Genomic DNA, 72089 nt, shown 5'->3' with positions numbered 1-72089 from the left:
GAGGTCTGTGAAAACCACCAATGTGGCACTTTACGAAGATTGATCTAGAAGGGTCTATGGAATGGATTATCGTGAAGAGACTCTAGGGTCTAGGGCACAATTTAGAGTCTATAGCGATACTTAGGCAGGAGATGCAGCCCACGCTATGGGTTGTCAACCCACCATCTGTTCTGTTCCTGCTTCTTCCTTCCAAATTGAATCCTGGTTTTGTTCCTTCTATCCTACCTCTTCCTCCCAGCCATGATCATCAGAAGAGGATCTGCCCAGAGGGTGAATCTCCTCTAGGACGAGTCCATGGAGTCCATTTTTTAGCCAATGAGATGTGAAGAAAATCCTCTAGGGGCCTTCGGGGAAATGTATTCTTCTTTTGAAAAAAGAAAACACAGAAAGAGACAATCTCTTCTTCTGCTGAACATTGTCTCCATGAGACACTTGGAACTGCTGTGTCACCACTTTGCTATGATGAAAGGAGCTAGTCTGTGGACAAAGCAAATATTCAAGTTACCTGATTTCTTTATTTCTTTTTTTTTTTAAGTTTACTTATTTATTTTGAAAGAGAGAGAGAGAGAGAGAGAGAGAGAGAGAGAGAGCAGAGCTGGGGAGGGGCAGAGAGAGAGGAAGAAGGAATCCCAAGCAGGCTTTGCACTGTCAGCACAGAGTCTGACATGGGGACTGAACTCACAAACTGTGAGATCATGACCTGAGCCAAAATCAAAAGTCAGACACTTAACTGACTGAGCCACCCAGGAACCCTCAAGTTACCTGATTTCTTGATGACGTTACTAAGCCACCGATTTAAACAAACCTGGAACTGCCTTCCCTTCAGACATCTTGAAAGATGTGCCAGTTTGGGGAAAGACGTTAATAAACCAGATTGTGTACGTTCATATTGAGTATGTGGTGAAGATGTCTACACATAAAGTTTAGGGTTGGCATGCTGAGAAGTGAGACCAAAAGCCAAACACAAGATCTTTTTTTTTTTTTTTTGCTTTGGGCCTGTTGGAATTCTTAAATTATAAATGCTTGCTTCTTACCACGTTTTCTATTAATTATTTATGTCTTCATACATATAATTAATGCAATTGGTAGCAATAACCATAATGATCAACAGATAATGTAACAAACGATTTCTTGTTTGGGAAATTGCGTTAGTACTTTCACAACATTAATGCTGGTGAAAGGGTTCTGTGATTACTGCAAGTCACAGAACTGTGTCCCCGTGCAGTAAAGGCAGAGAAGCAGCACAGACCTGGGCTCAAATACCTGCTTCTCCACTATGTCACCATGTGGCCCCGACGGGTGGCTTGATTCCCATGAACCTCATTAAACTTTAAAGGAGTTTCATAAAACTTACTCTGTAAGGGTTATGCTTAGTTTTAGCAATTACTAGACGCTCCCACATTTTCAAAGTTGTATTGACCTCTGTTCTTGAAGTTCTCAAAATTGTCACTTACAGACGATGGCTACCTATCTTTGATTTCCGTTTTTGTCTCCCTTCCGCCAAGGTCAATACTATCTCGAGCACCCTCTGGTCCCAGGAAGGAGGAGTTGTAAATCTGTTGAGCTCAAGGACACGGCCAAGGCCATTCAATTGTCTGACAGCGTCACTGCATCGAAAATGCAGACTTATTTTACTTTCTCTGCATCTTATTGCAGAAAAGAGCTTTCAGAGCTCTGGACAACTCATCTTTTCAGGGTCTGCAGTCAGCTTGTGGAAAGACTGGGATGAAGAGATGTCGCTAGGCCCATGGCAGACTGGAGCTTACAACAAGTGTCCAGTTCTGCTAGCCTGAGAGTCCGCTCTTGGGGTACTGAAATCTCTGCAACTCATATGAGATACGTGTCTTTAATTTCCACTTGCCCTTGTCCCTTGCCCTAACTCCTCCAGAAAGCTCACCAGAAGGAGCTGATCAGGCCAACATAGGACCTGGGCATTCTTTGCTGTGGTATTAATTAATCTCCTATTAAGGTTCTCCAAAATCTTAATTAACATTTGTACATTCTCACATTCAACAAATATATGTCTCAAGTCTCTACTATATGTCAAGCCCTGATTTATGCTATAACAAATCTCTTCTGTTTTGTTAAGAGGCCCTTATTTTGAGAGAGGTAAGTCAGTGATGCTCTTAGGATCCATTTTTTAATCCATCACTATTCAGAAGTTTTCACTTGCTGAACCATGAACGAAGCTAACTCTCAGTTCTAGATTTGCAAATTTATGAAGGTAGACTCTCAGTAATCAGTGGGCTAGGCAACAGCTCTATGACCCTATCCACACATAGTGTCAGAGATTAAGAACACTTAAATAAAAGGACCACACCTTGCTGACTCAGCTGGTGTGGTTTGTAATCTAGCTGTCTCACCCACACACGGATTTCCATGACCAGGTACAAGAGTTCTGCTCTGCTTCTGATGAGCATGGCCCCAGTTACCAGCAGAGCTGAATGTATTTTGACCAGACATCAATCTTGACAGTGTCCCTGGATGATCTGAACCCTTGGGCTCATTCCTTTTTAATTTAGTGACCATGTATTCCTAGCTTAGACATGTTCTGCTTTGCCTTTTATTGTGTGTGTGAGATTTGCTGGTTAATTATGGATGTCAGTTTCCATTTGCTATTTGGGAACAAAAATGTTTCCACTTCTCTTGTGAAACTCAACATTTTGCTTTTATGGCAATAAATTCAATATATAAACTCTAAAATATATCAGAAATATTTGGTCATTAAGTGAGTCACCATTTTTTTTTGTAACCACTCCCTACCGGGGTGGTGAGGGTTAGAATATATTGTTTATTTTCCTCTTCATGGGAGGTACCCAGTTAAAAAAAAAAAAAAGATATACAGTGAATATACTCATGTGTGGAAAACTTCAATATTTATCTCCCAACCCACACTCCATACTTTCTGGGTGGACTTGGGTTTGCCTGTCTTTGACCATTATACACACACACACACACATACACACACGTTTGAGCTTGGGATGAGTAAACTAGAGGAAGATAAGACTGAGCTATTCATCTGATTTATTTGAGTACATTCTTTGTCCACCTGTGCTCTTCCTCCTCATAAAAAAAAAGCACCTATATATAAACACTGTAATCACCCTATAAAAATAAACAAATTTAATAAGTGCATATCTCAATGTAAGCCTCCATTAGCGTGGAGATATTCTGAGCTAAGTGGGATTCTTTTCATTCTTTGGCCAGGGTTTCACAGCGAATATTGATATTTTGGAATGGTTCCTGGAAAATTGTACAGAAGCAAATCCGCTCCAATAATTTATAAAAAAAAATTCTATTTCTATATAAAATTTTAACTTCTTACTCTGGTCTTCCAGGCCCTTCATGAGCAAGCCATGGTCTCAGGGCCCTAGCTTACCACCCCAACTTGCTCTCCTGGCCTTATCTATAGGCACCCTGCAGGTTCTCTGCACCTGCTGCTGTCCCCTGTGCCCGCACCCCTTTGCCCTCAGCCCATCAGATGGCCAGTCCCCTCCTCAGTGTTATAACCTCCTCAGGCAGCCTTCCCTGCACACACTTTCTAACACGATGCTGCCCAGTAGATATACCAGGGGGGGACAGATGTGAACCGTACATGTCACTGTAAATATGCCAGGAGCCACATTCAATTTTTTAAAGTGAAATTAATTGTAAAACATTTTGCTTTACTCCAACATATCTAAAGCATCATTGCAACATACAATTAGTATATAAAAGTTAATGAGATATTTTACATTTTTTTTCTCACACTCAAGTATTTGAAATCTTCACATCTCTTACAGGACATTTTAATTTAGGCTGGCTGAATTTAAGGTTCTCAGGAGCCACATGTGACTAGCAGCTGCTGTACCGGATGGCACAGACCCCAAGTAAACCCCTACCTCCAGTCACTCTCTATCACATTACCCCGGTGGGTCACTATCATGACACTTATGGGTGTGGGAATTACCTTGTTTGTTTATTTATTTGTATACTCTCTTCTCTTCCATCTCCTATCTGCCCCCTGCCCTGAAAAGGAGAAGTCTAAAAGACCAGGAAGCTTCAATTTGTTGGGTTTTGTTGTTGTTGTTGTTGTTATTGTATCCACAGAGTTTGAATTGCCAGTTTTCAATAAATGTTTACTGAGAGTCAGATGAATAAGAAACGAATAAAACAATGCATCCGTGTGTGACATTTGCTCTTTATTTATTATTTTTTTTTTTTTTTTTTTTTTTAAATTTTTTTTTTTTTTTTCAACGTTTATTTATTTTTGGGACAGAGAGAGACAGAGCATGAACGGGGGAGGGGCAGAGAGAGAGGGAGACACAGAATCGGAAGCAGGCTCCAGGCTCCGAGCCATCAGCCCAGAGCCCGACGCGGGGCTCGAACTCACGGACCGCGAGATCGTGACCTGGCTGAAGTCGGACGCTTAACCGACTGCGCCACCCAGGCGCCCCAACATTTGCTCTTTAAAAGTCTCCCCTCTCTCAGGCTGTGTGTCAGATACGTGGGGGTAATGCCCTCCTTCATCCACTGCCCTGTGTTGTCCGTCTCCCACTGTTTTTTCAACCTAGGGTTTCATCATAAAGGGACAATGCTTCCAGGCCACCTCTAAAGCTGTTTTCAAGTTTGCATTCAACTCACACTAAGCAGAGAAAACAAGGCAAACATCTGGACTTTCTCTTCTTTCCCTTCCTAACCATTATAGAATTATCTCAGAAAGTAGTCAGGCTGTAACTTGTACTTATGATACTTTCAGCCAATGGGAGAAAAACAGGATCTGTGATCAGTTGCAGGCCTTGGAAACTGCCTAGAGGCCTGGAGGCCTGGGATTTCCCTCCATCGTTCCTCTAGAAATGAGCCGTTGTCTTGCCTGCCACTGAGGCTCCGTGTGACCACATCAAAGGTTCAAAGATTTACCTGTGCTCATTTTCTCCATCTGTAAAAGGAAAATAACAATTATTTCTTATTTCCAGAAGAAGACATAGAGAAAATAACCAGAATACCTTATGCCCAGTGGGAAGCATTGGTGCTGGTCATACAACGCAATGGGAATTAACTCGGTACCTAAGATTCTGTCCTAAATGCAGGTATCACAATAAAAAATTGTTAGTCTTAGGGGGTGGGTCAGCAGTACTTGTAAACAGTAAAAAGTAGGTGGGGTTTGATAAGAGCTCCTACTCTTTCTACAGTTAGTGAAGTTTGTAGAAAGAGAAACATTTCTGCAGGCTTGCTTTGGCATTTAACTGCTCCCGGTGAAACAGAATGATGAGAAAGCTGACCTGATTCGGCCATCCCCTCCCTACCTTCTCCTCTTTCTTTCCCTTGGGTGTCTTTGGAATTATACTTCACAATAAACCTGGTTCTGGCTTAGCTGCAAAACCAACAGAAATGTTGTAAAATTAAAGAATGCTGGGTTTTCAATTCAGAATTCATTCATTCATTCATTCATTTAAAAAACTATGTATCTTGCACCTGCTATGTATACCAAAAAAAAAAAAAAAAAAAAAAGGGCCTTCCGGGGTTGGGGGTGGGGTGGCTACTACTTTAGCAGATGACGTATTCATCAAGCAACAATCTCTGTGATTAATTTTTCAATTAAAATTGTAAGGAGAAGAACCAGATAGGGTGAGAAGATTTAATGGAGTCCTGACTTAGTCTGTCTCATCAAGGTGACCTTTCAGCTCAATTCTAATAGACAGGTAGGGTTTAGTGAGTGAAGGGGGGGTTGGGGGAGCTTTTCAGGCAGCAGGTGTGCCTGTGCTGAGGCGGGAGGAAACTGGCAAAATCAAGAGGAAGAGCAGTAGCCAAGGTGGCCCAGGAAGTGCCCTGAGGGCTCCCCAGGGAGGAGCTAAGAAAGCAGTAAGATCCACGGCTCAAGAGTCTCTGCCATTTTTCCCAGCAGGGCTATTACTGACTGAGCGTTCCTCTCCATTCATTTACCTGACACTTCCATATTTGGCACCTACGTGATACGTGAATTTCCCCAAAAGTCGTGGCTTTCTCAGGGGCTCTGAGCAGACATACACATTTCTCTGTTCCTGTCTGGAAGATCCCTCTGCTGAGTCATCTGCTGCAGTGACAGGCAAGCAGCAGCAGGGGGCAGAGAGCATCCCCCCCCCCCCCCCCCCCCCCGAGTTGGCTTTGGTAGACTGCAAACAAGTGTTGAAAATGTGCACTCATGGCGACTGAAAGCATCGAATGTGGAATTAGCAAATGTGGCTACTACCAGGGTCTGAAGCCACTGCCTCTCTAATCTCCTCTGAACGTTACAAAAATGAACAAAACTCTTTGTTCATTGGATATGATTTAATTCACTCTGAATTAAACCAAGAAGCATGACTAATCTGGTTTAATGAAGCTGTGGAAGTCACATGATGATGGTAAAAAAAAAAAAAAGGCCATTTGAGCGGATACTTCTCAAAACCTGGTACCAGGAAGCAAGAAAGGTCATTTTCCACTCTCTTTCAGGAGTGCTTTCACGTTGGAATGACAGCTGAGAGGAGACCCTAAGAGAGAGATGTGGAAGGCTTTATTTATTTATTTATTTATTTATTTAAATGTTTATTTATTTATTTATTTTTAAGTTTATTTATTTTTGAGACAGAGAGAGACAGAGCATGAATGGGGGAGGGTCAGAGAGAGAGGGAGACACAGAATCAGAAGCAGGCTCCAGGCTCTGAGCCATGACCCCAGACCCGACACGGGGCTGGAACTCAAGGACCGCGAGATCGTGACCTGAGCTGAAGTCGGATGCTTAACCGACTGAGCCACCCAGGCGCCCCTGGAAGGCTTTAAACATGCAGTTGTATGGGCCATTGCAATTTGAGAGTTGATACGCTGTTATTGGAAGACAATACACCTTCTTCTCCAATGAAGTTAGATACAATCGCATCAGGTTTATGCTGAACTTCTGGCAGCTATGTTTCCAACACATGATAAATAATGATACCTCTGGGGGAAACAGAAAAGTAGACCAGGCTACTCATTACTACAAATTGGTCACGGACTGGGTACTATTAATCTCACACTGATCGTGTCTTTCTAATCACTGCAGGTGGAAGTCTCACGCTAGCCATGAGTCAAACCAGATAATTAGCAGATGTCACCAATGCCAATCTGCTGATGTTTAAAAATGGATCAAGTGAATCAGCACACTATTTAGGAAGGTAAGGCTGTGCCAATCATTCTGTCATCAAAATCACTGGACGATGTGGTCCGTGTATAATCAGCATTCCTCTGCGTGACCATGGAAAAGAAAGTGGGAGCCTACAGCTCGAGCATAACTATGCACGTTGACTATGTTTATAATATCATATTACGTAGGTATAGATAAATTTCAAAACAACATTTAAAATTAAACACTAGGGCAATGCATCCCTGTTATTATCAGTTGTTGTCAGTTATTCAGCAAGTGGCACTGTTTAAAGTGAGGCAAGATCTCTTTTCTCTGGAAGCACACACTTTGATAACAGAATACAAACATACACGAGTGTAGGAAACATGCGACAAGAAATATACACGAAACTAATATGGAAAATCCCAACACAGACATAAAATAAAAAAAGGATGCCATGACTTGGGGAACGTTAATAGATGTGCTTACTACGTAACAGACACCATGCTGGGCAATTTTAAGCACTACTGCACGGATACTTCAAAGCAACCCTGTAGATTTGTACTGTTATCTCCATCTTATGACAGACCCGTGCGAGCGGAGCAGTTTGCATGGCCAGCAGCAAGCTCGAATATGGAGGCAGGTCTGTCTGGCTCTGTAGTGGACCCTTGTTGATATTGATCACACGGCACCCGTCCCTCCTTCCTATCAGCATCTCTCTTTCCTTTGGGGGGGATTTTCTTCTCCCTCATTGAGGGTAGTTCCAGAAGCAGCCCTTGGCCAGATTCTTCCTGTGGAAAGGCCTTGAAGGGAAGGACTTCCAAGATCTCAGCCTGGTCAACTGGACTTTCTCTCTTCCATTCTGACGTAAGGAGGGAAGAAACCGCCCCTGCCAGGAGTCCCTGTCCTGTTTCCTGTCCCACCTCTAACCCTGTTTCTCCAGACCTCCGTCAGTTTGACGCGTTGTGCTCACCAATATCCTCATAATAAGTTGAACCAGAGCTGTGTTTGTTGCTCATAACCAAACAACCTAACACCTCGAAGTAAGCACGCCTTTAATTCCTCCAACCCTCCACGGGGTCAAGAAAATACCACAGTTGTGTTTTTTTTTTTAATTTTTTTTTTAACGTTTATTTATTTTTGAGACAGAGAGAGACAGAGCATGAACGGGGGAGGGTCAGAGAGAGAGGGAGACACAGAATCTGAAACAGGCTCCAGGCTCTGAGCAATCAGCACAGAGCCCGACGCGGGGCTCGAAATCATGGACCGCAAGATCGTGACCTGAGCCGAAGTCGGCCGCTTAACCGACTGAGCCACCCAGGCGCCCCCCACAGTTGTGTTTTTATTTCAAACGCTGAAAGAACTTCACAAACGAAAGATTAGGTAGCAGTCCTTTTCATAAATAGAACAATAAGCAAATCAAAACAATGTTGACCTTTATTTTCCTTGTAGTTATGATTTGTACATAAGTTCAATGTATGGAATTTGCAACACCTGTGTAACCATAGCTCACCTTCCAGGTAGATTAGAATTGCTTCCATCCACTACCATTTGTCCTGTTTTCTAACAAGACCCCTTGCCTTGGTAAATCAAAAGTAAATGCCAGCTACGGTGTCCGGATTAGGCCAGTTCAGAATCTTTGGATAAGGGGACAAGAATAGCTCTTACTAACTGAGGTCTTACCCAGTGCCATGAACTATGCTAACCTCTTCACAAATAGTAATTGCATGTGGTAAATGGTACTATTCTCATCTCATACGTGAAGAAGCCAAGGCTTCGAGAAACTAAGCGACTTTCAAGCAGTAACATACCTAAGAAACCATGAAGCCAGGCCCCTGAACCCGGCCTATCGGAGCCCAATGCTTCACGTACGCCTACTAAGTTAGTCTGCGCCACTGCTCTACGGGAAGCTGGGGTTCCTGCTCCTTACCCTAACCCTGCAAGGTGGCCTCCATTGTCACCTAGTCACAGACCTGAAAATTAGGAGTAAAAGAAGTTAAGCACCTTGCCACAGTTCACAGAGTAATAACTGATCCAATTTGCCACGGAGAGGGAGGCCTCTGTCATTCTAAATGCTTCCATGCTTCCATGCTGTGTAGACTAAGTAAAAGCACAGCCACAGCATGTTTATGAAATGATTACAATTCTCCACGTGCGTTGCATACTTCCAAGAATATAAAGCACTTTTGCTAACCACCTGGGTTCTTTTAAACCAGCAGGGCTCAATAGTGCAGAGCTTAATAAATACGTGCTGAATGAATGGATCCGATCCATTAAAGCATTAGCCTTCATCTAAAGATCTTTGGCAAACTACAGAATTTTGGAGTGAAAAGTCATCTGAGAGACGACTTGGCCCATTTTTTTTTTTTTTTCATCCCGATGGGGAATTTAAGGGCCAAACACGTTGAGAGATTTGCTCCGGGGCTCGGAGTTTCTCAGTTGCACACTGGCAACCAGGGCGCCCATCTCTGGATTCTCAGGTAAGTGCTCTTTCTACAACAATGTATTTCCTCTCCTGGGTACTATTTAAAGGTACAGCACAAATTGGCTTAAGGAAAAATCGGAAGCCTGATTAGATAATCAAGTTTCCTCAAGTTTCCATTCTTTAAAAGCCATTTTTATGCGAGGGTATTTGTCTATTGAACAGGTCTTACGTGTATGGATCAGACATATCGTAGGTTTGCCTACTTTGGGGCATGGATGTTTCGTGGTTAATGGGAGTTATAGCCCATGAGAAGATAGCATGATGGTGGCGGTGGGTGCAGAAGACCCCCAGCTGCCCACTCACAATTCTACCTTCCGACATTGTCTCATTTACAAGGTATTGCCCTGGTGCTCAACTCACTAAGCGATCGGTCGCCCCCTCTTCTCTGCCTCCTCCTGCTACATAATCTTAAGGAGATTTTGATTGGCAGCTTGCTTCAGTCTTCCCACACAGTATGTGGAGCTCCCACCTCCACCCTGAAAATACACTTCCTCAGCGCCTGTGTCCCATAGATCTTATTTCCCACGGCTCGCTCACATGGAGATGGGAGTTTTGTCAATTCCTGAAGGACCACGTCTCTGTTCTTTTGCTTGTATAACATCCGGCACGGTGACAATCAAAAGCTGAGGATGAAGGGTAAGTGGCACGACTCAAGCCCAGAAGACAGCCTAAACCTCAAGATTCACGTTTTTAATTTTTGTTTCTTAAACGTAATGCTGTGAAACATATCGGGTGAAAGGAAAGACAGCATGCCGTTTTCTTTGTCCTGGACATTTCTTTTAAAGTGGGAACCCATACCTGGCCAGGTGAGGCCACAGGTGCTCTCTTAGACCAGTGACACATGTACAACAGCTGGATGGGGAACCCCCTGGGTGGGAGCCAGCTGGCTCTATTTTGCTGGTGCTGTGACACAGATTGTTGCAATGCCCAGCCTTACCTTCTTCTCCCTTCTTCCCTGCCCCGTTCTGATCAACATACAGTCCTTTGACTGTTCTGGCTCTTCCTCCCTCCTTCCCTCAACCACCACACAAGAGGTATTGCAGTCAGATGGCACTGGCCTGCCACCTGGGTAGAATGGCCTCTGGCTTCAAGCCCAGCCCGAGAGAGAAGCCTAGAACGGGAATTTTTGGATGATGACTTTTGCCCTGACGCTTCCCAGTAGCACTCACCAGGGACCAGAAGCGACAAATGGTTTGCAACACAGGGACTAGAAGCGACAAATGGTTTGCAACCCAGCACCATGAGCAAAAGTTACCGTTTCTCATTTTGACCATTGGATATCAGGACCTGCGTTGAGCCAAGAAGTCTGAAACGGGATGATGGGGCTGATTTGGTTCCCGGAGGTCTCCTGATGAGCTTGGAACTAGGGGCTCTGCTGCAGGGAGCAGGCTTTGGAGGAGCCCAAGTTCCGTGGCGAGAGAGGGGGCCAGGCCTGTCAGAGCAGTTGGGGCAGGGCTGATTGCTCTGTATCCAGATGTGTTCCTTCTCGACGCCAGAGGTGCAGAGCCTAGGAGATCACGTTGCACATGGGATGTGAAGGAACTTGTCCAAGTTCATCTAGCACGTGAGTGGCAGAGTTGGAGAGGATGCCATGTCCAAGATCTATTCCTTACACCACTTTGATTCCACTCATTTCCAGAAATATGTACAAATAGGCCCACGCTGTTCTCGACATGAAAATATTAATCTTTTCACATGAATAGGACTTATATCCCCAATCAGAGTATTGGCCGTTTCGGCAGGTAGCAAACCAGTATTGTGTTTTAGTGTTGCAAACGGTAAGTGCTTTACGAATACATGCTAATTACTGTAACGGTAAAGTGGTTTCAAGGAGATGTTTTCAGCCCTGGCCACCTTTTAACTTTTCCTTTATGTTTCTACTTCAAAAAAATTGCCACACCAATACCTACTCATTGTAAAAAGACGTAGTATATAACAATACTTATATTATAGTATTAAATTATATTACAGTATATAAAATAATTGCTTCCCCACCTCAGCTCCATTCCATTTATTCAAAATAATATTGTTAGTTAAATAGTCTTCCACACCTATTCCCATGCTCATACAAGTGTATTCAAATGTACAGAGAGATACAGTCTTCCACTGTCTTATTTTTAATTTTTTTTTAACATTTATTTATTTTTGAGACAGAGAGACAGAGAGAGAGCATGAACAGGGGAGGGTCAGAGAAAGAGGGAGACACAGAATCTGAAACAGGCTCCAGGCTCTGAGCTGTCAGCACAGAGCCCGACGCGGGGCTGGAACGCACAGACCGCGAGATCATGACCTGAGCCGAAGTCGGACGCTTAACCGACTGAGCCACCCAGGCGCCCCACCACTGTCTTATTTTTAAAGCAAAAATAGCATTATCAATCCACACACATTGCTCTGTAGCTTTGTTTACTCGCTGTAGTATATATCACAAACATCTTTCCAAATCAGTAAATATCATTATTCATTGATTCTATTAGAATTCTATTAGCTATTAGCTGCATAATAGTCCCTCTAATGAGTGAATCACAATTCACTCTACTCTTCCCATATTAATAGATATTCACATTCCCACTGTCTTCTAACTAGCTTCCAGCTTGATCACCATGCCGCGTGGCCTCTTAACATACCCACTCCTGCTTTTACAACTGGAGTCACTTCATGTCTAAGAGATTGTCCTTTACTCCTTTGGCAGATGCCTCCTAAGCTCTGCGGAATGTGTTTTCTGTGAAATAAAATAACCACATCCGGGTGTCTCTTTTATTCCGTAATTAAGGTTAGAGTATGTCTTCTCTATGCATCGTTACCTTTTAGGCACTGTGCAGTATACAGAGAATATATGATCTTTCGAAAACGGAAAACTTTGAGTTTACAAAGGAGTCTGACATCTTGTGTGATAGTTTCAAATACACATGTATCTATAGCATAGGATTTACAGCCCACTTCACTTGCCACCGTAACGACAACATAAAGGATTTGAGGCTGCTTTTTGGTTTTCTTGGCTTTTCAACAGTGTTAAACTGTCACAAAGTGTAAGCTCCCTGAGGAAGAAACTAAGCTAAATTTAGTCTAGGTCTCTGATGTAACATGATGACTGATGTGCGTGTCAGGGGCTGTGTCTATATTACCTGAATGAATGGAAGTCTACCCTTAAATTTCACATACTCTGAAACTCACCCCATTTGGTCAAGAAGACGATCATGTTCTGATCTCATGTTGTAGTTCTCTTTTTCCAAACAACAACAGGGAACCTCATTGTCTGAGCTCGATGAACTCCTGACTCAATTAAGCAGAAGTCTCCTCCGGGGTTCCCACCACACATTAGCCGGGAGCAGAGGCACACGTTCAGATACCAGCTGAGAATACAACTTCCAGAACAACTTAGAGGACGAGGTGGTTTAAAAGCTGAAGCTCTAGAAGCATCATTTATCCTGAAGCCATAAACATATGTTTCGATTGGTTAGACCAACCGTAATAGAGGAGCGTAATATGCCGCCCTTAAAAATGATGATGTAGAAGAATATTGAATGGCATGGGCGAATGGGATATATAACATCATGAAGAGTATGATCCCTTTAGTTAAAGGAAATAAATAGGTGTCTATTGTACACGTATAGAACCAGAGGGTAGGCACTAAAATGTTAACGATATTTCCAGGTGGAAGTGATTGTAAGTTGAAAACATGTTTTCTTCTCTCTGCTTAGTTTTCTGTCCATGTGCCCCAAACCAGGGAGAACCAGCAAAGCCAGATTTTAACTACTGAGGGAACTGGTAAGCAGGCCAGGTACATTTTCCCTCCATGGAAGTGTTGATAACTGGGATTTACCTGGCTATTACACTGACAAGTTCTAGTTGCAGAAAAATGGGGGTAATTATAAGAATTTTTGACAATTGCAAAGTACTTTTCCTGCACAAAACCGACAGGTTTTGCGTAGAAATATCTTACTTTGCTTGGAAATCTCCCCCCGATACAAAGGAGCCGCCAGCCGCCGTGCACTGCATGAACATTCAGGGATGAGCAGCCTGGAAACTGACTCTGTAGTGATCTGAGATGACACAGGCCTCACGCTGGACGCATGCACTTCGCCTGAAGTGGCTTTCCTGGGACCAGCCACCAGTTTGTTGTGTTGCCTCGTGGTCCACAGCCCTCACTGCTTCCGCAAGTAACCAAAGCTTTCGTTGTTCCTTCCAGTTGTTTCTTCCTTCCCGATCGTTACGAGCCATGAAACTTATTCCGGAACTCCTGGTTTGGTGCAGAGTGTCCGATTAGTCCCAAATGGTGACATTTCATTCGAAATAGCAGGAAAGCAGCTAGAAAATGACTTGGGGTTTTTGCAGCTCTTGCGAAGGAGATGGCCTGGCCTGCAATGAGTGGCTTGGTGAAAATCTGGGCCTCTAACACAGTCTGGGCACACAGACATAGCACAATTCTGGCGCATGAAAGGTTCCCAAGAAATATTTGTTTAGTAGGTGAGTAAATTGGCTGAATAGGTGTCCAGACATAAAACCACACTGCAAATCCGTGCTCTTCATCTTCCCCAGCCCGTTTGCTTCATGCAAATGAACTAAAATTAAGCCACTTCTTTGGATGGCTCCGATATATGTCTCAAGTTTTTCTTGATCTTTAGAAAAATGCCAATGAATTTTGTCTCCGGATTTTATTTCTTTAATTCTATGAATGAAATAAAAATTAATAGACAAGCCAACACAACACACATACACAAAACTTTTGCACCTAAACAATCTGCTAACATTGCAATCTTTGCAAGAAAGCACACACTCATGCACACGCACGCATGCACACACACACACACACACACACACACACGGCATTAACTGACAATTAGACATAAATAGCAAACCTCTAGAGTCTGCAATGATCTGTCAGTTTATTGGGAGATTTTTATAATGTCTGAGCTCACTAAAATAATTCTCTTTGTTCTCCTCCTCCTCCTCCTCTACTTTCTCACTCTTTTAAAGCAACTAATAAATAGAACTATACTTAGAGAAGGTGGTAAGAGAGACAAGTGGGAGGGCTCTGACTATTATTAAGCATTTATTGTATGTATGTGAGGCACTATGCAAGGCATTTTACATATAATGTTTCTTTCAATCCTGATAAACGCCTTACCAAGTGGGTATTATTAACAGTATCTTCTGCATCGGGAAACATATTCAGAGAGGAGAAGAGGCTTGTACCAACTCAAACAACTCCTAAATGAGCCAGACAGGGACCCAAGTCTATTTTGTCTTAAAAGCTTGAAGTTTTCATTGCGCACTGCCAATAATGTAGAAATACTACTGCTTCCTGAGTGTGGTCTCCTTGGAAGATTTTTGGTGACTCAAAAGGCCAGGGCCATCGTCATTTAACCTGTGCTGTCTTTTCTTAGCCTCCTGCTGCCTGACTGTGGTGTCCAATTTGGAGCAAGTGGCCCCGGAGCTTGAGCAATAAAAGCCCGTGGCGTGGGGGACGACGCGGGTTGGCTCAACACTTGTCTGGGGCAGCGTCTCATTTACCTCCCTTCCTCTTCTCGCTTTCAGGCCCCAACCCGTGTCTGTGTCTCTTGCTTAAGGAACAGGTGGCCTTCCACATTTCCACAGGATGACAGCCCACAGTGTTTACGGTGATTCGTCTCATGATGTACAGTACATTTTTTATGGCACCAAAGATCAGCAGGAACTTGGGGTTTTGTACACAGAGGTGAAAGATCTCTCTGGAAAGAGCAGGCACACTCATGGCATTTCCTTCATCCTGGGTCCCTTTTTTATTTGTGTTCCTAACACATGTCCTAGACTGAAATAACCTGTTTATTTTTAGTTAAACGATGTAATTATTCTTCCGGTACCAATCAATTTGGATGAAGTGATGATATCCGGAATACATTGGGCTATTCTTTTATGTCCCCCCCTTTTGCAAGTATTTTATGAACTTTTACTCACCTATTTACTCTGGGAGCTAAAAAGGTGATACTTACTGAGACAGTCACTTGGTACCTACAACCAATAGATAGTTGTTCCTGGTGTTCAGGGCTCACAGAGGCTGAAAGGGGAAATGGGACCCCCTTGAATGGCTCATCATTATCCTCATATACATCTTGTTTTAGTAACTGTCAACCTCAGGGACCATCCTTCAGGAGGAGGGAGGGTATAGTCCTGTTTTTTTCTATCATACCCACATTTATATAGAGAAATTACAAAATTGATATTATACAGCGTATATTACCCTGAATCTCACATTCTTCACTTACATACATTTATAACTGTTTCCCCCAAGTCAACAAATACTTTCTCAAAGCATAATTTTTCTAGGTTGTTTACTATTCCTTTTCAGGATGTGACAATTTATTTAACAAAATCCCTATGGTTGGAATTTCATTTGCTTCTAGTTCCTCCTCATTATAAAAATGCTAAAAAGATGTTTCTGTGTGTGGATTGTCTTACATAGCCATGCTTACTATACGTTTTTATAGGTATGGAATTACTGAGGAAAGGGCCCACACTTTTAAAAGATCTTGATATATTCTGAAAAAAGTGTGATTATGTCAGTTTTTACTTTCCTCACCAGTTTTATTTCCTCTCCATCTGTGTTGACCTCATATCCTAGCACATGATTTGGGCTCCTTTCAGAGCTGAGAATATATTGTATTCATGTTCTCCACACTGCTGAACACCTACTCCTGTAACTTCCCCCAAATAAGCATTCGTGGGGTCATGATGACTATGTGTCTTTCATTTCAACTATTCAGTATCTGTATTGAAAGTTAGATGACCCCACGTGTCAAATTAATTGTTTACAGCTCTTTGTGAAGCTCTCTAGCATGTCAGAGAGATTCTAGATCAGTTTTCTCCTTCGAGTAATTTTCTTATTCCTCTGTAGCATGAATATTATGCTTTTCTTCAAATAAAACGGATTAAACAGGGCTTTTAGAATTATGTTTTGGATATATAGTCAGGATTCATCAGTAATAGTTTTAGGCTTGTAGGGGCACCTGGGTGGCTCAGTCGGTTAAGCGTCCGACTTCGGCTCAGGTCATGATCTCGCTGTCTGTGAGTTCCAGCCCCGCGTCGGGCTCTGTGCTGACAGGTCAGAGCCTAGAGCCTGTTTCAGATTCTGTGTCTCCCTCTTTCTCTGATCCTCCCCAGTTCATGCTCTGTCTCTCTCTATCTCAAAAATAAATAAACATTAAAAAAAGTTAGAAAATAGTTTAAAAAATCGTTTTAGGCTTGTTTTTGTGCCTGAAAATACATGGTATTGATCTTATACTCATCTATTAGCTAGGATGCTTCTGCATTTAAGTACAATGCCAATTCATTTCTTTGTCTTGGAATTTCGTCTCTTCTTTACTTCTTGGCCAGGTTAAAGAAATTCAGATAATATTTATACTGGGACTATAGTTAGACAAGGGTACCAGTCCCCAGGTTGCTATAAAAACATAGGCCTTTGGCATCACACTAAGAAAATAAGTCCTCTCGTTTGGGTACATACGCAATGTTCTGAATGGCTACTATGATTAATTAACTTTTCCACGTTGGTGTAGGGAGTTTTATTAGCTCTTGGAAAACTAGCTCCAACTAGCTTGTAGTCGGATCACATACAGAGAAGAAGTCAAGTGAAAAGGGAAAAAGCCAAGCAACTGATCTTTCAAGGAGCAATAGTGATTTTTTTTACAAGGCATCTCAGTCTGGTTAATAAATTATTCTCTCTTTTCCTGAAAGGGATAGTACTCTACCTGGGGATTACAAGTATATACTTGAATACTAACTTTTAACATGCTATATTGGCTACTGTTTGCTCATATGGTTCAATCTCTGTTACAAATAATCCTTCTTTGAGTGCCTTCTGGAGGGTCAAAGAAGTTGACCCTTGGGAGTTGTTTACTTTTAGCTATGCCGTTGTGTTAGAGCAGAACCCAACTACACAGAACTTGATTTTTCGCTCAGCTAAAAACTTTGGTATCTAAGCAAGGGGGCGTAATGCTGGTGGACTCAGGTGAAGTTTCACAATGACAAACACTTCAATTTTTCAAGCACCTACTATGTGCCAATGCTTTACATTTGTCATCTGATTCTCACGACTATTTGACAGGTGGCAAAATAGGCTTAACTCAAAGTCATACAGCTAGTAGGTGGCAACTGGGGTATTCCAACCCAGATCCTTTCAACTCCAAAGCTCTGCCTTTTCCTTGGGAGGACGCTTCTGAATCTTCTCCCGCGTCTGTTTATGCTGTTGTTATGTGAGATGCAATGGAAGAAATCTCGGGGAAGCAAGAGCATGTAGAACTCATGTATCATAGTCACCTCACACCACGCTTCTGGAAACACATCCTCGCCAACAAGTATCAGGCTTTGGTGGCACACCTGATTCTCCCCTTCTCTGACTAAATTTGAAGAAGGACCAGAGCCTGAATGTAAGGTAATTTTGCTTTTCATTTCAGGTACCTTTTCAGTATTCCTGAGATACAAGGCATAGAAACCTGAGAAACTACTGAGAAATTAAAAATAGCACGGACATTAATACTCACATGTATGTGCCTCATCAGCACACGTGGAAAACACATTTGTCTTGTGTGGCACAATTAATGGTAGCCAGGACAATGAGTAAAAATGGTCTGTTTTTAAATTTAGACACTCTAAAATCCACCCGTGGTTTGTTAGGAATGTTGGAAATGGTGATGTGTCCTCGTAGGTTGCACAATGGCAAAAGCATATGGGCATTCAGAAGAACATTCCTTTAGCCACCGACTGTCTTTAAAATTCTGGGCAAGTTGCTCATTTTTCTATATTTTAAAACAGTTTGGGGAAGCACTACAGAGACTATTTTTAAGTTAAATATTTACTGTCAGTAATAAATTTCTGGTAACTGCTGGTTCTCCGTTGCCTGTCCCCACCAAGAGAGATTTCAGATGTGGTCTTTCCTAAGGGAGCCATGATGGGCTAGATTATTTCAAGTTTCCCCGAGATAATAGTGCTCACTCTGTGCCAGGCAGAGAGAGGCAAAGCACTTTCGTTTTCACATAATACCCCTTTGGGACAGATAGTATCAGTGCACTCAAGTTTCAGAAGGGGAAACTGAGACCCAGAGGAGATTAAATAACTTGCCCACTAACACAGGAGGGAAATAATGGAATCAGGAGTCAAATTCTGATGGTTTGCTGTCGGCACCTGGAATCTTAAACACGAGGCTATACAACTCAGGGAGAGCCAGCCTACTGGTTGGGAAGCTGAGTTTTCAGTGAATACTGCTTTGTGTTTAAAGCCACAGAAAGAGGGCCAGCCAGGGCTTTATAAGACCACCTTCAGCAATAGGCTGGTAGCATAATGACCAAAGGGAAGAAAGGAAGGAAACTTCTTAGGCTTCAGGCCTGAGGACTAAGGGAGTCCTGAAGACCTACTGGGATGGAGAGGCCCTCACAGGGATCATTTCCAGCCCAGAGCCAAGGGAGAAGATGAAGAAACAAACAAACAAACAAAAGTCTCTAGCTGGAAAATTTCTTTAGACTTCATGAAAGGTTCACATTGTGAGAAAGGATGACTGTTATACACCATTGTGTCTTTGGAGTTCATGCCTAGGGTCTTACATGATTCTTGACTTTGGCTTCTGGCAGATACAGGGCCAAGCAGCAAACACTCTTTACCCCCAGCATGGTCTCTCCCACACACTGGGCTGCCATATGGGGTCACACCCCCACGTGGAGCTCTGCTTTTTCCCTTTAAAAACATGGAGGGTTTCACAGTTCCTTGGTCTTGCTAGGCCTGTCCCCTGGGTGGGGCTATTTGCTTCTCAAAGCAAAATGGATTCTATCTTTAGGAAGCTCATGCAAAACAGGCAAAGCTGTTTTATTTATAGGCTAATCATTAAGGCCATAATTGGATCAGGTCTGTGTGCCAGTCACCCTGACAGATTTACCGGGTGTACTTTCTCTAGGTCTGCCCCCTTCCATTGTCCAGGTCACAGGAAAAGTAAGAGAAGAAGGAGATTAAGTCATCGGGTATCGCTGAGAGGTGATTCGCCCATGGGTACGTTTCAGCCTTCAGTAGGATATGTGGAGTGTTTGTAAGAAAATAAAATAATAAAATAAAGAAGAAAAGAGAAAAATAGAATTTGTTCTGGGAATCAAGTACAGTTAATCCTTCCTGTTTTGCTCTTGCTTCTGAGCTAATTTAAGGATTCTCTGGATTATGGGTTTGCTTTTTTTTTTTTTTTCATTTTGTTTCACTTTGGGGTTTGTGTGTTTCAGTGTGTGGCTATTTTTTGTTTTATTGTGTCTTGTATAGGTTTGTTTTTACTTACTTTGTCCACTTACCACCATGGACAAAGAAGACTCTTTAGAGTAAGTGCTGTGTGTTGGGAACAAGTAGAACTTGGCCTAGGTCCTAGTCCTGGCTCTTAGGCTGTGTCACCCTAGATGAGTCACCTAACCCCTGCATCTGTAAAATGTGTTGGGTTCTATCAGTGATTTCTAAGCAAGCCTGTCGATCACAATTACCTGGCGAATGTTTTGAAATGAGATTGCCTGCTATAAAGCAGGGGGGCATTTCGGGAGACGATGAAATTGTTCTCTATCTCAATTATGATGATGGTTGCATGGCTGCATGTGTTTATGAAACTCCGAGAACGCTGCACACAGAAGGGTGAATTTTACTGTATGTGGATTATCTTAATTTTTAAATTTAAAAATAATGTTTAAGCGCCCTAAGTATTGACATATTTAAGAACAATGCGTAAGCCCCACCCCGAACCGACTATTTACTGAGGGCTATCTATTTTTCTTTTTCTTTAAATTTTTTTTAACGTTTATTTATTTTTGAGACAGAGAGAGACAGAGCATGAACGGGGGAGGGGCAGAGCGAGAGGGAGACACAGAATCGGAAGCAGGCTCCAGGCTCCGAGCCATCAGCCCAGAGCCTGACGCGGGGCTCGAACTCACGGACCGTGAGATCGTGACCTGAGCCGAAGTCGGACGCTTAACCAACTGAGCCACCCAGGCACCCCATCTATTTTTCTAACCATCTCTGTACTTGTGAATCCAATGGGAACTGACCTAAACATTCTGCTGTAATGAGCCCAGGTTCAGGGGTAATGGAAGAAAAACATGTGGCTAAGCTCTGTATTTAATAGTCAGTTAGAACATCCTTTATTTTATGTATTTATTTTTGAAAGAGAAAGAGAGAGAGAGAGTGAGCAGGGGAAAGGCAGAGAGAGAGGGAAAGAGAGAGGATCCCAAGCAGACTCCACAGTGTCAGTGCACTGGCAGACCATGAGATTGTGACCTGGGCCAAAATCAAGAGTTGAATGCTTAACTGACCAAGCCACCCAGGTGCCCCGCCCGTTAGAACATCCTTTATGATCACTGAGCCAATAATGTGAGATCAGCCAACTTCGGATCCCGTATTAGAAATCAGTGTAAAAAAAAAAAAGGTAAAGTGTAAAGACAGAGGATCTTGAACTTAGAACTGTGTGTTAATAAAAGCTATTGATTCTTCCTTAGCATTAAAAAGAAAGAAACAATGCTTTGGAATAAGTCTGATGCCAATCACATGACAGCAGGTTAAGTGTCCAGTGGGAAAAAAGTCTCGCTGAGTTGAACTACATGGATTTTTGGAGAGAAGAGAATGTATCATAGGGCCAATTGGTCTTTTAAGCCCAGTGTCAACCTCTGTGAGGATTCCACCCTAATATTTAAAAAAGATATATGAAACCCTCAGAATTAAGTGTTTCCTGACAACATTCAGAATACATTAGACTCTTAACAGGAGAACGAAATGTTGAAAACATTTTGCTTTGTTTAAAGTTCATGGAAGAATGTAGTAGGTATGGTTGAGGATGTGTCTCATCCAGAATATACTTCCTTAGGACCGTCCCTCACTGACAGATCCTTCTGAAGCTAAGCACTTAAGTGACCACATTTCTAGAGTGGAGTGTGGCTACTGCTGATGGAACTGTGGCACCAATGTCCGCTTGACAGGGAATTCCGAATACGGTAAGACCAAGATGGCTCTCTGGGGGAACCAGATCACAAGGGGACAGAGGAAGGGGGCTGCAGCTGTGCATGGCATGCCAAAGCCATGGGCAAATCGGAATCAGAAGCAGTAACTACAAGTAGTAACAACAGAAGCAGCAGCAACAGTAACAATCATAGCTAATAACACTTCTGAAATGCTTGTGTGCCAAACACAGACTCATCCTAGCAGGTGGGTAATATCACTGTCTTGATTATCAAATAAGGAGACCAAGACTCGAATGTGATCGCTTTCCTAAGGTGACACAGCTGGTAAGTGGCACAGCTCTCAGGCAACCCCGGTAAGACAATTCTCAAGCTGGTTTATGATATCTCGACAAGAACCGTTCTGCCTCCTACGAGGCCGAGGGGGCAGCTGCAAGGAGGCGAATGGGAGGGGTGTGCAGGAGAAACAGACGCATGAGGTGCCGTGGAGCAAGGAGAAAGGGCAGAGCAATGGCCCCATTCTTGAGAACTTGTGGGTCTCCAGCTACAGTCCGCTTGTGACTTTGCTGTGCTGGGTGGAAGGTCTAAATTCTCCATAATCTTCCTTGTCCTTCTCCCTGCCTTTGGGAAGAACTAGTTTCACTGGATCTCTGTTCCTGGAAATCAAAGCATGCTAAACTGGAATGAAGAAATACCTCAAGGGAGGGTGGGGTTGGGGGGACATTTCTTAGGTAGAGCTCACGACAGAGAGAATGATCTTGACTCTTTCTGGCTGTGATTCTCTTTTTCAAGCTTCTCAGGGTTAGGAAGATGAATACCTGCAGTTCATGAAGGGAACATCTTATCAAGGAAAACTCCACAAGAGGTTCCTAGGCTGCTGGGTAAGCTTAGAATCTCTCAGCAATACACTCGGCAAAATTACAGCTGTCGAATCTAGTTTCTTGAGATGTTTTCTTTTAGGACCTTTGCCCCAATTACTTTAATGGAATTATTTGTCCATTTGCAAAGGTTTCATCCACCCCTAGGTCCCTCACCTCACTTGCCTCCTTTCTCTGATGCGAGACACCATTTACAAGGACAGTGTGATATTGTGATTTATAGTAAGCAATAAATATTTGATCTTTGTCCTAAGTGAGGACAGCAATAAAAGCGTCTTTGTTATGTTAATGTGATAACTTTTGGAAAGCACCTGAGGATGGGGACTGGTTGCCAGGGGAAGCAGCCTTTTGATTCTGAGGGTTGGAACCCCCGATCTCCAGGGAGGAGTGGGGGTGGAGACTGAGATCAATCTCCCATGGTCAAAGACTTAATCAATCATGCCCAAACAATTAGGTTTACATAAAAACCCAAAATGATGGGGTTCAGAGCGTTTCTGGGTTGGTGAACGCATGGAGATGTGAGGAGAGTGGCCCATAGAAGGACAAGGAAGCTCCACACCCTTTCCCCAGAGTTTGCCTTGTGCGTCTTTTCCATCTGGTTGTTTCTGAGTTATATCCTCTTATAATAAACCAGTAATCTAGTACATAAAATGTTTTTCTGAGTTCTGTGAGCCATTCTGGCAAATCAATAGGACCCATTCGATAGCCAGTTGGTCAAGAAACACGGATGACAACCTGGATGTGCGATTGGTGTATGAAGAATATGTGTATGTGTGTTGTGTGTGTGTGTGTGTGTGTGTGTGTGTGAGCAGTCTTGGTGGACTGTGGGATCTGATGCTATCTCCAAGTAGACAGTGTCAGAATTGAGTTGAATTATAAAAACCCACACATTGTACTTGGATTAGACTGCGACTCTCCTTAAGAATAAGAAGTTGGAATCCTAAACAACGTGCTTAACAGTCTGTGATAAACTTCTATGAGGAAGCTGTCCTTTTGTGGAAACAAGATGAGTTGGCAACCTCAGTCAGTCACTTGCGTTTTCTGGGGAAGATCAGACCAGGGGGTCATCCGGGAGCCCAGGAGCTAACACACGAGGAGAGAGCTTTTCTCTTTGAGGCTCTGATGAAGGTCAGCCTGACAGACACAGAAGCGCCCAGAAAGGGAGGTACTCAAAACCAAATGACAGGCTGGCCCCTGTGCAGATTTCAGGGTTGTAGGACAATGGTGGGGGCCAGTCTTTGATTTTCAGGGTCTTGCGAGATGGCTTCATTTTTTCAATTATACTGAAACACACTAGCAAGGGAAAAATCCACTCGGGCTCACCTGTTTGTTTATTCTCTCTCTGGTGATCTCCCAAAGGGCTTTATTATTACTGTATGATTTTAGCTCTTTGATCCCCTGAAGAAGGGTTCGGGAACTGACAACCTTTCTCTCTAATCTTACCTTAGTGTTCTTTCTGAACTGAGCCACTGAGGACTTTCTATTTGAGGGTGAAAAATATGAAGCAAGCGGGCAGCTCCAGCCAGTTTAACACGGCCTCAGAGCTGTTGCTGGGTAGGGCATTTTAATACTCGAGAATCAACCTGGGTTGCCAGGTTGGCACAGAGTCACAGGTTACCTCACCTGTCCCCATTTATCTTGTTATGTTAATGGGTGCGATTTCCCCACTGGGGAGACTCGATGTTCCTGGCACCTGGACAGTGCCCTAAGGCTTGACTCAGAGGTGTATAAGGACTTGTCAAGGACTTGGTTGTTGCCAGTAAAGGCTGTAGGCACTCCGTGGTCAGTGAGTGGTCCCAGATTCACAGGAATGTGCACACCAGTGGACCGTGAAACACTTGCTCCAGGAAGGCAGCCTTGGAAGAAAGGGAGGGACGTCAGGGGATTCCTTTGGTCCTCAGAACATACTTCATAGTTTGTATGGCATCTTTATGGTTCTTTTCCTTTCCCAAGGGAAGCAAACATTTTCACATTTGCATGGTGCCCTGGATGTGGCATCCTAGCTAAAGCATTATTACATTCCTGCCCATCTAAAGAAGCTGGCTTCCGGAACAGGAACTTGATTCGTAAAATGCTTATGAAACATCCACTCTAACCAGTGCTTAATGTGGGAGGGCTGGAGAGCGAGATTTAGGACACCCCTTAATCTTGTGCATGGAGCAGCTCTCAATTATGCTCAAGTGTATTTATTAATTCTCTTGCTGCCTTGGTGGCTAATCTTTACCTTTGAAGAGTGCGGGGGCTTCGTCTCGCAGTTCTCCAATGCTGGAAGGCCTGGGGCTTTGCCATTGCCTTTTCTAGTAGTGGTCTACCAAGGGCGGGAAGAATCCATTCTCAGAATTCTTGGCTTCATTCTTGGCACAAAATGCCTAGCAGAAAACTCACCTATTAATAAAGTTTTATTTTCTGATTTCGGGGGGAAAAAAGAATAAAGGAAATTTGAAGCATATTTTTGAATTTGTTGAAAAGCCAGGTCAATCGCTAAAACTTTGAAAAGAGATTCTGCCAGACGGAGAAAAATAAATGAGTTAGAATGGGTTAGAATCCCAGCTCTGCCACTTTTCAGCTGGAGCTCTCAGGTGATTTACTCATGCTCAAAAAAAAGCTACTTCATAGGACTGGTGTGCAGACTAAGAGGGGACACATCTATAAATTGGCCAGCCCAGCCTGGCCCATAGTAGGCCAAAGTCGAGTACTCTCGACAAGTCGTTTGTGCTAGTTTTTAGCCATTCCGCTGAAGGAGGCATTGCAGAACCAAAGTCCGTTTCTAGATTTTCTTTCCACCAGAGCCCCTACAAACAGAAGAAAATAAGACCTTCAGCCCCCCCCCCCTTTTTTTTTTTTTTTTTTACATATTTTGCTCATTATGGGCTCTCCTGTCAAAGTTACGGGAACTGTGTCAGGATAAAGGCACAAACTCAAAGCCCTGGGATTTATTCTTTCCCAAACTATCTTTGAGGAGGGAATTTGTAGGAAGCTGGCATGGATGGTCATGATCACAGACTCATGAAGTCATGGGGCAAGTATCCTGGTCATTGTGGGCCATTCCCCAGTGGTGGGAGGCATCACTTCTGTCATATTTGTGCAACAGCCATTTGATGAGAGCACAGACGATAAATATAGTCATACATATGGAAATGTGCATTCCCATTAACATTTTTGTGTTTACCACTTTTTGTCTAAAACCTCTTTTTTTCAGTTCTTTCTTTCTTTCTTTCTACTTTCAATAAAAGTGGCCTTCAGGCTCTGTGCTGACAGCATGGAGCCTGCTTGGGATTCTCTCTCTCTGCCCCTCCTCCATTCACGTGCACTTTCTCTCTCTCCCTCTCTCTCTCAAAATAAATAAACTTAAAAAAAGAGCTTTAACAAAATAGAAAATGAGTAAATAAAAGCAGCCTTCCTCTGTGACCCCTCGGCTGCCTACACGTATCTTAAAAGTAGCATGATTGACTCAGGACTAACCCTGATTCTAGTCTCCCAGTAGGCTCTGTGCTGATAAAGAGTCCGGGGTTTAGCTTTTCGGTTACTTATTTTATTATAGGGACAAGCGTGGGCAACATTCACCTACCTTAGCCTCTGTTTCTCTTCTTCATCTATAAAATGGCAAGTTGTAGGTTTTTTGGTAAAGATCTAAATCCTTTCTTTAAGTTTATTTACTAATTTTGAGAGAGAGCGAGAGAGAAAGCATGAGCAGGGGAGAGGCAGAGAGAGAGGAAGAATCCCAAGCAGGCTTTGCACCGCCAGTGCTGAGCCCAACTCGGGGCTCCAACTCTTGAATCCTGAGATCATGACCTGCTCCGAAATCAGATGCTTAACTGGCTGAGCCACCCAGGCTCCCGTGTGGAGATTTAAATGAGAATAGAGAGCTTAGCACTGTGTCTGGCAAACAGAAAGAGTCTTGTTACTGTTATTATTACTGTTATTGTTATTGTGATGCCAGGATCTAGCATGGTTGTTGACTCACCTGAGACCCAAAACATTTTAAAACTTGATTCATTCTGGCTAAACCAAGTGTGCTTATGCAGCTCTCTGATCACTCTGTGCTTTGATATGCGGGGCTGAATGTGGCCGGAGAAGAGTAACAGCCCTGTTGACTGGCTTCACTTCACATTCCCGACCGTTCATCTCAAGTGGACATTTAACACTGCCCCGCAATCACACTGTGACTCTAATTCAGTCACCCTCCGACTCACTGCAGTGTGTAGTTCACCCTTTATTCTCCAGCTTGAAGCCTCCTCTGTTCTCACTCTTACCTAACAATCATGCGTCCATTTCAATGGGGAAAAAAAAGATGCAATCAGAGGAGGTTGCTCCCATCAACCCCACACCTCCCCTTCTAGAAGCCTGTGTGTTCTCTCTTCCCCGCCCCGTAACCACAGAGGGACTGCTGTGGCCTTGACTGAAACCAGCCCCTTCACTCAAGCACTATAACCTGTCCCCCTTGTCCACTTGAGCACGTGGCTCTAGCGTCTTCCCTTGTCTGCGTCATTGATTTTTCTCTTTCTCCTGATCATTGCTGTTATAGCGCAAATATGTTAGTTTTTCCCTCCCACCTTTAAAGGTCTTATTTTGACCTTCTTTTCTCCTTCAATTATACCCCCATCTCTCTCATTCCCTTTAAGGGTGAAACTCTTTGAAAGAGTTGAGCATATCAGCTGTCTTCAGTTTCTCTTCTCCCCTTGTCTCTGGAACCTTTTCCAGTTAGGTAAAGCCCCTGCCAGTCCGCTGCGGTTGTTCCTGTCAAGTCCTGGTGACTTATGCACCCCAAATCCCCAAGGTCAATTCTCAGTCCTCATCTTACGGGACCTGTCAGAATACTTGCAGGTTGACCACTTCCTCTTCCTTCCAGGGTGACACCTGGTTTTTCCTTTACTTCTGGTTGTTTCTCCTCAGTCTCTTTTTGCTGATTTCCCAACCTCTAAATGTTAGGGAACCTCAGGATTTAGACTATACATGTCTTATCTTCACTATCTACACTCACCTTTTAGATCCTTCCTACCCAACGCTGGGAACCAAGACCATCAATTGCACCTGGTGGAGTGTTAGAAATGTCCCACCCCCACACTTGCTGAATCTGAATCTGCATTTAACAAGATCCCCCAAGTGATCCGTTTGCACATTAATATCTTGTAGGATCACCCTAAGTGAACCTGTCTAATGGCTTTAAATGCCATATATTTGATAAGCTGACTCCCAAACTTGTATCTTTAGCCAACAACCTCCAGTGAAATACAAACTCATTCACCCAACTGCCTATCAACTTTCCCTCATGGACATTTTATTGTCATTCCCCACTTACCCTGCCCAAAACTGAGCTCTGATTTTCCCACTAACACTGCTTCTCTGATATTATTCCCTCTCTTCATTAATTGCGACTCCACCTTTCACTGCTTAGATAGAAGCCCTTGGAATTACCCTTGCGTCTTTCCCGTATCTGGTCTGTCATCAATCCCATCAACTCTACCTTTTCAGTGTCCTCAGAATGTAATCATGCTCATCACCCCCCTCTCTTGGACCAACCCTGCTTCCACTCCTTCCTCTAGGCTATTCTGAAAATGACAGCCAGAATATTTCTTAATAGATTATGCCCTTCCCTGGTACAAAGCCTTCTCATGACCTATGAGAACCCACTTGGCCTGTTTCTCCTATTACGTCTCTGATTCTCCTGCTGTTTTTCTCCTTATTTTTAAAAATTTTTTTTTCAACATTTATTTATTTTTGGGACAGAGAGAGACAGAGCATGAACGGGGGAGGGGCAGAGAGAGAGGGAAACACAGAATCGGAAACAGGCTCCAGGCTCTGAGCCATCAGCCCAGAGCCCAACGCGGGGCTCGAACTCACGGACCGCGAGATCGTGACCTGAGCTGAAGTCGGCTGCTTAACCGACTGCGCCACCCAGGCGCCCCATGTTTTTCTCCTTATTTTACTGCACTCCAACCTCCTGGCCTTTTTCCCTGTTCCTCAAACTCACTGGGCATGTTCATGCCTCAGGGCCTTTTGGTACTCTCTGTTCTCTCTGCCTGAATGCTCTTCCTCCAGATATCTGTGTGGCTCCCATCCTCCCTCCTTCCCTTCCACCCTCTACTCAAAAGTCACCTTCTCGTGAGGCTCTTCTTGGCCTTGCTACCTAAAATCTTAGCTTCCACCCCAGCCCTCCACTTCAGACACCCTCACCCTTATTTATGCATTCATTTATCTCTTAGCAAATCCAACATTCTCCTCTCTCTTTGTCTTTGTGTTAGAGTTCTCCAGAGAAACGGTAGCAGTAGGATATATATGGATATGTAGAAGATTTATTATGAGTCACTGGCTCACATGATTATGGAGGTTAAGTAGTCCCTTGGTCTGCATCTATAAGCTGGAGGCCCAGGAGAGCTGGTGGTATCGGTCCACAAGCCCAAAGGCCCCAGAACTAGGGAGTCAATGGTATAAATCCCAGTCTGAGTCTGAAAGATTCAAGAATCAGGAGCTCTGACGCCTGAGGATAGGACAAGATGGATAGCTCAACTCAAGGAAAGAGAGAGCAACTTTGCCTTTCTTCTGCCTTTTTGTTTTATTGAGGCTCTCAATTGTTTGGATGGTGCCCACTCACATTGATGTGGGTGATCTTAGTGCACCGATTCAAATGCTAATCTCTTCTGGAAACGTCCTTAAAGACACACCCAAAACTGATATTTTACCATCTATCAGGGTATTCCTTAGCCCAGTCAAATTGACACATAAAATTAACCTCTCTTTCTCTCTCTCTCTCTCTCTCTCTCTCTCTCTCTGTAGTTACAGATATAGATACATATATTTGTTTCTGGGTTTTATCATGTTCCACTGGTTTAGTGGTCAATATTTGTGAAAATACCATGTTGTTTTAATTACCACAGATTTATGCTCACTCTGTTCTTCTTTGGCATTGGAATTGGCTTTTCTTGTCCCTTTGCTGTTTCATAGACATTTTAGAATCAGTTTCTTGAGGTCCATGAAAAATTTTGTTAGCATTTGGGTTGAAATTACATAAAATGTATTAATTAACTTAGGGAGAATCAACAATCTTATTACATTAAAATTTCCTGTGGATGACATGGCATTTCTCTCTGTTTACGTAGGCCTCCTGTAGTGTTGTTTGATAAAAGGTTTATATTTTCTTTTAATGGTCATGCACATTTTTGTTATGTTTATTTCTAGGAGCATTTAAACAATTTTTTTAAACATTTATTTATTTTTGAGAGACAGAGAGTGAGCGGGGGAGGGGCAGAGAGAGAGGGAGACACAGAGTCCAAAGCAGGCTGTAGGCTCCGAGCTGTCAGCACAGAGCCCGATGCGGGGCTCGAACTCACAAACTGTGAGATTGTGACCTGAGCCGAAGCGGGACGCTTAACCAACTGAGCCACCCAGGTGCCCCTAGGAGCATATTTTTTAATGTCCATGTTCTATATGAATTCTTTAATAACAGTTTTTTATTTTGGGGTGATTTTGAGATTGACAGACAAGTTGTAAAGACAGCACAGAAAATTCTCATATCCTCCTCACTTCTTTTCAGTTTCCCCTAGCGTTATGACCTCACATTCCTGTGGCGTGTTTGTCAAAGCTAATAAATCAACACTGGTACGTTCCTGTTCACTAACCTCCAAACTTGGTTCTCCTCCTAACGTCTTTTCTGTTCCAGGGTCTTATCCGGGATTCCACACTGTGTTCAGTGTTCATGTTTCCTTAGTCTCCTCTGGTCTGGGACAATTTCTCAGGCTTTCTTTGGTTTTCATGACATGGCCAGTTTTAAGGAATATTGGATATTTTGCGGAACATCCTTCAAGTTGGTTCGGCTGTTTTTCTCAGAATGCAACTGGGGTTATAATTTGGGGAAAGAGTAGCACAGAAGTGAAGTGTGCTTTCTCATTATATCCCAGAACGGAATGCCTGCCAGCCACATGACGGCATTGGTGATTCTCACCTGATCACTTGGTTAACGTGGTGTTTGCCTTAGCATATAAATTGTATTCGTTTATCTTGGCTTTTGTAGTTTGTTTGTTTGTTTGGATTCTTCTTGTCTTGTTTTTGACTTTTTTTTTAAACTTTATTTCTTTTGAGAGTGAAAGAGAGAGGCAGAGAGAGAAGGAGAGAGAATCCCAAGCAGGCTCTGCACTGTCAGTGCGGAGTCTGACCCAGAGCCCAATGCAGAGCTCGGACTCAGGAACCATGAGATCATGACCCGAGTGGACGCCAAGAGTCAGACACTTAACTGACTAAGCCACCCAGGTGTCCCTGTTTTTGTCGTTTTAGAAAGTAAAGCACATGATTTTAGTCTTTTTTGTCCACTGCTGTTTCTCTGGTGCGAGAACAGAGCCTGACAGATAGTAGGCACTCAGTAAGTATTTGCTGAATGAACGAGTTTTTCTTTCTCTGTTTTGAATTTACTATTCATAATATTCAATACAATATCAAACATTTCACTCGAATATAAGCCATACGTAATTATAGCTGATAGTTGATCAACTGCTCCAATATGTTAATAGAAGTGGCTTAAATGAAACAAAACCAAAGCCAAAATGCCGATGGAAAGCACACCAAAATCTTAAGACACAAATTGAAATGTGACTAAGAAAAACTAGGTATATATTATATCATTTATTCTTCAAATTTTTTTTCATGTTTATTTCTTTAATTTGACAGAGACAGAAAGAATGCATGCATGCACTCAGGCTTGCACAAGCAGGGGAGGGGCGGAGAGAGAGGAGAGAGAGAGAATCCCAAGCAGGCTCTGTGCTGTCAGTGCAGAGCCTGATGCAGGGCTCAATCCCGTGAACTGTGAGATCATGACCTGCGCTGAAATCAAGAGTCAGAAGCTTAACCGACTGAGTCACCCAGGCGCCTGGAAAAAAGTTAGGTATATTTTAAGCATCAAATACCTTATTGTCGTAGAAGTGAAATGAGGCGGTTACCATTCTTGCGATCTTGAGATTAAAAAAAAAAAAAAAACAAAAACAAAGAAAGAAAGTTGATTGGATAACACACCCAAGGGGTGTTGTTCCAAAGCCAAACACGAGTCCGTAACTTAAATTGAGTAACTCCAGTTTCATCTCTTAGCCTTCTCTCCCCTCCGGCCGTCCTCTTGACGCATACACACACGTGCTCTTCCCTTAGTGTGCCTTTCCTTATCTTCTCTCTTGTTCTTGGAATACTCCAACCCTCTTCTTGAACATAGAGCTTGAGGACACACGCTCTTGTATTACCTGGATTTTGTTCATTTGTTTGTGGGTTTTTGTTTTTTTGCAGTCTTATCAGTTAGGGTGGGCTAGGTGATGGTACGGGGACAGCAAAACGTTCAATGATTTTATATAACGAATGTTCTTTTCTCCCGCATATTCATGCTTAATGTATGTCCAAAGGGAACTGTCATTCAGGAACCTAGAATCAAGGTAAAGGAAAGAGAACTTGGTAAATGATGCAATTGCCCTTAATGCTTTCATGCAGAAGTTACATGTGACACTTCTCTTCCCATCGTATTGACCAAAGCAAGAGAGATGACCACACTTTAGTATAAAGGATAAAGAAGCATGGAAATTCAATTTTACCATGTACCCCGGGAGGTGACAGGAATGTTTGCAAAAGTTCATAGACGGCATTGCAAAAATGTTTAAGGAAAAATTCTTCTCTTTTCCTTCTCTATGCTCACAGCTATACTCAATCCCAAATGTATGGGGGGTTTCTCCATGCCAAACAGTTCTTAGATCTTCCAGATGGAAAACCTGGATGTCTTATAACACAACTCTGACACGTTCTGCCTGGAGATAGTGTCAGATCCCACAAGTGAAGGGCTCAGTCCCACAAGACTGCCATCCCTTCCCCCTCTACTTCGAATGCCAATTGCAAATGCAGGTTGTAACTTGTGTTTCTGACCAATCAGCTCTCAACTGGAGGTTTCCACAACCCCCTCCTGGGATTCCATTACTTTGCTGTCAAGGCTCACAGAACTCAGGAAAACAATTTACTTACTAGATTAGCAGTTTGGAAGAGATTCACTGGGCAGCGCAACGGGAAAGGGAGAGGAGCTTCCACACCATTTCCAAGCCTGTTACTGTCCCAGCATGTCTATGTGTTCACCAGCCTGGGCGCTATCTGAACCCCGTAGTTCAGGGATATTTATGAAGGCTTCATTACATAGGCGTTATTGATGGAATCATTAGTGATCAAGTCAATCTCCAGCCCATCTCCCCTCCCTGAAGATTGGGAGGTGGGGCTGAAAGTTTCAACCCTAATCACAGGGTTGGTTCCCCCCTGACAACAAACCCCAATTCTTAAGGGCTTTTCTAAAGTCACTTCATTAACATAAATGCAGGTGTGGTTGAAAGGAACGCGTTATGAATAACAAAAAGACACCTGCTTCACTTTTGTTGCTCTGGAGCTGTTTTAGGAATAGAGGACAAAAACTAAATATAACAAAAGGTAACCCCTGTTGCTCTGATTACTTAGGCAATTCCAAGAGTTTGGGGAGCTGTGAGCCAGGAACAGGAATGAAAACCAAATATGTATTTATTATTATAAATAATAGTATCACCAATAATAACAGAAAGTTAGAACTGACATAGGGAAGATTACAACTATGTCAAATACAAATTTGAATATATATCCATCAAGGAGACAATGTACCAGGTTGTTTTTTTTTTTTAAAGCCTAGTTCTGCTGAATCCCAGGAGATAAACCTTAGCTACATCTTAGACCCACTGCAGAGCATCTGCAATTAGAGAAAGTTGAGTAGTGGGTTGAGGTGAGTGGAATCCTGTGGAACACCGGTATTTGGATGAGCCAAGGAAGCGATGAGGGAGACTCAAGAGAAAATGTGAGAGCTGGAAAACCAGAAGAGTTTGAGCCAGTAGAGTAGAAAATTTGCAGAAATAAGCAGTCGGTGTCAAATGCGACAGAACACTTGAAGAAGTTCAGGACTGAAAGAAACCGTTTATGCAGGCACTGTGGAGGTCTTTAGTGGAATAGCCACCTAGGACCTCAATGGACCTCAAATTCTGTCACAATTCTGAGTTAATTGTTCTTCTCTCCAATCATACTCTTCCTCCTGCATTTCCTATTTTAATTTTTGGCATTTAGCCACCAAAGCTAGAAAGCCAAGAATAATTGTATGCTTCTGGAACACCCACGTCCACTCAATTTTATGCACATTTATATTCCTGAATATTTCTCAGATCCTACTCTTCTATCCATCTGTACCCCACAGCCCAAATTAGGGCCCTCATTAGCATTTGCCTGGACTATTTTATGACCTCCTACACAGTCTCCCTGCCTCTGGTCCTGTTCCTGTAAATTCACCTGTATTGGTTATCTACGGCTGCGGATCAAATTGTTTTAAAAGTTTGTGACTTAAAACAACAGTAAACGTTGTCTCACACCGTTCCTGTGGGTCAGGAATTTGGGAGAAGCTCAGCCGTGCGGTTCTGTCGGGGAGTCTCTTGTGAAGCTGTGGTCAAGGTGTTGTCTAAGGGAGCAGCTTTCTGAAAGCTTAACCGAGGCTGGAAGATCCACTTCCAAGGTGAGGCCTGCGTGTGGTTTACTGGTGTAGATTGCTGGAACCACCGGTTCCTCTCTGGTAGTCCTCCCCACAGAGTGGCTTGAATCACCTCATGGCCTGGCAACTCGTCTTCCACCAGAGGAAGTGATACAGGCACAGTATGACTTATGACCAGGTCTCAAAAGTTACATGTTTTCACGTGCCTGGAACTCTGTCGATTATGCAAAATCTGTAAGAGAGAAAAGACTACTTGGGGCCTGACTGTCAGAAGGTACGGAGAGGTTAGCTACCCTACTCCATGGTATGGCTGCCTTGGCGTCCATTTTGCGGCCAAGAGGCCTGCAGGGACCTTAAACTGACGCATGCCTTAGAGAGCAGCCCCAGAGTTACCAGCGAACGTAAATTTTTGACATGACTTCCCCAATAGCCCTCATAGTCAACAGTCTCCACTGCCTCTCAGTGCTTGTACGTCTCATGTATCACTTAGATAAGACCCCCACGGGACTTAACAAAACTCCACTCTTTTGGTTTAAATTAAACAATCTGGTCATAGTCTGGAAACCCTAAGCACTGCATCCACGGACCCTAAAAAAAGCATGTGACCCATGAGTTTCTCTCTGTCTGCACTCTGCCTTGACCACCCCATGTGGCCTCTTGAGGCATGCAGTGTACTTTATTCAGCACCTGAGAATAATAAACTTCTCTATTTTAATTTTCTTGTGGTCTGTGGTTGAATCTTGGCTCACCATCCAGCACCCAGTGCTCTACTTAACAAATGTTAGTGTAGCAGTCATAGTAGGTCGGGATCATCCAGATCATCTTGGAGGCTGGCTATCTCCTCACATCCTCCTCGTTGCCATCAGAGTGATCACTTAAACTTGTACGTGACAACTTAAAGTGGAAGTGGTACAGGTACAGTGGGGGTAGGGACACTGCACAGAATGGTGAAGGTTTGGCCCAATTGCAGAGAATGGAAAAGGAAGCAGTGAGATTACTGTGAACGAGCAAAGAGGTTTGTTGATTGGCATTGAGAGTTCAGACCATGAATCTGTAGTAGCAACAACCTGATTGTTCAGAAATTTTCTTTAGCAATGATAAACGTTCTAGCTGTGGAAGAATGGTGCACAGATTTGGGTGGGGTGTGACACGGTGTTGGGACTTTAGCAGGAACATGCAGTATAAGAAGGGTAATGCCGGGGCGCCTGGGTGGCTCAGTCGGTTGAGCGGCCGACTTCGGCTCAGGTCATGATCTCGCGGTTGGTGAGTTCGGGCCCTGCGTCGGGCTCTGTGCTGACAGCTCGGAGCCTGGAGCCTGTTTCGGGTTCTGTGCCTCCTTCTCTCTCTGACCCTCCCCCGTTCGTGCTCTGTCTCTCTCTGTCTCAAAAATAAATAAACATTAAAAAAAAATTAAAAAAAAAAAGGGTAATGCCTGGGTGCTGGATTGCCGATGAAGAATTCAAGTCATTGGCTGTGGTGCCCACAGGAAAGTAGGTGAGTTTAGGAAGAAACTGATAAGTTGAGAGAGAGTGGGGTTATCTAGAGGAAATAGGGTAATCAGGAGACCTGAAAGAGACATAGAACACTAAAAGTAGATTTAAAGGCATCAGTGAGTATGAAAAGATAGAAGAGAGATCAGGGTGGGCACTAGAGCTTAAGGTGTCACATTAAGATGGTTTGGCTTATAACATGCCATGAGGTGGCCATGGATGTAGGACGGAGAATGTCGGAAAAGTCATCCACATGGGCATTGATGGATGTCAGTGTTACTCAATGTGATAGAACAACATGGAATAGAGAAATAATCTATAAGTAGGGTACCAAGATGTAAGGTAAATGTCAAGTGGCTGGTAGGGGCCAGCAATCAGGAGCATAGAAGGCAGAGTAGTCGGATGCCATGGAGGTTTTTATGCAAAGATGGAAGGACAAGACTTTGGAAGGGCATTGAGCAGCTGTAAGAATATGGATACCGTCTTGTGGCTTCTTAGTTAGTTGATGGCATTGCTATTTGGCCAGGTTCTGCTGATGTAGAGCCAGGAAAAATTGACATCTTTCACTTAGGGTTTTCTAGGGAGAGAGATTATATTTGAAGCCTATTCTTACCTAAGATAAGAAGATGAAGTTATCATTCTGTGAAGGTGCGTGTAGGTTGCGTGCGTGTGTGTGTGTGTGTGTGTGTGTGTGTGTGTGTTTGCAAGGAAATTTAATTACCATGAAACAGAAATTTCAGACAGTGAAATATGGGGACAGGATTTGACCCAAGGTGGAAATAACTGTCCTTGTGGTTTCAAATGAAATCTGGGAGGACATTTTGGCTGAGACACAGCAGAGCTGACTTTGAGATTATGAGTTTGTGACAACATTTGAGTAGAATCTCTCTGATCAAGGGGATTCTGAAAAGTTCTAGGTGAGTCTTAGGGGACTCAACTGCAGGCTTATAAGACAGGAGAAGCTCTCTCCTATCTAGAAAGGTACTGGAAGGTCAGAGAGCTGAGGAAAAATTCAGTCAATGGGCAAAGAGTGTGAGTGTAAATCTGAGCATGGCCTACAGTCCAGTCAACCAGGTTGCACACTGTTAATTTCCCAGTTTTGATATTGTACTATAGTTACATAAATTTTTACCGTTGGAGGAAGCTAAGTGAAGGGTACACAGGACTCTCTGTATTATTTTTTTTTATAATTGTGAGTTGATAAATTATTTGAAAATAAAAACAAAAAAGGAGGATGTAAGTCATAGTCTGAAGGGATCTAAGTCCTAAGAGGGAGGAAATGAAGAGCAATGGACAATGTGTTATCCAATGGAAGGGTATGGGTGGTTGAAGGAAATGTCATCCTGATTTTTTCCAAATGACTGGGGACTAGAGGAGTCTTATACAAATCTCTAAGGATAGGATACATAGGAAGTTAACTCTGAATCTCATTAGAGTAGAACCGAAGATCCTTGTGGACAGTGACTTTTTGCCTACTTGGGCAACTACTGAATTTCCAACACTTAGAACAGACAGTATCTGGTGCATATAGGTGCTCTTTGGCTGAATGAATGAATGAATGAATGATCTCTCAAAACTAAGATACTGTCGTCTAGGTTCTAAAGGGTTATTTATCTGTTTATTCATGTTTTCCTCACTTTATTTTACAGAAACTGAAATTTGCCCAATATGGCCTTTCTTCTTTCAAGAAAGATGAATAAATGACTTTTGGAACCCATCCTCAATATTTTAGAGAAATAATTGAAAATCATTCACGTGGGCCATAAGATTTTGTTTGAAAAGTAAAAGAGATGCCCTCTTTTTATGGGGCTCTATTGTTCCTAACAAGCTCTTTCATAAAACTTCAATTTCCTATTCAAAAGAGAAACCCACACAGTTCCATCTAGAAACCTATGCCCTAGCAACCTCTTAGCTCCTTAATGGGAGGATAAAAATAACGGCTGATGTTTATTGAGCACTTGTATGGCCTGGCATGGTGATACCTGCATCGTTTCATTTCATTTTCTCAACAACCCTCTGCAGTTATTAGCTCTGTTTTACAAGTTAAGAAAATGAGACACAGAAAGGTTATGTAACCTTATGGTCACATAGCTGAAATGTGGAGAAGCCGGGGTTTCGATGCAGTCTGATTCCAAAGCCAAGGCTTTGAAGAGACATTTTTTTTTCCTATTAAGGTATAATTGGCATACAGAATAACTCATCACTCTAAGTGTCCAGTTGTGTGAGTTTTCACTAATGCGTGGAGTCGGGGAATTACCACCGCAGTCAAGATGTAGATGTTTCCAGTGCTCCAAAGTGTCTCCTCAAGGCTCTTGGTAGGCAACTTCTCCTGCCACATCCAGCCCCTAGCAACCAATCATCTGCTCTCTGCCTCCATAGCTTGCCTTTTCTGGGTGTCACATAAAACGAATCATAGAGAATGTAGCTTTTTAAGTCCGGCTTCTTTTGCTTAACAAAAAGCATATGTAAGCTTCCTCCATGCTGCCTCAGTAAGTTTTTCTTTCCATTGCTGGCTTTCCATTGCTGAATCCATTGTATGAATGCGTCATGGTTTGTGCCTCCATTCGCTCGCTGAAGGACACTTGATTTACCTCTAGCTGTTCGTCCTTATAAACAAAGCTACTTTGAACACTCATGGTTAGGTTTTATGCAAACATAGCTTTCATTGCTCCAAGGTGGAATGGGGAGTGGATTGGTGGCTCATATGGTCAGTGTGTGTGTAATTTGCTAAGAAAGCCTGCACTTATGCCCACCACACCGGTTCGAGTCATTCTTCTATAACCGTTCTGGAAGGAGCTAATCAGATCAATATTCGACAAGCTGGAGGCAGAAAGATTAAATGCTGAACTCCAGAAACCTGGTACAAATCTTGTGTCTGATTGTATTGTGCCTCCTTGTAAGGAATAATATCAGAAGAATCGAGAGCCCGTGGTGTTTCATAAAATGAAATAGAAAAAAAAATATGTTGATGAAGGTTCCTGAATGATGCTTCTCTACTCACCCCTGTCCCCCTGCTTGCAGGGAGGTCTGTTCAGTGAACAGATTTACGTGACCCAACTGTTCATGAAGGGGTTGACTGGCACAGGACGTGAGGGAAAGAGTGTCGTTCTTGCAGGACATTTCTTTTCACAACAGATGCTCCAAGACCATGTGTATAGCTGTTCCCTTTGCACCTATATTTCTTTTCTATCCTTCAATACACTAAGTAAAAAGAGTCAATTGGATGCGATTGTATAAAAAAATACAAAGAAAAGAAAAGGGATTAAGGAGAAAGGAAAGGAGAAATAAAAATATAAAGTGGTAGGAAACGAGAAAAAAGAAAACAAGAAAGAAAACAAACAAGTCAAGAGTACGATGAATATGCATTACAGTTCTAAGCAGAAAAAATTGCTATATGAGTTTGAAGGACTCTAGGAGGCTCAGGAACAAAGCCAGATTTTATTTTTATTGCAATAAGGAAGCAGAGCAAGCTAAAAGCTTACCGTATTTGTCTTACCATGTTCGCCATGCTTCCCTTCTCCAAGACTTGAGATTCCTTGCAAGTACTCCCTGTGCAGAGCTCCTCCAGTTTGATACTGGGGCAAAGAAAAGACTCCTGACTTCTTCTAGAAGATTCTGTTCACCTTTAATATTTCTCCCATTGTAAGGTGTTTGCGTTGCGGGTAATATGATGTGTCCACCTAGAATTTAGAATTTGTTAAATGAGGCCTTGTATCATACCTGCTTTGGCCCCTTTGCATTTTCAAATGCACCTGGGAATATAATCACAAAATATCAGAGTAGGCACACTCCTCTTTGGTCTGATTGGACGTCTGTGGCCGTCCAAAGACTTTTGAGTCAGATAAATGTGGATTTAAAGTCTAGCTGCACCACTAATTACGTTGCGGTTTTGATCTAGACCTTGGTAATATGAGGTAGAGATCCACTCAGGATAGCTCACATCAAAAGGGTTTATAGTAGAGATCTGAAGGGAGGTGAATCTCAGGGGAAAGCCAGAGGCAAAATCCACATGGTACTGAGTCTTACTGAGCCTAGCGCTGGAACTGTGCTGGATATGGGTCAGCTCAAGGACTCTCTGGCTTGTGAACCTACCGTCTTGTTGTTTTTTCTTTTTTTAATTTTTAAAGTTTAATTTTTTAAGTTTATTTATTTATTTTGAGAGAGAGAGAGAGAGAGCGCACGCAGGTCAGGGGTAGAGGGAGAGAATCCCAAGCAGGCTCCGCACAGTCAGTGCAGAACCCGATGCAGGGCTCGAACTCACAAACCACAAGATCGTGACCTAAGCTAAAGCCGGACACTTAACTGACTGCTCCACCCAGGTGCCCCTGAACCTACCATCTTGTGGTTAATGTGACTTTGGTCCATTCCCCCGGTCTGCTCAGGTCATTGCCTCTCTGACTTCTCATTGATTGAAATCATCTTTGTCCCTGTTTCAGTTTTTCTAAAAAGAATGATCAGGTTGGCCTAGGTCATTTTGATTTAAATACCAGTTCCTAAGTCAAGGGTGACCTGCCAGGTATGGCTGCTCTCTTTTTATCCATCCTTCATTTAATCTTCTATGGCCAGACAAAGGGGACCAAGGAGGAAAAGGATCACAGGACACAAAATATGGCCCTATAGACTGCATCGGCTCCAGGGGTAATTGATAGAAAAGCTGTGGCCAGACAGTTAATGCCACTATATCTGGGACCTTGAGCCTCAGGTTTCTCATCTGTGAAATAAGCATACTGACTTCTGGTTTCTTCCATCAGCGTGGAAGTTGCCCCTTGCTCATAACAAATACAAAGCTGAACAAACTGAAAAGTCAACAACTCTTTTTAGATCTGTGAAAGAAATGGAGTTACATAGCAAATTGCCGTCCCTAAAATGGGAGAGACAGACAGGCAGATACAGAGAATCACAGCTTATCAGAGCAGACAAGCCCCAGACTGGCAGAAAATATTTGTCAAAACATATAAAGGGCTGTTACCCAAAATGCACAAAGAACTCTTAAAACTCAACAAAAGGCAAAAAATCTGATTGAAAATTGGACAAATACTTTAATAAGTACCCCACCGAAGAAGATACACAGATGGCAAATAAGCATATGAAAAATGTTCCATGTCACATGTCATCAAAAAGAAATAAATACTAAAACAGCCATGAGATACCACCCCACACTTATTAGAATGGCCAGAATCCAGGGCACTGACAACACTAAATGCTGACGAGGCTATGGGCTGATAGGAATTCTCATTTATTGCTGGAGAGAAAGCAAAATGGCACAGACACTTTGAAAGACAGTTTGATAGTTTATTTATTTATTTTTTTCTTTTGCAAAACTGAACCTACTCTTACCAGCAATCATGCTCCTTGGTATTTACCAAAAGGAGTTGAAACAAATATTCACACAAAACCCTACACGTGGATGCTTATAGCAGCTTTATTCATAATTGCTAAAACTTGGAAGCAACCAAGATATCCTTCAATAAGCGAATGGGTAAATAAACTGTGGCACATCCAGACAATGGATTATTATTCTATTTCAAAGGAAAAAGAAAAAAAAAACAGCTATCAGCCTTGAAAAGACATGGGAGGAAATTAAAATGCATCTTACTAAGTGAAAGAAGCCAATCTGAAAAGGCTACCTGCTGTATGATTCTATGGCATTCTGGAAAAGGCAAAATTACGGGGAATAGTAAAAAGATCAGTGGTTGTCAGTGGTTAAGGGGGAAGGAAGGACGAGTAGGCAGAGCACAGAGATTTTTAGAGCAGTGAAACTACTCTGTGTGACAGTATATTGTGGATACATGTACTTATACAGTTATACAAACCCATAGAATGTACACGCCAAAAGTGAACACTAATTAAAAACTATGGACTTTAGGTAATAATGACCTGTCAATATAAGTTATCAACTGTAACAAATGTACCCCTCTTGTGGGGGATACTGATCATGGGAGAGGCTGTGCATGTGTGGGGGCAGAAGGGAGATGGGGAATCTCTACCTTCTGCTCAATTTTGCTCAATTTTGCTGCGAATTAAGACTGCTCTAAAAAATAAAGTCTATTAAAAAAAAACCCTAAGCAGATAAAAAAGAAACCCAAATATACTATCCCACTATTCCAGGGGCAGTAGAGCTTCATGGCTAAGAGCAAGGTCTCTGGTACCAGATTATCTGGATTTGACCTCGACTGTGCTGCTTATCGGCTGCAAAATGTTGGGCACTTTCCTAACTTCTCTGCTCCTCAGCCTCTTCCTTTATAAAACGGAGTCCTTAAAATGTTGCTGACGGTTACCACTGAGTAAATATCTGTGATATTTACATACTTGGAATTGTGCCATTTAAATCTTACCTGTTACTGTTAATTCCTTTCAGGATCGTTGTGAAAAAAAAGATAGGACAAAATAAGCAAAAACACCCAGTATGCAGTGTATGCACCAGAGACGTATGCCTCCAAATAAACTGCCCACCTGCAAACCTGAGTCTTACGCTCTGCTTTCAAGGGAACTCAGATTCAACCAGGCACCTGCCATGTGGCATCACCATCCCTTCGTGGAAGAGACATTGAAGGCGTAGAAACACGTGGTGCTCTACTCTAGACAAAGACACAGACGACAGAATGAAGTGCTGTAGTCTTAGTTGCAGCCTGATTTATTTTTTTTTTTAAATACAAGTCGCCTTCATCTGCAAGACTTAACCTTAGGATTAACGGCTCACAGCCGTAGGGTGCAAACCAATAAAACGCCTTCTGCTATCAATAGGGCACAGTCTCCTTTGGTGCAAATATTTGAAAAGTCCCAAACACAGCTCGTGTGAACAGATGACAATTTACTGGCAAATGGAAGAACCTGCTGTACAGAGGAAGGCGGACGGCAGGCAAAGTGGGGCTGGGGGAATGAGAGAATCCGAACTCTCTTTCTAATAAGTTCAAGTTCAAAAACAAAAGCCAAAAAAAAAAAAAAAACAAACCCTTAGAAGTTCTTCAAATTCCCAAATGAGCGATACTCGTTCAGTAAACCCTGTAGGTTTGAATTTGATCTAAGAAAGAGTGTTTCCATTTCTGCACAGCCAATAGGAAACCCATGCGATACTCTAAGCAGCGAATGGAAGTATCTGTCAGAGACCTTCTGTCAAATGACTCAGAAATACCCAAGGGCTTTGGACAAGCTCTAAACACTGAGGCCTGTGTTAGAATGGCTGGCTCGGAGCAGGCGGTACATCACCACATCGTGGGGTTTCTTGTCGCTCAGCGCCACAGCCACAGTTCAGAGGAGTCCTGGTTGGTGGGGGGGGGGGGGGGGGGGGTTGTTGAGAAGGCTGCCGCAAGATGAATTGTCATCAGAAGCCCTCAGGCTTCCTGAACAGATTGACTTGTGAGTAAAGCTTAAGGCGTGCATCAATCTGGGCAGGACTTTTCGCTGCTAGGATACACCCCTCTCTGGAGTCCAAACTGGAAGGTACGCTTGCCATGTCATCAACCCCGCTGCCTTCCTACTTAATGCTGCCGATGACTCACTCCCGGGGAGGTCAATCACGCCGTTCTTGGGGGAGCAAGCAGCTCCGCAGTCAGAACAAAACGGCAGTGAAAACTGGAAAACCGCCCAGCCCTTTAGCAAAGGAAAACTCATGTCTTCTATTGCTTCCGCTGGTATCTCTCCTTCCTTGCCCACGTGGGTTGAGGCCTCCGTGTCCCAGTAGAACCGAGGGTCTCATGTACTTGCCTCCAGTTCTGATCTTGGGATCATTCGGTAACGTGGAAGTCAGAGGCCTGGCTCAGGAGGCTCAGGAGTATCTCCCTGTGATAGCTCCTTCTGGGTGGATTCACCCATGGAATGACACTCAGAGCCCCTGGGGAAGCTGAGCAGGGTCCCCAGGGTGAGAAGCTCGTGTCTGCCGTCTCTGCCTGACTTCCCCTTGCCTGACCTTCTACTCCGTCAACGCCTGGAGCAATGTCCCCTTACCGCTTACATTGCATTCTACCACCAGACCTAGGAGGTCTTTCCTGCGCATTTTGTTGAGCGCTATGGAAAGGGAACTTGCAGAGAGGAGACGTGGGGCTATAATCCAGCTCCTGCCTCCCCAGCCAAGACTGTTTCCGCCTGACAGCGTCGTCACCTTCCCAAGGTTTCACAGCCAGGGGTGCCTGGGTGGCTCAGTCGGGTCGAGCACCTGACTCTCAGGTCACGATCTCATGGCCTTGTGAGGTGGAACCCCACGTCCGGCTCGATGCCGACCATGCGGATCCTGCTTGGGATTCTCTCTCTCCTCTTTTTCTGCCTCTCCCTTGCTCACGCTGTCTCTGTCTTTCTCAACAGAAATAAACCAACTTAAAAAAACAAAAAGCTTCACAGCCAGGGTGTTGTTTATGTATTCAGGTAACACCTTTATCTCTTGCTTCGCCTGGCCTGCCAAGCCCTGCCCTTCCCACCCTCACCCCAGATCCCAGCCCAGACAGCCAGAGAAAGAGTCAGGTCTATGGTAGGAGCACAGGACTCCTCTATAATTACCCCCAGCATGGAAGAGAAGGGTGTCATGAGAAGCCACCTTCAAGAAACTTGTGTTGGATTTACTTTTAGCCTATATTCATATTTTAACTGTGTCCCATTTTTTTTTTTTTTACCTTCTTCAACCCTATATTTTCTTACTTTATTCAATGCTCCGGAACTCCTGTTATACACAAAGATCTCAGCGAGGCCCTACGGATAATGCAAAGTTGGACAAGGTAGCGACAGCACCCTACGGACTCGCTGACTGATGTTCCTGAAAACTTAAATAAAAATGCAACTTTTTCCTCATTGCTAGACCTTTTCCCTCATTTGGAGGCGGATTTATTAGAATGGACTTGAGTTTGAGGTTGACTATGAATCAAGCAGGTTCTTGAACACGCAAATTAATTTTCTATAAAGAAAGAGAAGTTTTGGTGCTACAAGGCCGAATAAACTATTCAAAATAAATTACACGATGTCTGAGTTTTATTCATTTAAACAGAAAAATATTACCAGAATTTTGAAAAGGGAGAAATAATCTGGAAACAGGCAAATATGAAGAGCACAAAACTATTACAGGGGAAAAGGGGATGCATGGAATTTTCAAGACTTTGAACTCTCCAGGGATGGATTGAGGTCTATAGACATACGAAGGAATCCTACCTAAAGTAAACCAAACCCACTTGCAACAAAACAGATAATTATTATGGCTAACTAGACAAAACCCCAATGTACTGTCCAGTCCCCTCGCTGTAAAATGTTTGCCCAGCTTGCGCAAGCCTGACCCAGTGCAGTCAGACAAAAAGGTAGTGGTCTGCCCTCCCACACCACACTCATCTGCGTCTACATCTTGGATCACAGTCCCTGAGTTGGATCCGAGCTGCCTAATGTGGTATCTGCTTCATGTCACTTCTCTGGGCTCCCCCATTGTCCCAGGAGGAGCAATGGACGCCACGTATTGGTTCCAATTCACAAAGAAAAGAACTGCCTGTGTGTCCCTGCTGGGACTGACCTCACCAATGTTTACTCATGAGGCCGAGTGGGCAGGGCTCCAGCCTCCTTCTGTTGCTTGTTTGTGTGGGATAGTCCAGAATGTCCTTTTTTGACAAGAACATTACTCATGCGTTTCGTCTCCCTGATGTAAATTCTGCCAATTGAGCGATCACTTGTATGAGTTGGTCCTGAGCATTCCTACCCACACTGGTACCAGCCCCTAGTCTCTTGTGCCTGTTGCCACAGAACATTCTTTAAACTAGTGATGAGTGTATTTCCCCTCTTACCTTCTTCCGTAGTGAAGCCAAACTTGAGCTTGACTTTTGAAGTAAAGTTAGGAAGAATATCAAGTTTCACTAATCACTCATGATTTAAGCACACACACACACACACACACACGCACAGGCAGAAAAACACAGTGAAAAGAAGCTAGACGTATTGCACGACTGTCTCTCCAGAGGTGATAGGCTTCAGTGATGATCTCGGCACGATGACATCTTACAAATAACCCACCGCCTCCACCTTCTAAGACACTGCAGCTTCCTGATTTATTAGCGAGCCTTGCCTCCCTCACCTGCTATTACTCTCTTTCAAAGTTCCTATCCATGAAGAAATTTCATGTTTAAGACATGTGATGCATACAATTAAAAGCAGCAACTTTCATTTTTTCTTTCATGAACGGGTTAGAGGTCTTTAGATGCCTGATGCATCACGATTTCAGAGTGTGGTATCAGGAGAAGCAGAAAGGTGAAGCCTAGCATAGTGCCAGGAGAGACGCTTTCTGCTCCAGGCCATGGAAACTGCTGAGCAGGGTTCTGGATGCCTCCTCCCCCCCACCCCGCCCCCACTCCACTGGGGCCCTAGCAGGAAGGGCAGGTCAAGAGTTCAGACACTGGATGTTTTTCCAAGGAATAAACACACCACTGTCATCGTCTCAACTTTCCGCTGGGCAACACAGTAGGAATAGGGGGAATCTGACTCTTCCATGGTTGAAATGGTAATTGGAAATGTTAGCAACAGGGGACTGTTCAAACTAGATTGTGGTATATCCACTTGACACATTATTCTGCAGGCTTTTAGGGGGAACCTTTGAAGACTATCAAGTCCTCTGGGAAATGTCAGTGATAAAATTGCAGCAGAAAAATCAGAATGCCCAATTTTATCAACACCACGATTGCAGCAACTGGGAAGGCATATGGGGTGACAAAGGAAAATGGGCAATTTGTTATATGTCTGGAACTGGGCATTTGGTTTCCTTTTCATATACTTGTAATATTTGGTGCAATACAGTTGTATTGCTTTTTAAAATGGAGCCTAGTCATGAATGATTGTATCGTTACGTATTTGATGGTGTTTAAGCAGTGTGTTTGAGAGAAGGGCAAGATCCCTGAACAATGTTATCCCATTCCACTCCTTATTTCCCTCTTTTTAAAAAATCTCCAGAACCTGTGAGCAAGACGAGTTTATGAAGCATAATAACACCACATAATTTATAAGAGAACCTTTAAGTGCAACCATAACAGATCAGAGCTACTATGTTAAATTTTTTCATTAAAACAAACAAAAAGAACTTTTCACGTACTGACTTTTAAAGATAAATTGTATTTTTTAGAATAGCTTCAGATTTATAGAATAGTCGAGAAGATTGTATAGAGAATTCTGACATATCCTCTGACCAGTTTTCCCTGTCAACAACTTCCTACATTAACATGGTATATGCTACAATTACTGAACCAATATTGATACATTATTCTTAATTAAAGTTCACATTCCCTTAGTTTTATCCATATTTTCTTAGTTTTATTCTTATTTTGTTTGTTTTTTGCCTCGTATCCTTTTTCTGTTCTAGGATCCCATCCAAGATGTCACATTATGTTTAGTTAGCATATCTGCTTAGCCTGCCATAGCTGTGACAGTGACCTTGATTGTTCTTGAGGAGCGCTGGTCAGGTATTTTTTAGAATGTTCCTCAAAGGTAATTTGTCTCATGTCTGTCTAGTGATTACTCTGGCCTTATGTGTTTTTCTGGAAAGACCACAGAGGTAAAGGGCCATTTTCACCATATCATATCAAGGGTACATACCATCAACATGACTTATACTGTTGTTATTGACCTTGATCACCTGGCTGAGGTAGTGAAAGATCTTTTTTTTTTTTTTTTTTTTTTTTTTTTTTATTTTTTTTTAAATTTTTTTTTTTTTTTCAACGTTTTTATTTATTTTTGGGACAGAGAGAGACAGAGCATGAACGGGGGAGGGGCAGAGAGAGAGGGAGTCACAGAATCGGAAACAGGCTCCAGGCTCTGAGCCATCAACCCAGAGCCCGACGCGGGGCTCGAACTCACGGACCGCGAGATCGTGACCTGGCTGAAGTCGGACGCTTAACCGACTGCGCCACCCAGGCGCCCCGTGAAAGATCTTTTTAAAGCATTTCACGAGGTGCCTGAGTAGCTCAGTCGGTTGGGTGTCCAACTTCGGCTCACGTCATGATCCCACAGTTCATGAACTCGAGTCCTGCATCAGGCTCTGCGCTGACAGCTCAGAGCCTGGAGCCTGCTTCAGATTCTGTGCCTCCCTTCCTCTCTGCCCCTCCCCAACTCACACTCTGTCTCTCTCTGTCTCAAAAATAAATAAACATTAAAAAAAAATAGAGCATTCCACAACTTAAATGTCTGCCAAAAAAAAAGAGTTAAAATAAACTTGGCAAAAAAAAAAATACATAAACAAACAAATATGGCAAAAGGCTACTCTGTGACTCCTAGAATTTATTAAATAAGAAAGCATCGCTCTTCATGTGGGCGTCCCTTCTTATCTTCCCCATCTACCATCGGCCCTGTTACCCTAGCTCTCCATGCCTTGGCAGCTGTATTTTCTTTTATTTATATCTTAGTGAGCTATTTATATCATTTCAGAGAACACAATGCCACGGCCCCTCCAGAACCATTTGGAGGCTCCAATCTTGAATTTTGTGCTGTGAAGACACAAGTCCAATTCTTATGTAAAAGTAGAAATTATGCATACAAAGACATCTTTCCTTCACACTGACAGAATAAATGAATTTTATAAGCTTGTCAAATAAAAAATGTGCTCTTGGTAATGAGTGCCAGCCGCGGGGCCTCTGCAGGTCTGCAGGGGGTGAAGCTTGCAGTGAAGGGGTCCCTGGGAACAGGTGCTTTTAGGCAGCCTCACTTTCTGTCCCACTGTCACACTCACATTTCTCCCCTATCTGACACTCTGAGAATGCTTAACAAAAACCACGAATAAATGACTGCGTATCTTAACAATGAGCTGAGAGGACATTAAAAATGAAGTGTCCTAGAGTTATCCGTCTCTGTGAGTCTTGCTGCAAGCCTTTCTAAGGAATGCCCTCCCTTTATAGCCCTTAATCGGCAAAGTCTGGAGCCATTCCACGAGATGTACCCCACGCATGCTCAGAGACTGGACAAGTTTGACCCATGGAGAGCTCATTCATACACTTGACATCACGTATTCAGGGACTGGCATATGCGGAAATAGGCTGGACCAACTAGAGTTTTCCTCTTGGAAATGTGGAGTAAGAAATAAGGAGTTGGGGCGCCTGGGTGGCTCACTCAGTTAAGCGTCCGACTCTTAATTTCGGCTCAGGTCATGATCTCATGGTTGGCAAGTTTGAGCCCCGCGTTGGGCTCTGCACTGACAATGGAGAGCCTGCTTGGGATTCTCTCTCTTTCCCTCCCTTTCTGCTCCTCCCGTGTGCTCTCTCTTTCTCTCAAAACAAATAAATAAACTTAAAAAAAAGAAAAGAAAGAAGGAATGAATTGCCAAGAAGCAATTTTACTGGAGCCGTCCAATTGCCAGAGACTTGAGTAAGCCAAAGGCGCAAGCAAGATGAAGTTAGGAAGCGACATGGAAAAGAAAGAAGCTGGTAGAGAAGAATGACCTTGAGAGAGATTGAATCAAAGGGAGGCTCTCAGAGGATATGACCTCTGACCCAGTCTGATTTGTTTGAGCACTTCCACACAACACCACCCTTCTTCCCCGATGTCAAGTGAGTCTCTGTTTTTTAAACTTCAAAGAGCATTACCTAAAACGGTAAAGTTCTGGGGACCTCAGCTCGCTAACAAATTTCTGGAAGGTCCTTCAAATTTGAATAATTCTCCTTGCCAAAAAATACTTTAATGTCTTCTGACTGTGTATCTTACGGTCAGAATTCCCAGTGTACTGTTTCTCAAGGCATTTTTTTAAACATACTGTAAGAAAAGGGAGAAACACGGAAACCGAACACCATTCAGGCTCCCACCTTCCCAGGGGCTAACGCGGGGCTCTTTTTGCCAGGTCTCACTCAAGGTCTCCTGCCTCCTTCTGGATGAAGCCCGTCGCAAAACTCTGAAGTCGGCCTTTGCAAGCGCACGCCATGATGCATGAATGTCCTTGTTCCTGGAAGTTACTGGGTTGCTACCCTTCGTCATCATGTAGGTATGCATCTTTCCCATTATTGATGATGTTTTTATAAGATCAGTTATGGTATGTGCTCGTTGAGGAATAACACTGTATTTGTTTTCCTGTAACTGTGCAAAAACTTGACCAAGGAGTGTATTAAAACACACCACAAGTAGAATGTTACACATAGCCACAGATTTATAAAACACTAATTAAAAGATGATTGCTATTCCGACCGACAAAATATTTAGAAGTAAATATCTGAATAATTATGCTTCCCTTGAACATAGTGTCTGCTTCTTTTTCATAGTAATTTATTTGTTCTCTTTAAAGTAAATTTATTGGTGCTTTTGTGCATTCAGTTTTTCTCATTTGGGGAAAATTTTTTAAAAACCAACTTATTTAAAAGCATAACTGTGGAGTATTCAATGAATTTATTTTATTTTATTTTTTATTTTTTAAAATTTACATCCAAATTAGTTAGCATCTAGTGCAACAATGATTTCAAGAGTAGATTCCTTAGTGCCCCTTACCCATTTAGCCCATCCCCCCTCCCACAACCCCTCCAATAACCCTCAGTTTGTTCCCCATATTTATGAGTCTCTTCTGTTTTGTCCCCCTCCCTGTTTTTATATTATTTTTGTTTCCCTTCCCTTATGTTCATTTGTTTTGTCTCTTAAAGTCCTCATATGAGTGAAATCATATGATTTTTGTCTTTCTGTGACTAATTTCACTTAGCATAATACCCTCCAGTTCCATCCACATAGCTGCAAATGGCAAGAGTTCATTCTTTTTGATTGCCGAGTAATACTCCATTGTATATGTATACCACATCTTCTTTATCCATTCATCCATCGATGGACATTTGGGCTCTTTCCATACGTTGGCTATTGTCAATAGTGCTGCTATAAACATGGGGGTGCACGTGTCCCTTCGAAACAGCACACCTGTGTCCCGTGGATAAATGCCTAGTAGTGCAATTTCTGGGGTGTAGGGTAGTTTTATTTTTAGTTTTTTGAGGAACTTCCATACTGTTTTCCAGAGTAGTTGCACCAGCTTGCATTCCCACATTCAATGAATTTTGCAGCAACTATTCCTTTCAGTAGCAGACAAAGGTTAGCCCTTCTGCTTCATGAACTGAATGAGTATGATAATTGAAAAGGCTTTATTAGGTCATAGCTTTGCCTGAAAAGTAGAATTTTATAATTGCATTGGAATTAGATTTATGTAATTATATCAATTATATAATTTAATGGAATTAGAGTTTTTCTTAAGATCAATAACATATCAGCAAATAGTGGCTAAGCGCAGTTGACATTGAAATGGATTTTTAATTCAATTTTGCTTTAAAAAAATTTTTTTTAACATTTATTTATTTTTGGGACAGAGAGAGACAGAGCATGAATGGGGGAGGGGCAGAGAGAGAGAGAGAGACACAGAATCAGAAGCAGGCTCCAAGCTCCAAGCCATCAGCCCAGAGGCTGATGCAGGGCTCGAACTCACGAACCGCGAGATCGTGACCTGAGCTGAAGTCGGACGCTTAACCGACTGAGCCACCCAGGCGCCCCTCAGTTTTGCTTTTTAAGTAAAGCTTGACTAAGGACCAGACCAAGATGTCAAATAGGTAGAGGGAGAAACTGGTAAAAATGGGTATTTCGGTGAATTTCTTTTCATGTTTGAGGTTGAGGCTTTACTTAAGCTGAAAACACGCTTCATGTTTTAACCACTAAAATCTAAAAGAGTGTTATTACATCTAAAAGCATAAAACATGTACATATTTTACTAGGATGCTCCTGGGACGCCTTGTGGTGTTGAGTAGAGCATTCACTTAACATTGCATATGGATTCAAAAATGTAGGAGGAGTAGAACAGCAGCAAAGGGAAGCAGGGCTAGGTGTGTGAAATTTGCAAGCCACCCAAGCCCACTGCCATTATGCACCCATTGCTTTAATTATGTATTCAATAGTGCCCTTGTAGAAAGATTGTGAACATTTAACTTGAGTTATTCCTATGACCCAAAAACAGGATCTGATAACAGCTCAAACTCCTTTCATGTAGAGAATGCTTTAGTTTATATTTGTTTTGCTACACAAAGATTGACAGACGCTTTATTTATAGGAGCATGCGTAAGCCTACCCATTTGGATTAGTGAGGGTTACACCTGCTGGACATTGAAACGCTAAGTGAATAGACCCAACCCCCGTAGTTCCTTTCGTACATATGTAAATAATCATACTACCAAAACAAAACTCTGTCCTCAGCTGCTATACACACTCATTGTATTTGTATTTCCAGGCATTGTAATTTCTGTTCATTTCATCTGTGCCGTTTTCTTGAAAGTTGCTAATGGCTTACAAGTATGTCTCCTCCTTTCCTTGGAAGCTGCCCACAGTGCTCGAGATAATGCTGTGTCCACAGAGAGGATTCATGATGTGGTCCCTGAGAGGCAATTATGCTGTTGTTTATTAAGCTACTGTCATATAAGAATGTGAGAAAAAAAATACTAATTTTTATTTTTTTTAAGCTTATTTACTTTGTGAGAGAGAGAGAGAGAGAGAGAGAGAAAGCGCACATGAGTGGGGGAGGGGCAGAGAGAGAGGGAGCTAGGGAGTGCCAAGCAGGATCCACACTGTCAGTGCACAGCCCAATGAGGGGCTTGAACTCATGATCCGTGAGATCATGACCTGAGCCAAGATCAAGATCCACTTTGCCAACTGACCTACCCAGGTGCCCGAAAAATACTGATTTTTAAAAATGTGTTTCAAATCAAGAGGTTGGTTGCTTGTTTTCGTCCCTACTTTGGGTAAAATGCATTATTTATGGCTCTCACATCGGCAGCTTCCTTTCTGTTTTCACCATTTAATTCTTGTAGCCATTCCTTCAAATTATAAAAGTGATGAAAATCATGAATACGTCTGTGAAAACCAACATAAAAAGCCTTGCAAAACTTTACTTATGCACAAATAGCACTTGGGTTTTCTTCTTTAGTACTTGTTAGACTTTTCTATGCAAGAAATGGCAGAAGGTCATGAACACAAACCCAGAAACCCTAGATCTTCAGTTAGAACTTGAAGCAAGCTGCGAGAAGCTCAACATTTCTTGAACGTCTCCTATTTTATCTTGTTGATATTTCTTTCTGCTTGATAATAGATTTTTAAATTTGATTTAATATAATTTCCTTGAAATCTTTATGTAAATGTGGATACTCCCAGAAGGTATATTTTGTACTTCCTATGAGCTGGCTGCCATTTTGTGTTGGTGTGCATACTCCAGTTTAAGTATGAGCTAAGGTGGTCTCAAAAATAAATAAACATTAAAAAAAATATATGTATATATATAAAGAAAAACACCTCTGGTCTCAAAAATAAACATAAATATATATATTTTTTTTTATATAAAAATATATATTTTATATAAAAATATATATATATAAAGAAGTATGAGCTAAGGATATCAGGAGATAGACTCTTTCACTATGATTTAAAGAATAAGCTACTGTATTTACGATTTAAAGCATTAATTACCTCTGATTTAAATATATAAACAATGATCGAGTTTATGACATCCTATAATAAAGCTTATGAGTGAATGTTTGTTAAGAGATATGTGATGATTTGTTTTTGTAAGCTTTGCCTAGAAGTTTCTTAGAAATAATAATAATTAAAAAAAGCACTGGGAAGGCAGCACTATGAGTGACTAAGGGCAGGACCTGGGGTTGGGTTCGAGTCCTGACTTCACTACTTACTTACCATATGACCGGCACGTGTCCCTTCACCTCTTGTGCTTAGTTTTCTCATCTATAAAATGGGAACAACCATACTATTTACAATGTCAGGTTGTAAGAATGGCTAATTTAGTAAATAGGTAAAGCACGTTGGATGTCATCTGGTGCTACAAAACTATGGGAAAACAATTTATGTGCATGAGTGAAGTTGATAATGTTTTGAGATTTGTTTTATTAAAGGAGCAGCATCAATGCAAGGTTAATTTCAGAGGACTGGGAGCGTGGAACTCAGGCCCTACGCTCCTACGTGAGTTAGAACACTGAAAGTTGACCTGTCGTACCCCTCCCCGCCCTTGAACTGCCGATTCACAACAGGCTGCCTCCCTACCTCTCTGGCTCAAAAGATAAGCCATGAAGCCATTGGAAAGAGACCATCCATCATGACATCACTTGGGATAATTATTCTTTAGAAACTCGGCGCTCGGCCTGAGGTGGGAGTGTGCCGGGTAGGGCTGTCAGGAAACGCAGCTGAGCCGGCTTTGTCTTTCCGGCCATGTCTTGTCTCTGCAGCTTATTGTTTCAGGGTATACATTTTTTTGCTTGTTCCCACGTTTGGACTGGGAAACTTTAACCTCTCCAAAAAGACAATGATGAAGATGCTCGTTGACATCGACCTCAGGGACCACCTCTCAATGGAACCACTGGCAATCGCTTCTTTTTTTTTTTCCCCCATCACCTTGGTCGTTTATGATAAACCTTCTGCGAATATTTTTCATTGTGTTGACAGCCCAGCAACCAGGCTTTGGGGGTTACACGGTTCACACTCTAAAGCAAGCCCAGCGTTCAGCTGAATCTGCTGCCAATACAGCACTGGGATAATACTTCAGAATGAGAAGGGCCTCATTGTGGTTGCAAGAACATACAACAGAAATAGGTTTCATAAACAAGAGCAAAATATAGGTATTGTGGATGAAAAAGAACAATGAGAACAAAGCTCTCTTGATGATGTTTACACGCTTGAATCTCTGCAGAGTGAGAGGAATTGTGATCGCTCAGAGTTCACAGAGAACCACTGGCACAAAAATGGAATTCCCATCTGAGCAGAGGCTCACTGCGCCCACTGTTTCTGACCCCTGACTGATCATCTGCCCGAGGTCCAGAAACTGGGGCCATCGCTTAGAGTGCTTGAGGTACTTCTTCTTTTCCCAGCCCTTCTTCTGGGCTCCTGAGCCCAGAGAGGTAGAGCCATCACAAAGAAATTATAAATGGTGGATGAATGACCCACTGATGAAACAGAGAGAGGAAGATGTAGTCTTTTACTGCAGAAGATCGGTGGGTGTTAACATTAACATACACATGAGTTTAAATTGAGCTGCTTGAGGGGCGCCTGGGTGGCGCAGTCGGTTAAGCGTCCGACTTCAGCCAGGTCATGATCTCGCGGTCCGTGAGTTTGAGCCCCGCGTCGGGCTCTGGGCTGATGGCTCAGAGCCTGGAGCCTGTTTCTGATTCTGTGTCTCCCTCTCTCTCTGCCCCTCCCCCGCTCATGCTCTGTCTCTCTCTGTCCCAAAAATAAATAAACGTTGAAAAAAAAAAAAAAAATTTATAAATTGAGCTGCTTGAGGTGTTAGGTTTCTACCTTGAAAGCTAAGGTATTTGGGGGGCAATGAGAGAGAAGAAAGCTACTAAAATTGCGATTCTTCCTATTGGAATTCAAGGATTGAAGAGGCAGGTATTTCAAGAGTGTTGAAACCAACACGTAGCCATGAGTAAGACTCTAGAGCAGCGTTCAAATCCTAGCTCTGCTCCCTAACACATAAAACCTTGGAAGTTTCTTCCAGTCTTGGTGTTCTCCTGTGTAAAATGAGGAACATTGTTTTGAGAGAGAGAGGGCAAGGGAGGGGCAGCGAGAGAGGGAAAGAGAGTGAATCCCAAGCAGGCTCTGTGGTGTCAGCACAGAGCCCTACAAGGGGCTCCAACTCACGAACCATGGAGGTCATCACCTGAGCCAAAATCAAGAGTAGGATGCTTAATCGAGTGAGCTACCCAAATGTCCCTAAAACGAGGAAATTTATAAGGCTGTCGTAATGTTTTAAAAAGTAATTTGGTGCTCCTGGGTAGCTCAGTTGCTTAAGCACCCAATTCTTGATTTCGGCTCAGGCCGCGATCTCACAGTTGTGAGATCAAGCCCCATGTTGGGCTCTGAACTGGGCACAGAACCTGCTTACGATTCTCTCTCTCCCTCTCCTTCTGCCCCTCCCCTGCTCTCTCTCTCTCTCTCTCTCTCAAAAAAAAATGTGTGCAAGGTTATGCATGCTAGATTTTGAACAAATTGTGGTTATTATTTAGCTGTTAATTGAAGAGGCTAAAAATAATATACATTGTGATTTATAGTAGCTATAAATATAGGTTACATTTGGTAGCGCTCTCCTAATCAATTAAGTAAGTAAGCATTTCTAAAATCTCCACTATGTACCGCGTCCTTTGCTAGATATTGCAATAGAGATAGGAAGAAGCCGCAACAGGCCAAGTTAACACTTGGCACGTATTCTCGTGGGGTTGTATCTGCTTTATTTTCACAGTTACAGTTCCCAACATGTAGAGGACAATTAATGAATATTTATGGTGAGTAAATTAGCCAGTGAATACATGAATTTCTAATTTCAGATATGGTTTCTGCTCTGAAAGAAGTATAGAGTTCAGGAGAAAGAAATATGTATGTATAAGTAATAAGAGAGAGACACTGAAGATTGCAACCAAAATATTGTTTTAAAAGCCTAACTCAGTGGAGGGAGGATGCTTGTGAATCCTTTTGAGAAGGCCTGCTAAAATACCAAGTCGACAGCCTTACTGGTACCTGTTACCTCCTAAGCCCAGGGCTAGGCAAAGAAAACATAGAAGGGGGAGCCTGGGTGGTTTAGTCAGTTAAGCGTCTGACTTTAGCTCTTAATCTCATGGTTGGTGAGTTTGAGCCCTGCATCGGGCTGCTCACAGCTCAGAGACTAGAGCCTGCTTCAGATTCTGTGTCTCCTTCCGTCTCTCTGCCCCTCCCCTGCTTGTGCTCTCTCTCTCTCAAAAATAAATAAATTAAAAAAAATAAATAAATTAAATAAGAAGCACAGAAGAATGCTTAATTGGGGCTCTTGAGGAACTCACAGTATATTAGAGCTGATATTGCTAAAGTGTTTATACTGTTGCACTGGGTTCGACCTAAGCCTTACTGAATGGGGTATAACACTGATGGAGTTATGCTTAATAATACTGAAATTATACCTTTTCACATTTTAAATCAGAGTAAACTCTGCATATTCACGGTTAAATAAAAAGAGACACTTTTAATCTTTTTTCCTTAAGAATTTTTTTTTCTTTTCTTAATTATGAGTTACTATCGGAACCATTCCTGATGATTCAGGCCTCATCCATCCAGCATCTTCCTTTTGGTCATGTCATTGGGGTCTAGCACCTCCAGGACAAGTTTATGGTAAAGAGGGGCAGAAGAGAAACTCAAATCAGTAATTTGTCGTATCCATTAGCCATTAACTTCAAAGGTTATATATGGGGAAGAACAGTGAAATTGTTAATCACTTTGATTATAGTTTGAATAATCAGATTATGACCTCCCTTGACCTTTGGGGATCGATCTAGTCCCATTGTGAGGCCATGTGACTCCACACTCACCTCCAGCAGTGACCACAAACCTAAGCTGATCAAGCATCTCATCCTCTTCAGGATTGGCACATGACCCAGTTAGAGCCAAGGAGATTTTTCTAGGTCTTCTGGGAGAGATGCCCTAGACCTTCCTTACCGGGTGTAGATCTAAGAGGATACAGCAGAAGATTCCGCTGCTGCTGCTTCACAGTTTAGCTGAGACTACAGGAATGTAGCTGAAGGCAGAGGTGAGGTTTCCATGGTATCATTTCAGGCCAGAAGGCAGACATGCTGAAGCCATCCCTTAAAACTAAAAATTGCAGGAATAATAACAGTTTCTTTTCGCCTAGGCTATTTTAGCTGGGATTTTGTGTCACTTTCAACCAGAAGTCTGCACACATCCTGATTATCCAGAATAGTTTCTTCTTTTCAGTGTAGGCAAACCAGTTAAATGTTCGCTAACTGCAAACCTCAGTGTGCCCTAATTTTTATACTACTGTAAGAACTTTCATAGAAAGACCTTTGTGACAACCCCCTCCCCACCTTTTTGCCTAATTGCGTTCTCTTTTAGGCACAGAAAATATTGTTTCTTTATGGGTGGGTATCAAAAATGATACTTATAGTCTTGTGTTTTTCCCTAAGTGGGGATTTTAAAGACATTCAAGAAAAGCAAAAACACCAGATAGGAACTCCCTAAATTTTCCCCTACAACTAATCACATTGCATTTGGATGGATCTTCTTTGTTTTTCCCCGTTAAGAAGAGGCAGCCTCTCCTATGGAAGGCCAATCCCTCTCCCCTTGCTTTGATTCTCATCGTATCTTTCCTTTAACAAAAAGTTGCAGAATTAACTTTCTCTTTTTCTCAGCCTCTTTCTCTCAGTTTTGTCTAATCTTTCTCCCGGGGGAGAGAAATGAAAAGAAAAACAAAAACAAAAACTAAAAGGAAAACAAGGCAAGGGAAAAACCTATGACTGTATCTAAATAACAAGTGAATAAATGAGTGAATGAAAAAATGAACGGAAGAATACATAAAACCTCTCCACCGGCTTCACTCATCCTCCTCATCCTTCTCTTTGTCGGTCAAACTTACAAAAATCATTATCTTTACTTCTCATCTACATGTCTTTTTAAAATTTTTAAAAATGTTTTCATTATTTATTTATTTTGGAGGGAGGTGGGACAGGCAGAGAGGGAGAGAGAGAATCCCAAGAAGGTTCCTCACCGTCAGCACAGAGCCCTGTGCAGGGTTCCATCCCACGGACCATGATAAGATCATGACCTGAGCCAAGATTAAGAGTTGAACGTTCAGCCGACTGAGGTACCCAGGCACCCCTCTCATCTACATGTCTTCATTTCTTCATTCATTTCTTTTAGCCAAAGCTTCTACCCCCTTCCTTCCACCAAATTTCTTTCATCAAGGTCATTAATGACCTTACTGCCAAGAAATCCTGTGGTCGTTTTTTAGCTCTAGTCTTCGTTGTCCTTTCAGTAGAAATCACTTTGGGATCCTCATTCCTTTTGAGATACCCTATGCCCTTAATGTCCACATCGCACTCACTTAACTTCTCTCTAACATGTTAGACCACTTCTTCATTTTTTCCAATAGGCTGTTCTTTCTGTACACAGACATCAAATGTCAGAATTCCTCAAAGTTCAAGCCTGCAATGGAAAACTCTCTATAATTTGGCTATTGTTGAATTATGGAAAGAGCCTAAATGTCCATCAACTGATGAATGGATAAAGAAATTGTGGTTTATATACACAATGGAGTACTACGTGGCAATGAGAAAGAATGAAATATGGCCCTTTGTAGCAACATGGATGGAACTGGAGAGTGTGATGCCAAGTGAAATAAGTCATACAGAGAAAGACAGATACCATATGTTTTCACTCTTATGTGGATCCTGAGAAACTTACCAGAAGACCATGGGGAGGGGAAGGAAAAAAAAAAGTTAGAGAGACTCTTAAAAACTGAGAACAAACTGAGGGTTGATGGGAGGTGGGAGGGAGGGGAAAGCGGGTGATGGGCATTGAGGAGGGCACCTGTTGGGATGAGTACTGGGTGTTGTATGGAAACCAACTGGACAATAGATTTCATTAAAAAAAAACTCTCTATATAACATTATACTCTCTTCTTGGCAAACTCATTGAAACCCATTGCTTCAATTACCAATGTATGTAGATGACTCCAAATCTGTATGTCTAACCTTTTCCCCTTCTCGTGTATCCATTTACACCTTTGACATTTCTCTTGAATATTTTAACTTGACCAAAATCCAGATCATCTTCTTTCCTATTCCACATAAACTTTCTCCTTCCCAACGATCCTTATCTCAGTGGACATCACAATCATAATCTTTGACCGTGTCATTTACTACAACCCCTTATCTAATTGTCTAATTGTTCAATCAGTTGCTGACAGAGGTGTCCAAGTCTCTATACTTGTGGATTTTTCTATTTCTTCTTTCAGTTCTATCAATTTTTATTTCATATATTTTGCAGCTTTGTTGTTTGGTGTGTACACATTGAAGGTTGCTGTATCTTCTTGGTGGATTGACTCTTTCATCATTATTTAATGTCCCTCTCTGACCTAGATAACTTCTTTACTTTGAAATTTACTTTATCTGATGTTAATATTTTCTTCCTTCCTTCCTTCCTTCCTTCCTTCCTTCCTTCCTTTGTTAATGTTTTTATGACATATCTTTTTTCCGTCTTTTTACTTTCAACTTTCCTACATACAGTTAGATTTTTAAAAATCCATTCAACCAATCTCTATCTCTTATCTAATATATCTAGACAATTTATATTTAATATAATTACTAATAGGCTAGGGCTTATATCTTCCATTTTATTTTTTGTTCTCTGTTTACTTTGTTCTTTGTTTTTCTGTTTAATTTTTCCTGCCTTTCTGTAGGTTATGTGAATGTATTTTAGAACTCCATTTTGATCTATCTATAGTGTTTTTGAGTGTATGCTTGTGGATAAATTTAATTTTAGTTTTTGCTGTAGGTATTTTATAATGTATTACAGTCTACTATTGCTGTTTTGTCAATTTGAATAAAAGATAAGAACTTCATCTCCCTTTAGGTACCTTTATATTCCCCCATTTATAACATGAATCCATTCTGGTCATCAAAGTTTAGAGTTAAGGTCATACTGCCCCAAAGAACTATATACTAGATTAGGAAACTGCTGGGCATCCTGCCTTTCGTGCCACTTTTCAGTGGGAAGTTAGTGGAAAATAGTGGTAGTGGCTGGCCAGGAGAACCTGATATCTTGGGATTCTATGTGCTCAGTGGAAGTGACCCCAGCTTGTTCAAAGGAGACACTACCCTTGGCCAAGGCCATTACGTCAAATTGTTTTTCCATTTTGAATAAAGAAATAATTTGTTATACCAGGGATAATATTATTATAATTTTTAAAAAGTTAGGAATATTTTGGGTTTCCAAGATAAATTTTTTTCTGAAGAGCTTCAAGTACTTTCCAGATATTTCTGCCTTTTGTAACCCATCTAGAAAAACAAAAAGCTGATGGAGTTTGTGCAGGGTCAAGAAAAAAGAAACAGGAAAGGAAAAGAAGAGAGGAGAGAAGTGGAGGAGGAAACAGGATGGAAATGAGAGGGGAAAATTTTTTTTCTGATGAACTTTCTTTCTGGAGTTCTAAAACCTTTGCCTGGGTCTCACAAGACTGATCTAAATGAGTGGCTTTTCCTTTCTCTCATTTTTTGACTAGCTGGTGGGAGTGTTGAAGATCTGAGAATGATTATATTCTAAAAGGTCCCTGACAGGGAAGTTTCTGGGAAATGTGTAATTCAACCCCCTGCAAGCAATCCAGACAGTATGTCTTCAGTGTCTCCCATTAATACCATTTCTACAGGTCAATGTAGAAAACCTCAGTGCTTGAATCGGATGGGGAAAAAAAAAACAAACCCAAAACTCAATCCTTTAATCTCTTCCTAGTAGATCACTATCATTATCTACAATCAGTTCTATATATAATTAGAGGGTTTATTTTTGCATTACAAAAACTATCCCTAATTATGTGTTATTTGCAAATTGCTGCACATCTACATTCATTTTTATGATGACATGAGAGTATTGCTCTTCACTGTATTAATATCACTTCTATGCTCTTTTTCGCCTACCCTAAATCTTCTGATTTAGTGACTGGTCGTGTTCAGAATGTTTTTTAAAAACATTCACCTGTCTTTCCAGCATCCGGATGACCTGTTCTGTGTCAAAACACCCGTTCATCACTCATCTGTCTTCTGGCAGAAGCAGATGGAGATAAGTCATGACGGGCAGAAGCAGACATCGGGAACAGGTTTTTATACAAATGTTGCATTTGTTACCTTGAAGTTTTGACACAGATGCTTGCTATAAGCATTTTCTTGCTCCTTTACTGAAAAATGTCTCGCAAAGTTGTATAAGGGGTATCATTTTGGGGTGCAGCTCCTTCTAGGGAAAAGACTAAACAGATTGGTCAAGGGTATCCTGTGACTGAGTATTCACAAGATAATGAAAAAGAAATGGATTCTTTCTTCAAACTTTAAGCACACCTAGGGATTCACGGAACTACAAGGTAAAAGAAATTTTCTTTAAAAAAGAATAGTTTAGAAAGCTAACGAATATCCACCTGGAGCAAATGATTCCACAGTCTTCAAAATTTATTTCAGGGATTGGCCAAATTATTGCAAAAAAACTGTTCTATAGACTAACTAGAAGTCCTTGAATTTGTATCTCCTGAACATGTAAACAACAAAACCCTTGCAGCACTATCAGATTCGGCTCACAGACAAATAAAAGGGAACTCAAGGGGTTAAGCTACGTCCCTATGATTGAACAAGGATTGTGGACACCAAGACTTAGTAAGTTTCCAGCATTTGCGAGTATTAAGACAACCATCTTCTTTTTCAAGTCTGAGGTCAAACTGGGGCATTGAGGATGAATTGTGGGAAAAAAAAGACCAGAATTTAAAATCCCTGTTCTGGTTCTTATTTTCCTTGGAACTAGATGACTTCAAATCAATCGAAACAGTTCTTCATATTGGTATCCATTATTTAACATTTACCTGTAAAACATACTTCTTTAAAAAAAATCTTAACATAGATTGATTATATTGTCTCTAGGTTATTTCTTCCATTTTCAGCAATGTCAGAAATCCAGTATAGTTGAAAATATTATGAAGAAACATCACAGTTTGCCATTCAATGATGAGTTGGTGAAGTAATCCTTCAGGACTACTCAGGTTTCCATCATTAATATTATTATGAAGACTATTTATTAAGAGCTTCTCTGCATTCGCATTCTCTCTGTTAAGAAACCTGGCACTCCTTAAAGAACCCGGTTTGGGTTCAAATACTCGCCAGAGTCACCTAATCCTGCACATTTATCTGCTACTCATGCTTGATGTTCTCCAGGATTCAGGATTTGGTCCATAGACACGACACCTTCTTGGGCAATCTCACTTTCTTTGCCACTAATAATTACTCTCAACAAGTATTAAAGACATGGGAGGGCTATAATAGCATAATGGTTAAGAACACAGCCTCTGGCCATGACACTCACAAACCTCTTCAAAGTTCAGTTCTTTAATCTGTAATAATACCTACATGATAGAGGTGTGAGGTTTGTATGTGTTAAGACAGTAAAGTGCTTAGGACAATTTGTCACGCTGCAAATGGTCTGTGTTGGTTAGTAGTATCTTTGTATCTCTGAGTCTCAAATCTATATTTCTAACCTGTCACCAAATATTTAGAGCTAAACAAATTCTCTCTCTCAGAAAAAAAGTGTCTTACTAGCCTATTAGCCTATGCTAGTATCACCTGGGATGCTTATTCAAAACGCAGATTCCTGGACTTTATCCCGTGTTGCATGAATCAGAATATCTAGGGATGACACTCAGGACATTTTTACAAATGTCCTAGGCATTCTGATACAAAATAAAATTTGTAACCACTTTGCTAGGTTTCTGTTTAATGCCTCTGAGTCTTGGGTACTGGGCGGACCCTTACGTACCTAGAGCTGAACTTATCCCAACCTTGCTTCATTATTTCACCCCCAGAAAGATATCGTTTCTTAGTCACTGGCCTGCAGAGTTATCTCATATTCAACAAGACATGCTGGAGTCATCCTTGACTTCTGACCCTGCCAGTTCCACATTTGATTCCCATGATTGCCATAGGAACTCTCCTAAATATATCTTCCTTCTCTCCATTCCCATTGTTATGGACTTGATCTATCCATTCAACTATTAGTGACTAAGTTACTATGTGGCAGACAAGGAATACAACCATGTGTATGTTGAGATGTATTGTAGCTCAGGCCCTTATCATTGCTCTCCTGGATTCCAATAACTGCCTACTAACTGGTTCTTTGTGCCGTTAGTCTTCAGTGCTTTCTAAATAATGCTTCGCATTGCTGACTAGAATTGAGTGTAATCATATCAATCTGTGCTTAAAAATCTGCCATTTCTAAAATAAGATTGACCTCCACGGGGTCAGAAATGATCTTTGCCAGGATGTGTTGACATCTCTACTCCACTACATATTACTTTTTCCACGTAGGACTTCTGCTCCAAAACCACTAAGAAATTTCCAGGCCTCTCTCCCACACCATGACTGTGTCAAATGCACATATATTTAGCTTCAACTCTGTTTCAGGTGTGTATGCAGAATTTTTTGGTGAGATATGAGAGCATGGCTGAGCCTTGCAGCGTAAGAAAGTGTTCCTGCTTCATGGCTCAGTGTCTTTCCTGGTAGAGTTCTTTCTGGCAACTTCTGCAATCCCATTGTCCCTCACACCCCAATTCCCTCTTTCTTAGCTTAGCTTACTCATCTTTCAGGATTCATCCTTCCCAGTCAATCTCTACATCCTCAGGCCTGGTCTAAGTGGCCTTCCTGTGGTATCTTAAAGAATCCCAAGCATCGTGTTCACCGTGTTGAACTAACACTATCTGTTTATGTGTCCATATTTCTAACCAGAAGGAAAATTCCTTGAGAGCATAAAGCTTTATCATCCTTGAATTCCTGGCAGCCCAGGGTCGAGGCAACCATAGGAATAGAGACCGTCCCGGCCTGACCCTCTTCCCTTCTCTTCTTACTTCCTGGTTCCCTCGTTCTTTATGAGAACACATCCAAACTCTGTCTAAAATCCAGCCTCCTCCCCTTGCTCTGAAAACAGTTACCGCTTGGCTGTCCTTTGGGCCTAAGAGCTGACATTCCAGCAATGCTATACAGACTCTGGAAGATAGACTCAGGAAAGGCTGCACCATTCTTGGAAGAAGGCTTAGGTCACCAGGACGGGGAATCCCAGGTCCCAAGTGATAGAAGCCTGATTTGGGCTGGGAATGGGATCTGGGCAGACATGTTCCCTTTACCTGATGCAGAGGGGTAAAGCTAGAGGAGGGACCCTGGCATTTTGGTCTAAAGGCAGAACTGACCCTGGGCTGAACATAGAACGATGTCTAATACACAATAGGCGCTTAATACATGTTGTCAAAATGGAACCTTGAATAATCATCTGATATCATTTTCCAGCCCGCCAACCCCAATGGCATGACGAACTTCCATGTTTCCAGCAACTGTGAGATACGCCCCAAGAAAATTTTGGATTTTTTAAAAAATAAACGATCACAAATTCAGAGCTGTCACTCTAATGATGTCACTCCCACCTGCAACCTGAGTGGCTTTACGGTAGGAGAGAAAATGGTGGCGGTGGTGGCGTGAGGGTTGAGAGCTGCTGGGGCGTCCACACAGGTCCACAGCCTCCGCCTAATGACCCGAGAGTGGATTTCGCTGCTTACGTTTGTGGAGATTATAAATTGTCCTTTTCCTTTTCCGCAATTTTACTTTCGCGGGGGCCTTATCCACAATCCCGGTTTTCACATGAACTAGGTTGCCTAAAAAACAAAAGCACTTCAAAATACCGATGGCTTACAGTTTCCAATACTCTAAGGAGACATTAATTTCTCCTAACTGGAGATGTACATAATGAAATGTCATGGATGTTGGTGTTTCAGATGTGGATTCCAATTATTCCAACTCTACTACATCTAGGTTGTGTTTTCTTGAAAAAGTAGCCAAGCCTTCTGATATTTACTCTTTCCATGAAATAATGGACAACGATACCCATCCCTCAGGTCTACGGTGAGGTATGAAAGACCTAATATATGCAAGTTGCCTAGACTTTGCCCAACACGGACTCTAATCGGTATGTAAGGGGTGATGTGTAATAGACTTTTATTTTCATCTGGTCATGGGATGAGGAAGGAATAAAAGCAAAACAAAACACAGACAGAACCAGGTGGAAAAGTAACAAGCGTACCTGCAACAGAACTAAATTCCCGCTGGAGACATTCTTTTGACATTCCTGGTAGATAAGACAAAACATAAAACCAAAACAATAACTAAACTCTTCTTTTATCTGCCCTTTTCAGAATCTTTTTCTTTTTTTTTTCTTTTTGAGACAGAGATAGAGAGCAAGCAAGAGAGAGAGGGAGACAGAATCCCAAGCAGGGTCCATGCTGTCAGCACAGAGCCTGATGCAGGGCTCGAACTCATGAACTATGAGATCATGACCCGAGCTGATGTCAAGAGTCGGGTGCTTAGCTGACTGAGCCACCCAGGTGCCCCAAGAATTCTTTAGTGATTCAGAGCATAGGTAGAGAGAGAGAGAGAGAGAGAGCACCATTACCTGCATCCAGGTGAAGGGGACAGCCAAATGGGGAAGCTCCCAGGGGGTACAACCACTGCATACACAGCCATGCCAGACATTCCTGACTCAGGTAAGCAGGTGTCACAGCATAGTGACAGGCCCACTGGAAGCCCAGCCACAGAGGCTGTTTAAGAACAGTGTCAGATCGGGGCGCCTGGGTGGCTCTGTTGGGGAGATTAAGCCCTGAATCAGGCTCCATGTTGAATGTTGAGTGTTGAGTGTGGAGCCTGCTTAGGATTCTGTCTCTCCCTGGGGCACCTGGGTGGGTCAGTCGGTTGAGTGTCCAACTTTGGCTCAGGTCATGATCTCACAGTCCATGGGTTTGAGTCCCGCGTCGGGCTCTGTGCTGACAGCTCAGCTCATAGCCTGGAGCCTGCTTCAGATTCTGTGTCTCCCTCTCTCTCTGCCCCTCCCCTTCTCTCTCCCTCTCTCTCTCTCTGTGTGTCAAAAATAAATAAACATAAAAAATTAAAAAAAAAAAAGATTCTCTCTTTCCTTCTCTCTCAGTCCTTCCCCACGTCCCTTAACAAAACACAACAAAAACAAAACAAAACAAAACAAAACAAAACAAAACCAGGTCTCAGGGAGAGGGAGGGCTCACCTGGAACTCGCAAGAGTAACTCAGAGTGGGCCGAACCTGGGGATAGGTGCCTATGGGATAGGAGATCTGCTACAAAGAGCTCTCATGTCAGCTGTGTCCGAGGTCAGGTCAGCCTGGCAGAAAGGAGAACCTAGCCTGCAAATAAGAGCTGAAATTCGCTTCCTAGGTCTCAAGGAGTCATTAAATACTAGGACCTAAGAGGATAAGTCCCAGGAACTGAAGAGTTTCCTGGGAGCTTGGGTAGGTGGAGAAATGAAGGAGTGAAGCAAAAGGCAGCTGGTAGCTGATGTGCATAAATGCTGGTGTATATCAGTTTGCTGAATCACGTACCCTTCTTAGCTGTTACTAAACTCAGCCTCATCCATCTCTTGTGGAGTCAGTTTTCCTACATTCACTTTGTGCTGTTCTTCCAGAATCTTTTGGACACTGACAAGTAAAAATATTAGTCATCTTGCAGACACCTTCCTCCTGCCCTTACAAAATGGCGCCCAAACAGAGACCTTTTCAGTGCCGGGGGATAAATATCAGACCGGGAGAGGAGGTAAAGACCATCTGATCCACTGATTTGGAAACGTCTTTTAGCTGTGGGCAAACACGGTTTATACAAGGCACCATATATTAAAACACACACACACACACACACACACACACACACACAAGGGGAGCTGCTTTGGGTGCAGAAAGGAAATATTTGTCGGGCACACGAGCAGAGAGACCCTAGAGCTCTGCCAGATGGCTTGTCTCCCTCCCAACACCCACTCCCTGCTCAGAGAGCAGAGTCTGAAAAATGCCAGTCTAGTCTGGCTACCAATTCCTTATCCCCTTCTTTAAAATCCATGTCACCTAGCTGCCCACGTGCGGGGGGAAAAATATCCCTCACTTTCGAAAGCAGCATATTCTATCTTTGGCTAGTTCGTCCTTTTTTTATACCACCACACTTCGTCTTTCTGGAATGTAAACACATCAGCACTCTTTGGTACCATACTAACATTTTATCATGAGATCCTTTGACTTAAACCAAGGATTTCACAAAAACTCCCAACTTACATCTCTGGCGTGTATCTATGTTTCATTCTTTTTTTTTTTTTTTCAACGTTTATTTATTTTTGGGACAGAGAGAGACAGAGCATGAACGGGGGAGGGGCAGAGAGAGAGGGAGACACAGAATCGGAAACAGGCTCCAGGCTCTGAGCCATCAGCCCAGAGCCCGACGCGGGGCTCGAACTCACGGACCTCGAGATCGTGACCTGGCTGAAGTCGGACGCTTAACCGACTGCGCCACCCAGGCGCCCCTATGTTTCATTCTTTTATTGCAAACATTACACTGAAAACAGAAAAAAAGGATTTTATTTTTGGAAAAGGTAGGGTCTGCGGGGAAGCAATCTCAACAGGATATGGGAATAAATAGCATATAAATTCACCATATACAATATATATAAACAAAAGCAGAGTCTCTAGGATGAAATACCTCGTCAGTGTTGGAATGTCAACATAAAAACGACTGAGTAACAAAATTCTTCAGTAATAAAACCTTCTTGATTAAGAGGGAAAAAAGCAAAGCAAATTTACGACACAAAAGCACATCAAAGACATATTTATATAAAAAAGGTAACGTATTGTTGACCTACAAAGAAATTGTGTACATAGCAGGCATCATTTTAACTTCTCATTGGGAGATAATATGTGTCATTTAACCTCAAAAATAACTATTGAAGCGTCCTTTGCACATCATGACTTATATGTGGCACAGTTTCTGTCTTTAGAACCCGTCAATATTTAACGTACGATTGAAAGCAGCCGTAACAAGTAGCATTAGGCTACCGTGAGTTTCATTGTCATAAGCAAATGACCTTTCTGGTTGTAGCTGACAAGTTCATTAAGAACCAGCATGTGATGGGGCGCCTGGGTGGCGCAGTCGGTTAAGCGTCCGACTTCAGCCAGGTCACGATCTCGCGGTCCGTGAGTTCGAGCCCCGCGTCGGGCTCTGGGCTGATGGCTCAGAGCCTGGAGCCTGTTTCCGATTCTGTGACTCCCTCTCTCGCTGCCCCTCCCCCGTTCATGCTCTGTCTCTCTCTGTCCCAAAAATAAATAAACGTTGAAAAAAAAAAATTTTTTTTAAAAAAGAACCAGCATGTGAATTTCACAAATTTGGTTAAAGCACATTTAACCAAAAAGGCTAATATGATTGTAAGCTGTAAATACAAATATAGCTTTGACAGCAAAATCTAAGTTTGATATTCAAGGCGAAGGGTTGGAGTTACAATCTGCCTCAGACAGCTGGGATATCTCAAAATGTTGTGCATTCTAAGACGAGTGGACAAAATGGAAACTAGATCGTTCAAGGAACAAAGAAAGTGGGGATATTCAATTTGGAGAAGAGATGACTTGAGAAATTTGATGGTCATTTCCAAGATCTGGAAGGCTATCATCGAAATAGCAGAAACACGGACCTGTCTCCACACATAGAAATGTCCAGAAATAAAATAGACAGTAACAGAAGAATTCAGATGCCTGTAGTGGGGGCAATCAAACAAAAGCCAGAGGCCACTTGGTGAAGACGTTTTGGTTAAATGTTTTTCCAATGTGGTTCAGGACCCATTTGAAAGTAATAAAATGAAACCGACTTAGTGGATTGTTACAGTTTTTTCTTCCTTTAAAGAAACAAAAGTAGGAAATATTCATCTCCCGGGCCTGCTGAAAAGGTATATATTATTTTGTTATTATTTCACGAAACTTCTGTTATACACACACACACGAGTTGTGTCCTAGGTCTCAGCATAAAATGAAATTCTACTTTTAAGTAAGTTCTATGCCCGACGTGGGGCTTGGACTCACAGCCCCAAGATCAGGAGTTGCACGTTCTACTGACTGAGCCAGCCAGGTGCCCCCCAAAGTGTATTTCTTCTTGTGAATTTCAGTCAAAAAAGCGTGAAACTCACTGTTTCAGTTATTATCGTCATACTTCCCAGGAGAAAAATCAGGATCCAGACACACCTGAGCTAGCATCTCAGTCACAAAACTTCCATTTAACCTCTCTGTGGTTAAGTTCCCCTTTCAAAAATGGAGAAAACAGTAACAGTTACCTCTGAAATTTACATATATATATATATATATATGTATATGTGTATATATATCCATTACATTTTAAAAAGATATATCTAAATACTTTTTATAGATTATGTAAATCACCATTTCTGCCCTCAACTTCTTCCGAATTACTTTAAAGAAAATCAGAGGTTTTGCTTGTTTTCACTTCATCCCTTGTTTTCTTCGAGCACTGGCACAGACATGCACCAACACAGGTGGCCTTGGTAAGATAAATCAATAGGACAAAATCCTTGGGAGCAGGTTGCGGTGGCAGAGGGAAGGGTAGCCGACTGTGTGCCCAGTTCCTCAACACAGTACGGTGATTCATTCCCAGGCACCCAGATGTGGCTCCTTTGCATCCTGCAATGGCTTTGGAGGGAAAGGAAGCCTTTCCATTTCTCTTCAATGGCTCTTTTGCAACCGTTAACTTTGGCTGTTGGTGTCTTCCCAGCTGGGCCCGAACATTCATGTTATCAGAGAACCGAACGTCTTGGCCCCTCGTGTGTGAGCCCCATTGTCTGACAGGGGCTGTGGCCTGGGGTGCTGTCCCACTGGTGTTTATTGCTGTTTGGGTAACAGGAAGAAACCTGGTACTTTTGTGCTGTTCAAACACTTATCCTATTCATGGGCCCTGTTTATGCCAGAGGAAAATGTTCTCACAGAGAGACCAACAATTTAGCAAATATTTGAGCGGGAGGTTGAAGGGTTTCTATTGGCGTCTTTATTAGCGATCTCTACTTCTGAATACAATGCAACTCTGTTACAAAATTGTCCTCTGCTATAGATTTGGTTTATTGCAAGCCAAATCTTGCTCCCCATGTACGCAGTCAAATCTTCATCACCACAAGACAAAAAAGCCTGTAATATGTGCAATGCTTCTTCCTGACTTCTGGGATAACAGGATTAATGGTGATAAAAAAGATATTTTGTGTGTATGCAGATATGCATGCTTTTTTTTTTTTAGAAGATGAACTGAGTAAAATAAAACATGAGATATCATGGTAGATATTTTAGAAAGTGTACAGGTGCTACCATTCGTTGTCATTAAACATTTAAAGTTTTCCACATTAGAGGAGTGAGGTGGGCAGGTGGAAGAGAGTTTTAGACTTGGAGGAATATCTGGAGGTTTGTGAGCTACTGGCACATCTCTCCAACTTCTGATTAGAATAAACCAGTGCAACTGAGGAAGACCCAGTTGTCTGAAATGTTATTTGTGGCCTATAGTGGGTTAAAGGTCCTCAAGTCAAGCGTGTAGAAATAACTTTATCTATAAATTGATTTCACGCTTATTTCTAGCCCGGATTCTTCCTGGTCGTGTGTGTGTTCTGGGAGAGCCCATCCCTGGCTAACACTTCAAGAGAACAGCGGCATCTGGTTCTCAGGTCAGAGGCAGGCATCCCCTGAAACACCGTCAGTCCTAGCTACCTTTTATCTTTGTTCCATGCAGATCCATGCTGCGTTGTTGTTCCACGTTCCCAGATGCGGAAGCCAAATGGCATTGGGCTCTCTCTTAGATCCTACCAGGGTCCTCTAGGGGGCACAGGAGTCATTCAACTACTGCTGGGCCATTCTGAGCCCTGGAAAACTCCTTGAGCCTGGCCAACCTTAGCCCACCTCAGTGCCCAACCCCATATGCAGAGGAGACCTTCTAAATCACAAACCACGTGGGATGTGGAGGGACTATGAGGTCCCTGACGCTTGACCAGCTTCATGCTCTTCTTAGATTCTGTTGCTCTACCCAGATTAGACCCAGAATGTCTGGAGGTCTAGGGACTTCTTTTCCTATGCACCCTGTGGACCTGTATCTTCTCTGGAGTTGCTCCTCCCCTGGGGCTATGCCAAGGAAGGAAGCCTAGATCCTTCTAATCTCAGAAACCACAAACCTATCTGGGCCTTGTTGTCATTTCTCCCAGAGTTTGGCCTTGGTAGGAGGACAAGGCATAGGATTCATCTTTCTCAGGGATACACAGTTTTTTCATGGCTCCCCTCTCCTTCTGTCTATCAGAGGTCTTGCCCAGAATCCTAAGAATTGGGAAAACTTTGTTCTCATCACTAAATATTCTCCCAGACATACTAATTTTTGAAACCTCAAAGCCAGGAACTGACTCATTTGCTCTCAGCTTTCTGTTGTGTCATCAATTAACACAGAAGATTTAACTGATTGAAAGGGAAAGGGCCAGGGGTTATAGAAAATAGGGAGAAAAACAAAACCCATAGCTTTCTCTTTCAAATAACTTCTTTTTGCCATAGTGACTTTGTTTTTATTGGTTTTGTTGGCTTTAGTCACCATTGGTTGAGTAGTGATAGATGATAGCATTTGCAGCCAGAAGCCTGAGTTCTAATATGTCTCCATTCTTACTATCTATGTGATCTGGGGAAATATTTCACTTCTCTGAGTTTTAGTTTCTCAGGTATAAAAAGCAATTAATAAATCTTAGCTCTCAGGTTTGGTGATAGAAAATTCTACGCTGAGGAAAATGTAAAGATTAATTGGTGGTGTTATCTGTATTATATTGAAGCCATTGACTTTTTGGGGTTGTATGGAAAACCAATCCCTCCACCCCTGCTCTAAATGAAGAGTTGTTTTTTTTTTTTTTTTTTCCCAGCAAGTCGATATAAAATTGGATTGGGTTTAATGACACATGTTAGTGATACAGAACAGTATCCTCAATCGCAGAGATGAGGCTGGGTAGTTGGGAGATTTTCACAAGAACCATGTATGGCTACTGGACCCACAAGAGTTCCACTAATTCATCCATTCGCTTGTACATTTATTGATCCCTAACTATGTGCCAAGCATTGTGCTAAGCACTGAGGAACCAATCTGAATAAGATATAGTTCTTGCTTTCATAGTCTAGTTGAAGGTGACAGTGAGCAGAAACAGAAACAGATAATTGTAATATAAAAATATAAATTCCATATTAAAGGTATGTCTGAAGAACGAAGAAAGCACAGAGGAGAGAACTACAAATTCCACCTGGGGCGGGAAAGAAAAGTTCCACAAACAGTTATCTCAGGTCTTTTGACCAAGGAAGATTTAAAAAT

Source organism: Prionailurus viverrinus, chromosome B2 (assembly GCF_022837055.1).
Source record: "Prionailurus viverrinus isolate Anna chromosome B2, UM_Priviv_1.0, whole genome shotgun sequence".
NCBI lineage: Eukaryota > Metazoa > Chordata > Mammalia > Carnivora > Felidae > Prionailurus > Prionailurus viverrinus.
This window is presented reverse-complemented; position numbering follows the sequence as displayed.